Raw genomic sequence first — 70,768 nt, 5'->3', positions numbered from 1 at the left:
TTACTCTGTGTGCTTTCAGAGGCATATTGAAATGCTTCAGCTGAAGTTTTTTATTATTTGAGTGAGAAATTACCTCTTTCACAAAAACTACGTTACTTCAGAGGGAGCCGTTTTCACAATGTTTTATACTATCAACAGCCTTTGTTGCTCGTTACCAAGTAAGTTGGAATGCTAACAATTTTTTTGAGAAATTACTAATAGTGTTCCAGTGCCTTTAATAGTATCTCAGCTAGCGAGCTGGCCAGACTTTCATTGGACACTGCCTGGGAAGGATTTCGGACGGCCTCAGGCCAGCTCAAGAGAAAAATTGCTGACAAAATGCTAGACAAATGTCACTTGCCTAGCTTAATGTAGCCAGATAATCAAAATGGCCACAAGACAGACTGTCTGCTGCTTTGACAGTTTTGAAATCTGCCTGCTAAAAAACAAAATCCAGGTACTAGGGAAGTTATTATACATTTGATAATCACCCTTACAGCCATTGGACACTTTGCGGAACCGAAAAAAAAATTATGAGTTCACAGATTTACAAATAACTTACAGGGTTTACAGAAGGTAATGGTGAAAGACTTCTCTTGAAATAATATTCCATGAAATGCTTTACTTTTTGAGAAAACATTAAAACAATATCAATTCTCGATATCGAGAATTACAGATTTATTTTAAACACATGTCATGACACGGCGAAACGTGCAGAAACAAGGGTGGGTTTTCCCGTTATTTTCACCAAACTCCGATGACCAACATGAGCCTAAATTTTCACAGGTTTGTTATTTTATATATAAGTTGTGATACACCAAGTGTGGGCCTTGGACAATGGCTTTAAAATTAATGGCAATAAACACTTTTGGTAAGAAGCCTACAGCAGCTTTCCACAGTTTAAAGCATTTTAAAGAGACATTTCAATTCAAAGTAATGTGGTTATGTGCCCCTCAGTAACACTTCTCAGCTTGTGTACTCCTATCTGGAATTATTCTTCCTGCATGGACATCATTTTTTTTCGCTCTGGATTTTAAGCGATATCTCAAAAACATTACCTCCCTTTGAAATAAAATGTGCACATGCTAGTTTAATTAATTACATCCACATTTAGGAAGGATTAAATAAATCAAAATCTATACTAACTGCACTGACGACCTTAAAGTCCTGAGCATATGACTTTAATTTCCATAATTTTTGTATTTGTTTGAAGAAGTCACTGTCCGATTTTCAGTTTACCCTCTTTCTTGTCCTTGAATTTATTTGAACAAGTTAGCGCTTAATTTCAGTCTCTTCTCTTTCTTGTCTTTGACTTACAGCAATATCCTCTGATGTTGGAGTACAGACCGAGCATAACGCTATGACGATAGCCCCAGGGCCCTGCTGCCATTGCACCGCCCGTTACGTCAACAACGTCAACCCCAACAAGACAACTTTAAACAACGCCACTTTTTTATGTACAGATAGAGACTATTTTATATATTTTGTGCAGTTTTTTGGACACGAGCCACTCTTCGGAAGCAGTCACTGTTTGTATATTGAGTACCCAGTGCATCACCTTTTTTAAAATAAACTACAAGGAACACGATTGTGACCTCTGTCTGACCTCCCCTGACCTTCGTGACCTAGGGTCGCAATATTCTTATAACGCCTGATCGGATCAACATGTGTCGCCTCGTAATGCCTTTTGAACGTAAGCAACTGCAAGGAATCAATGAAGCTTTGAGGACAATGTATCTTTTGGATGTGAAGTGATGACACAAATGTTTACATGCATCATACACAACAACAACAACAACAGGCAACGACCTTTGACCTGATGGCAAAGGTGTTTAATTCCTCTCACGCCAAGACAGAAATGGACGTTAAAAGCTATAATCTAGCTTGCCATGAGAATAGAACATTGTTGTACGCTAGTGAGTTGCTTAAGTTAAATTGAAAGATGAAGATGAATTTTGAAGCAAGGAACCCCAATGAATTTGAGTTTTAGTTAGACTGGCCAAGTCTCATGAATATTTCCACATTACGGCAATGTGTGAGGAAAACCCAAGGTTCATGAAAACAAAATGGACATCATTGTGATACTTGGAAAGTCGTTTATGTTCAGGTGGATTTTGTAGAACAGCACTACACCTATCATTTCTCCTCGATGAACTCGAAGCAGGCTGTACTATGCTCCATCAAGTTCAGCTCTGTCCAGCTGAAGATATAACATTCATCTCAGCTTGTGAAGGAACTGCACGAATACCAGCGTAATAGACCTTATCGCAAATACCAATGCGCACGCGCAGACTGTTGAATGAGGTGCATTGTGGGATATATATGGATCAAATTTGGATACCAGCAAGACCACAATGCACCTAATTCCTAGCTTTACGCGCGCGCCCCGGTATTTGCGAAAAGGTCTATAGTCATTACAGTTATTACATGACTCTTGTTGGCATCGCACTAGCCTAAACATCAGTGACGTCGCACTTTGAGGCTCGTAAATCCAACAGAAACCTGCCTTGAGCCTACGTAAATCCCCTTCCAAAAGCACCTTTGACCTTGCATTCATTTCACAGGGAGATTTGCAGTATCCTTGCAGATAAAGACAGGGGACCAGTCTAGTATCACACGAGTCATATGTTTGTGTACCACCAGCTACCTCGCAACCTACGTCTGATTGCAACATCCTATGGGAGACTTTGGAACGCTAGGTGGCAGCAGACTTACCAGGTAAATTTCCATTGTTTACGTAGTTTTGAGCATGTGCACTTTACCGAGAACAATGGATTTTACCCGGTAAGTCTGCTGCCACCATGCGTCCCAAAAGTCTCCCATTGCCAAAGGAAATTTTTGTTGTGAGGCAAGTCACACAAAATGTTTAAATGGGTGTTTACCTTTCAGTCATCTTTGCAAAGCAAACCTTGTTGGGTATCGATAAGTTCCGCAACTTCTGAATCGAAAAGTTGGTGTGAGTTCAAATGGACAGGAGACAAGGAGCAAGTTCGAGTGCACACATTTAGTCGACTACTGACCAGCCACTTACATTTGAGTGACACACTCACTCGAATGACATGTTGTGAAGTCTAGTCAACCATCGGTATTCAACACTCCATTGCCTTCCGCGTTTTCGCTATAGTGTCAACCGGTTCCTCTCTTCGCTTTACACATGTTAGCATGGAACAGGCTATTGGGACCAGTGAAGAAATTATAGTCCTGAGGCTGGTCCCAAATGGTCGACCAATCATCAACCAATGGTCGACCCGCCTGGGTTGGAGTCAAAATAGTAAACCTTTAGTTAACCAGTGCGTATTCGAACTTGTTCATGTTGGCTGGTAGAGGAGTGAGGTGACAACGTCCGAATAGTCTGGTTGACTGTAATGTACCACATGTACATTCTGTGGTAAGACTCTTGGTGTAACAAACTATCAGAGTTTACAAAACCTAAACTAGAAGTGTGTAAAAGGAGACAAGGCATTGGTAACAACAACCTGGGACCAGTTTTCAGAGAGCTACTGAAGCAGACAATAGTGCTTTACAATTTGTCTGCTAAGAAAATATGGGAAGAATAGCAATTGGTCATAGATGGTACATGTATGTGTGACATGTGCCCTATTTCATAAAGCTGTTAAGCAGATAATTCTGTTTAGTAATATATTTGCTTAGCAAGAATTGGGTGGGTTACCAGTCGCATTAACTGTATGGTATTTTGGTTGGTAACATGTTCTTTTAACAATTCAAGTTTTTGTTGGGTCACATACATGTATAGTGCAGATACTGGTGTAAGTACATGTACATGTACTTTTTTAAAACATAAATAATTTTGTTCAGCTCCTGTGGAAAGGATTGTGACGTTTAAATTGAACAGCTCTTTGAAAATTGTAATAGTGGATACATGACACACGGAGCCCAATGTCATGGGGCTGCTTAAGCACAAAAAGTGGCTAAGCTAAGGCAAATTCTGCCTACCAGAGAATAAGGTTACCAGCCAAACTGACACGACACATGTAGAATTTGTGACTGGTATGCTGCTCATTTCTGCTTAGCAGATAATTGTTAAGCATTATTTTATGCTGGAAGCTGCTCTATGAAATTAGACCCAGAGGGTAAATGTGTGCAGGAATTGTGCATAATTTGTATATTGAAACTACTGTGTTGATAGACAGATATAATATATAGTAATTTATATATTGTACAAAAGAGAAGAATTGGATACGATTGAGGGGCCAAAGCTGCATTCTCCAGATTGGGGTATGTTCTTTGCCCCGATTGGTTATGTTCTTTACCCCGATTGAAACTTGACCCCCGGATGCGGGTAGTGAAGGACTCTGATTGGGTAACATAGACCTTATCGCAAATACTCGGTACGCGCGCATTAGGTGTATGCTGGTCTAGATATTAAGTTTGATCGCTAGCTAGACCAGCCTGCACCTCATTCAACAGTTACATGTAGTGCTTGTGTAATGGGTATTTGTGAAAAAGTCTGCGACATCTGCTGTAACACTCGTAACATGTTATCGCATGCTTGTTGCATGCAGAGCTATATATCTTGACTAAAAACAGTGCTAATTTGCCCTGAATTTTGGCTGTTGCATGGCTATTGGGCTGCACACTTCACTATTGAACAATAGCGAGCACTGATGGGTTAAAACCTCTTGATCTCACATGGTGACAGATTTTGCGGCTTCCAGAGAGCACCCTCTATCAGTGGAATAGTAAAGTGTGTAGTGTTGAGCAGGCCTGCATGCTTCGTTTTTGAAAGGGCAAGGGCACCAAGTCATTTTCCCATTGGTAAAAGGCACCCTATGAGGAAATAGTTGCATTTCAAGGGCACCAAAGCAATGAACGGGGGGGGCATGGAGGCAATCGCCTTCAGTGCCTCAATGAAGTTTCAGGCCTGGTTGGGTGTGCATGTATGTAGGCCATATGGTTTTACGGTTTACTCAACAAGAACGTCTTTATACACCAAGACTAGATTCAGCGCTGTAGTCAACATAGAGCAAGTTCGGGTGAGCCACTAGACTTGACCAGAAACTGTGAAGTAGCTCTCAAATTGACCATCAACCATGCTCCAGTACATGAGAAGTCAATCTGCCTGTGCTCTATGTTTTCTGGTTATATAGTCTAGTCCGTTTAGTCAAGACTTGTCTGTTTAGTCTAGACTAGTCGCCACCCGAACTTGCTCCTTCATGTGGCTCTATGGCTTCTTGTGATTCCATTATTGGCACTCAGTGAGCGTCTACATGTACATGTACGGTTCGCGAAAAAAACACATGAGTATGCTTGTTTTTTTGTGGTGGGTTTATGGAAGAATTAAGTGGAAGGGATGGAATTTTTGAAAATTAGAATATCACATGATGTCTCACTGGCATAGTGATTGGCTTTGTATTTGGGAATGGAGAAATTTTGTTTATCAATGCATAGATTTACAAAAGATACCGTTGCAACTTGGCCCAATTTTGTGGCCCCTGCTTACTGCGGAATTCTGTGCTTACAACCCAAATAGTTATGTGCTTAAGAGGGCACGGTAAAGGCCAAGTCACACTGCAGCGATAACGAAAACGATAATGATTACAATGCAAAGAGAACACATTCTATTGGATGAGACGCTCCACGCAGAATACGCCCTCGCTCATTCAACCATTCTCGTTGTCTTTCTGGTTATTGAGGCCTGCAGTGTGCGACCGGGCCTTAAGTGCAGCATTTTGTGGTAAGCAGAGCTATGAAACTGGACCTTGGTAACTGGGCTAGTACTCTGTACAACAAAGATATTTCCCAGCAATCAGAAAAATTGGAATAGGGTTCGAGCAAAAAGTCCACCATTCGTCAGAACAAATCTATGTAGATGTTTACCCTTTTTAATCTTTGATTAGTGAGTCAGTTCTCCCCTAAATTATGAAAAACCTATTTTTTAAGAATAACTATTCTTATAATAAAGTCATGTATCACTATAGCCTGTTATTAAGGTTCTTACATAGGCACTTTGTATTCCTAATGATGTAGGATCACATTGCATGGGAGCTATGATATGCATTTTTATAATTTAAACCCATTGGCATGTTGGATGGCCTCCCTGCCCCCTTAACTTACCATTTCATGCATCAAAACCATAGTTTTATTACACTGTCGGCACCCAAGTAACATAAGCACACAAATCTATTTAGCTTTTCAAATGGTGAACTCACTTGGTTGCATGCTAAAAATCCGTTCCACATCGAGCCTCGAAAATTGAATTGAAATATTTAAAAAAAGTAAAAAAATGTTTTTGTATTTTTAAAATGTGACGACTTTTTCACACAATGATTCATAGGCGAGATATTTATAAAAAAATATATATGAAACACATAACTGGGGCACGATGTCATTAAGAGCTGAGATTGATCTTAAGTGCTAATTAATCTCCATTGCTATGCATAGCGTGATGTCGCAATACAAATCACTATGGTTAGACCTACTATACATAGATGATATGACCTCTGACGTCACTTGAAAACCATAACATGATTCCTGCGCATACCGCCAGGCAAAACCTTTATGTTTTGGCAGCCAGCAGCTAGAAAGTACACGCAATCTTACCATGACTACGCGTCTTGAGGGTGGTTTGAACAGAGGGCGGTGTGAATGTAAACATAGGTCACATCGTCTATACTGACAAGCTTAAGATGAATCTTGTAGCTTCATGAAATTGAGCCATGGAGACTTACACTTTTGTTCAAGGGGGAAAACAAATTTAAATCAGGAATGCATCAATGAAATTAACTTTTAAAAAACCAACGGCGATTTTGGGGATCCTTTTAGCTTTACTACATTGCATGGATCGATGGTAAGATACATTAGCCCTGTTCACAGTAGATGATCTTCCCTGGGAAAATACCAATAAAGTTTGGTTGAACTTTTTACACAATACCCAATAAGACATTTGCGAGTAATTAGCTTTGTTAGTCTTGTACAATGACTTGCTTAGTCACAAGTTACTGCTTACATTTAAATTCCTCAGACTATAGACGATGTGACCTGTGGCATCACATGTTTACAATAGAGCCACAGAGCCTGGACTTCCTGCAGGCATGATGTGTACACAGCTCAATGGAAGAAAACATAAAATCTAATATTTTATGGAGATTGCAATCTCTAATTCTTATCGACTTTTGATATGATGAAAGGGGGTACATCTCAAAACTTGTCCAGCTTTTACTTTCATAACTCTTTGTTTTATGTGGAAATTAGGACACAAAATGTCAACTTTCCCATAGGACCAGTGTAACTTGCCTGCCAGTATACTGAAAGAATGTACAAGGTCACTCTTAATATTGTAAACAAGGTTCACATGGTCTATAGAGACAGTTGTTATGTCAAATGGTTCGGGCAAGCTTTTGTATAGCAACCTAGATGAGCAGACCCTGGTTCCATCGTGCCATACATGTACACATTCGTTCAGAATTGTGTATGGGTGTTACTGTGTTTACTGTCTCTTCATAATTAAGCAAAAGCTTGCCCCAAATCATTTGACATTGCAACTGTCTCTATAGTCTGAGGTGTTAAAATTTAACTGGTAGTTTCTGATCAAGCACATCATTGTACCAGACATTATTCAAATCTAACACACAAATGGCTCATCCCAACACACTACCTGGAAATAGTTGTTTTTACTTTGGAGTAGATAGAGCTTAGCAATGTCACCCCGAGGTGGTCAGCATACTGAGTGTTCAATATTTTCCAGGAAAGTTGCAGCAAGTTGTGAAATTAAGAGTGTGTTGCGAGTGGAGTTAAAGGCAGTGGACACTATTGGTAATTACTCAAAATAATTATTGGCATAAAACCTTACTTGGTGTAACGAGTAATGGGGAGAGGTTGATAGTATAAACATTGTGAGAAACGCCTCCCTCGTAGTTTTCGAGAAAGAAGTAATTTTTCTCGAGTTTGATTTCGAGACCTCAGATTTAGAATTTGAGGTCTCGAAATCAAGCATCTGAAAGCACACAACTTCGTGTGACAAGGGTGTTTCTTCTTTTATTGTTATCTCGCAACTTCTACAACCAATTGAGTTCAAATTTTCACAGGTTTGTTATTTTATGTATATGTTGAGATACACCAAGTGAGAAGACTGGTCTTTGACAATTACCAATAGTGTCCAGTGTCTTTAAAGGTCCAAGGGAAAAGGTCCTGGGAAATGGCTGCATATATGTGAACAGAGCCTAAGTGTTATGGCAATCACCAATGCAATTATTTTCATACTTTGTTTTTGATTCGCCTGATGGTTTGTGTGACTTTAAGTATTGCTTTATGTGTCTGGACTCTGGCGGTCTTGAAGTGTGCCAAGGGTCTATTGGTAACAATTTTGTACCATTCTTTTCGATGGCCGACTGAAGTCACTGTCATAGAAATAAATAGTTGTGCTATGTAAAACAATTGCAATCATATTATACTCAGTGCATTATCAATTTCCAAGAATGCACAATTAAGTTTTCTTATTGTTAAATTTATTTTCTTTTTTCTTTACTGTGTCCTCAGCCTATTTTTTGTATGATTGATTCACATTTCAGTTAGTTGATTTATAGTAAATTAATGTTTTGTTTTTGTTTAGTTGGTCCTTGGAGGAAGGAAGAGAAGGAGCTCGAACGACCCGCAAAACCGCAGAGTAACAAAAGAATACTCTGACAATGCCCCTGTCTGACCAGTGGAAAAAGATAGGAGACCTCCAGCTAGACGGCCGATTAACGAGTAGGATTAAATCTCTTTGTACAGAACGTGTGGTACCGCCAGTCTGCGCTCTTGCCTGCGTGTAAAGTTGAATCATTGGAGACAAGAATTGTGAATATACACGTTTTCATTTACCGTTTGTGGTGTTTCACGGAAACATCATGGCATATTTTTACATTTTTTGTGACTTTCCGGTCACTAGCGGTGGTTCAAAATTTGGGTATTGGCACACGAGGGTGGTTGGTATTCAATTGTGTTTTTCGATTTGGTGAGCACAAGTGTACACAATTTTTATCAGGTCTCAAAAAAGTTGTTTTTCTGTATTATATTCATACGACATACGACACCATAGTGGAGTGAAGAACCAAGTGCGCACGCGCAAACTCACATACGCCAGGTCGCCCATTGTCTGTGTAAGGTATGTGGGTGATTACGAGGTGTCGTTAAACGGTTGCAGTACCACGGGTTCGACTTTTGAAGTCACTTGTTCGAGCTCCTTCTCTTCCTTCCTCCATGGTTGGTCATAATGTGATCCAATTTGTGAATCGGAGCTTAATCAGGTAAAGAAACTGGGCATTATTGGTAATTGTCAAAGATCGGTATTCTCACTTGGTGTATCCCAACATATGCACAAAATAACAAACCTGTGAAAGTTGATCATGAAAGTTGTAAGAAAGTAATGGGAAAAAAACCCATCCATTTTGCACAAATTTGTGTGCTTTCAGTATTGCCTGAGAAAGGCTTCAGTTTCTCAGATTCAATCAAATACTTAAGTGAGAAATAACCTCTTTCTCAAAAACTGCATTACTTCCGAGGGTGTCGTTTCTCACAATGTTTTATACCATCAACAGCTCTCCGTTGCTTGTTACCGAATAAGATTTTATGCTAACATACTTCTTAGTAATTACCAAACGTGTCCAGTGCCTTTAAAATTTAGTGGTAAGCAGATACATGAAGTTGGGCTTAACTATTATTATTTATAAGATGTAAAGTTTATTTCTTTTCTATGTAAAGTTTATGACTTCTAATTTTGGCTAAACATATTATGTCTTAAGGAAATTATGAACTCCAGTTGATCATGCCTTAATGTCTCAAAAGTCCTCCCCCCCCCTGTCTAGATTTTAAACACAAACTCATTATTAAAACACACAAATGACTAAACTGGTAAAGAAGGACTGGTAGAGCCAGTCTAGTTAAATATTTTTAAATCACTATTGGACCTTGCTGTATATAATAATTTGGCTTGCAAGTAGCCTGGAATACAACACAATGTTTATGTTATACAAACTTAATGATCAATTTGTAATAAAATATCAGATTGAATATCAACAAAAGTGTCATTGTTTCTTGACTCTTTCAATTGTTATGTTAATTTAGTATGACAGCCTATCATAAAAGGACATGCCGGTAGTTACTTCTAGTACAGACCCAGTAACTGGGGCGCTGTACTCCTTTTTTCAATTTTTTTTTCATTATCGATCGTACGACTGATAATGACAACAATTTGGATGACAAAATTTCAAAAAAAGGAGTATACTAGCGCCCAATCCTAGTTTCCTGAGTCTACTTCTAGTACAGTATTTTGGTTGTTAACCTAATTTTGCTAAGCAAAAGCAAAAGTTTTCGTACTTTCTACTTTATGAAATTGGGCCCTGTGGGTTGGTTTAGATATTGGAAGGGTTCTTTTAATTTCTGCTAATACCCTTGTCTAGATGCTGAATAGGCTTTGATGTAGATGTAGATAATTATGTCAACATAGTAATGGGAAGAAATGGCACTGGCGGGCTTCCGTACTTTCCCTGCTCTATCTCTGGAGAGGTATTTTGAAGCGCAATCTTGGAGAGAAAAAAAAGCAGCGCAATCTGGAAATCGGGCAAATTCCAAAATGCGCTCAATACTAATTAGAATTTACCGCCAGTAGAGGGCGGGCGACCAGAATACCAAAATTGTTTGTGCAGTCCCCTTTTTCTTTCAAAACTTCCGAACATCAGCTGATGGAGGATACCCGACTAATGCTTGTGCTCGTGCGTGTTCGTGTATGCAACTTGCAAAGCCGAGGTGTGGAAACTGGAAACGAATAAAGGATGATGATGTAACACCGTTACAATTTACATTATGGCATGATGTAAATAATGATGATGTAAGTAACCGACCACTAACCCCAGCTCTCGTAATTTATTACATGTATTTTTTAGTCTATTCTAACTTTAAATCTAAGTTTTCCCTTGCTTGGCTTGGTGTTGGTTTTGGAAAAGATTTCCTCCGCACCGGCTAGAGTGGATACACTTTTCATCGATCTCATTGACCATCGGCATCAGCATCACTCACGACACAGTGAGTCAAGTGAAACTGCGATTTTGTGAGTGTGACCCCTTTTTTTGTAACAGTTTGTTTAAGATTTAAGCTTAGTTTTAGAATTGTTCAATAATAGCAGTTTTTGGGCTGTATCATGTATTCTGTCAACCTAGACCCAGTATTTAACTTAGTAACTGGGACGCTGTATTCCTTTTTTCAAAGTTTTGACATTATCGGTCATTATAACTAGCGATAATGTCAAAAACAAATTTTTTTAAGGAATACAATATGTACTTCTAGAAACTATAAGGCTCCCCTGTGAGCCTTATATAGGGGTCACATATTTAGGGCTTTTTTAACGCTATACGTTTTTCAAATCAGCGTTGATGGGTGAAAGTTTTGCGACAGTTAGCCAGCCAGAACTGAAGTTTCCTGTGTACTGTACACCTAAAGCATTCCCCCTCCTACTCAATATACATTCATAATGCTTGTATTTCCCTTTTGTTGAGTAACGTTCAATAATTTCTTTAAAAAAAGGCAATTTTTCTACTCGGTACTCACTTTTTTTTCCTGCCGCATCGTTCACCAGTGTTGCGCTGAGCACACCACTTAGGACTCTCCAACATGCAAGCTGTATGCTGGTAATCAATGGTATGCTTATTATGATAACTGACCTGTCTTTATTTTATTGATTTTTTTTTTCAGTTAAAACTTTGGGAAGAGTTAATGCTGGTAAATGAAGGAAACATCGCTTTACCAGGAATTGCACTCAAGTGACTGGGTACATCTTACTCGACCAGGAAGGAGATTTATTTAAAACATGCTGCAAAAGGTTATCAGTTGAAAAATGATTCATATACACCATGTACAGATACTGGTGCAGAACGGCACCAAGTATGTTCAGAAATTCACCCGGAACGTCAGCTTTCAGCTTTTCGCCGAACGCAAAACGGCCAAACTCAAGCAGTGGGTTGTGCGTAGCGGATCTATTGTGTTTCTGTTAACGGAGAGCAATAACACAGTACTGAGGGAAGAGTCCACAGAGCCCAGTGAAGGTACAAGTACATCGGGCGGTGACATCAAACACAGGAACGCTTTGCACCATCCTCAGGAAAATGGAAGCACACGGGATGTTGTTTTTTCTGAGTCATTACCGGATCAGTGTTTCTTAGAATCATCCCAATCAAGTTCAACTGGCACAACACAGCACAACGGTCACTCTACACAAGACACTGTCTTTAACGTGGCTTTTGAAGTTTACGATGTCCCGGGGGCAATATGCAAAGCTGAAGAGAATGGTGCTGAGGTTCTGTGTCGACCGACCGTCGTAAGGGATCCTATCAGCGAAGGTCATGTGACTATCGCCGCGATCAAATCCTGTGTCGGAAACGTTATACACACCTTGGTGGATAGCTCGAGCTATGAGGGAGTTTTCCTACCTGGTTTTATCGCAGCTGTAATGTCTGAATCGGAGAAATCAAACAGTCAACATTCCCCGTGCCTATTGACCCACATTGATCATGTGACATTTGCCTGTCCAATGGGAGCTTCAAATCTGATACTGGAGTGGTACGAGAAGTGTTTCGGAATGAAACGATTTTTCCTAATGAGGTAAATGAGACGACTTTGTTGTATCCTGCCACCACTTTTTCATTCTATATGAAATAAATTAGTGTCTATTTAACTCAAATTTGGTGTAAATTATTGAAAAAGTGGTGGCAGGATATGGAAATCTTTCTGACGAATTTGTTCCATTAGAGAGATGCTATTGACCTATTGCGCAACATGGAATGCACCTCCACAAATTGCACCTTTGATTTCTGCCACTTTTGGAGTAAATTCCTTGGTGTTCGAATTGCCTCCCTAAGGGCAGACAGGTGAGGCCCTGGTACGAGTTCTACATGTTGTGCAATGTGTCAATATTAAAGAATCCACACCTTTCCCCTAACAAGGGATGCATTTAAGTATTTCACTATGACCTTTGACCTTGGGCTTCTTATTTGACTAGAATTACTACACATTATACATGATCATGATTGTCAGCCGAATTCTCACTGGTCCATTCACCTTCACAAACCATATGGTTTTATTAACAGCATATGCCAGTTTTTAATGCACAGGTAATGGGAGACTTTCTGGGACGATAGAGGGCAGCAGACTTACCGGGTAAATCCATTGTTCTCAGAATTATGCGCATGTTCAGAACTACGTAAACAATGGAAATTTACCCGGTATGTCTGCTGCCGCCTAGCGTTGGAAAGTCTCCTATTACGCATAGACACATGTAGGCCTAGTGGACCATCACCTGTTCAACAGTCATGCATGGGATGATCTTCCCATCAAGGGAAATGGAACTCGGCAAACTCCCGCAATAAATGGGAAATAGACATAAAGATGGCAACATCCATTATCTCTCATACAAAACATCTATGGTTATGAATGAAAAATTAAGAAATTGTGATTCAGTAACTAGAAGACAATACCTGTTCTAGTCATTTTGAAATCAGTGGTTAGCTTGGAAGGATTCGAACCCACAACCTTGTGATTGCAATTCCTGCAGTTTAACCACCTTAAACCTTTGATGTGTTGCGATTTGTTTGAATATTGCACACTCAGAAATTTCCCCTTTACATTCTTGCAACAGAGAAGAAGACGAATCTGAAGGTTTCATCGTTCAAGGCGAGAATGTTGGTCTACGCATGAAAGCCATGGAGTATTGGCACTGCTCAGAAACTGGTCTTTGTCTTCCTCAAGGTCAGGGAGATGAAAAGCGCCCTCGCTCACATAGATCCAAGTTTGTTCTCGCGGAGGCATTGCCTGGGCAAGGTTTGTCGATATGAGTTACTTTGTTTTCTTATATTTACTGTAATTGTATTACAGCCCTCTAACTTCGCTTTTCAAGGGGCACAGCTATTTCCCTCTAGTAAGGGGCATCTCTGTGAGGGAAATTTAATTTGTTTTAAAATTTGTGCAGGTACCATACATAGGGCACCACAGCAAAAACACAGGGCACCACAGCAATTGCTTTGGGTGCATTGGGTTACTTATGGCGTGATTTTACTTTCTTTCATTACATAGTCTGATAATTTTTACCCAAGAATTGATGTAAAAATCAGGAATGCATCTTTTTGGCTGATTTTGTCTTGTTTTCTCGGCTTTGTTTGCCATAGAAACTGCAATACACTGATCAAATACTCTTGTCTAAAGTGTGGCAACTTTACCTTGGACCCTATTCTAAAAGCTATATTATTTTCTGGAGTTGTGCTTTTTTTTTGTCTTGGGTTGTTTAAGTTGACCTGCGCAAAAGTGATCTTTTAGTTTATATGGGAGTTTGGGGAGTCAGAAATTCAAAATTGTCTTCCATATTTGTTGATAAATAATATCTGAATTTATAATTTTTTTATTTGTTTTTGTTTTGATCCAGGACCAAACCAAGTGGAGACATTCATCAAACAGCACAACGGCGCTGGTATCCAGCACATTGGTTTCCATACTGATGATATACTTCAAGCAGTGGGTAGTCTTCGAGATTCAGGTCTTTCTATGATAGACCCGCCGTCTGCTTATTACTCACAGGTCAGTTAACCATCACGTACAAATGTTCGATTGAAACTGTTCCCCCTTAGCTTACAGAACTTATCTTTCCTTCAGGCTTGATACCTCTCAGAGGAAATGAAGGCGATTGTCTCTATGCCCCCATCTCATTGTCTTGGTGCCCTTGAAATGATCCAGTAGAAATTTAATTTCCTCATAGGGTGCCCTTTCTCAAGGAGAAAGTGCCCTTGCCCTTTCAACAAAACAGGCCTACTCCTTACCAGCCAAATGGCACACTCTGTTCCAGCTCAGATACAAGGACTCTCACAAAACCTTTTGGAAGTGATAAATAGTAGCCTGCCTGGCCTCTGTGAATCACTCGACAGTTGTGGACTTAAAGGCAGTGGACACTATTGGTAATTACTCAAAATAATTATTAGAATAAAACCTTAATTGGTGACAAGTAATGGGGAGAGGTTGATAGTATAAAACATTGTGAGAAACGGCTCCCTCTGAAGTGCCATAGTTCTCAAGAAAGAAGTAATTTTCCACGAATTTGATTTCGAGACCTCAGATTTAGAACTTGAGGTCTCGAAATCAACCATCTAAACGCGCAAACTTCGTGTTACAAGGGTGTTTTTTCTTTCATTATTTTCTCGCAAGTTCGATGAACGATTGAGCTCAAGTTTTCACAGGTTTGTTATTTTATGCATATGTTGAGATACACCAACTGTGAAGGCTAGTCTTTGACAATTACCAATAGTGTCCACTGTCTTTAAAAAGATTGAATCCTATTTGTTATTTGAATCAGGTTGGCAAACTAGCTGAGATCTCCCGTATCAGGCGAGATGTTGAGCTCCTCAAGGAGCTTGGAATTCTTCTTGATGAGGAGAGATGTGAGAATGAGGAGGAGGAGGCATCTATGAAGATAGCCAGGGAGGAGCAATTAGGACAAGATGCAGCTATACAATACAAGTAAGATATTCATTTAGTTAACTTAAAGACTGGCCTTTAATTGTTAACTTTTTCATTCATTCATGGTTCATTTTTTTAAAACAAATTTTCTATGGTTTCCTGGGGTCAAATTACAGGAAAAAAATCCAGAGAAAAAAAAGGGGGAAAAAAATGATAAAATTACACAATTACATATTTTAAAAAAAAAGTGGTAATAACGGCAACTAGGTTTTGTAATAGACTGGCTTTAGTCTATTAGGTCCCACTTTCCTCAAGAAACAAATTTACTCTTGACAGCATAAGGTAACTAGCCATAACTACCATTCCAAATGGGTTCCTGATTATTTTTACCCAGCAGAAAACTGTCAATTTATAATATTATTATTATTTAAAGACAGTGGACACTATTGGTAATTGTTAAAGACTAGTCTTCACTGTTGGTGTATCTCAACATATGCATAAAATAACAAACCTGTGAAAATTTGAGCTCAATCGGTCGTCGAAGTTGCGAGATAATAATGAAAGAAAAAACACCCTCCGTCACACGAATTTGTGTGCTTTCTGATGATTGATTTCGAGACCTCAAGTTCTAAACTTGAGGTCTCAAAATCAAATTCGTGGGAAATTACTGATTTCTCGAAAACTACGCCACTTCAGAGGGAGCTGTTTCTCACAATGTTTTATACTATCAACCTGTCCCCATTACTTGAAATCAAGAAAGGTTTTATGATGATAATTATTTTGAGTAATAACCAATAGTGTCCACTGCCTTTAATACAAATTCTAGGACCAACTTATTGACCTGTTTTGTTCCTATTATATACTTTTTTGTTTTGGATTTTTCTTTTTGTTTTCTTTGTCTTGATCTAAAAAACTTATATTTTGTTATTCTAGGTATCTGATGCAAGTGTTCACCAAGCCAATCTTCGAGCGAGACACATTCTTCTTGGAGATTATTCAAAGACAAGGAGCTACCGGTTTCGGAGCGGGAAACATCAGTGCATTATGGAGAGCTGTCCAGGCTTACATGTCTTATGAAGAAAGATAAGACGAGTCCTACATATACAGGCAGGTCACACAAGCTTTTCTTCAAGAATGTAAGTTGTTCAAAACAAAATTGTCTTTATGATGATCTTCCCGTCACGGGAACTCGACAAACTCCAACAAGGGGATATAAACACCAGGGCCCAATTTCATAGAGCTGCTAAGCACAAAAAATTGCTAAGCATAAATTTTCTTCATTGATAAAATCAGGATTGTCGACCAAATGTCCGTTTGTTGCATATTGCTTGTTACTGGTTTTCAGCTGTTGTTTGCTTATCCTAAAAATCACGTGGAAATTTGGTCGGTTATCCTGTTTTAATCAAGGAAGAAATGTCCTGCTAAGAATTTTTTTTTGCGTAGCAGCTCTCTCGCACAAATATTGGTTTAACATCTATGATTATGAATTGCATAAATCAAGAAATTTGTATCCAGTAACTAGATGACAATACTTTCATTGTGAAGTCAGCGGTTATCTCGGTAGGATTCAAACCCACAAAGTCCCCGGCTAAATAAGAACTGGTTGTTATTATTTCACCTTATCACTGCATGCAAAAGAAAGGTGGTATTTTCATTTCCTTGTTTCTTATTGGTGTAGAATAAAATCAAAACAATTATTCTTAATCCCTTATGGAGATTAATACATCTATTAAAATGTAAGTTCTGTAGGCGCAAAAACCAATCCACCTTAATGGATGAGATACAACCTCCTGTTGTACTTAAAGACACTGGACACTATTGGTAATTGTCAAAGACTAGTCTTCACAGTTCGTGTATCTCAACATATGCATAAAATAATAAACCTGTGAAAATTTGAGCTCAATCGGTCGTTGAATTTGCGAGATAATAAAGAAAGAAAAAACACCCTTGTCACACGAAGTTGTGTGCTTTCTGATGCTTGATTTTGAGACCTCAAATTTCTAAACTTGAGGTCTCGAAGTCAAAATCGTGGAAAATTATTTCTTTACAGAAAACTACGTCACTTCAGAGGGAGCTGTTTCTCACAATGTTTTATACTATCATCCTCTCCCCAATACTTGTAATCAAGAAAGGTTTTATGATGATAATTATTTTGAGTAATTACCAATAGTGTCTACTGTCTTTAACTATTATGACAGTTTTTTCGTTTTGTTTTTATTGCTGGCCTGGAATTGCATGGAGGTCATGGCCTAAGATGCTCCTGGTCTTGGCCTTGGTGCCCTGTCAAAAGTTTCCCATAGACTTTTAGATTTGTCAACGGAAGTGCCCTTCGCAAAATGAAAATGGCCTTGCCCTTTCAAGGATGAAATTCCGTGCCTGTTATTGTGTGTGGTATAAAGTTAAAACTATAGTTGTAAAGGAATTTGACAAAGTAGATTTTTATTTATTTCATATGCACCTGAGCTATGCAATAAGGCAATAAACCACCGGCATTTTACTGTTTACAACAGTTGTTTCCACTAAAGTTGTACGGCTTTAATCTTACTTAAAGCCATTGGACACTTTCGGAACATGTTTTTTTTTTTTACGTTCACAGATTTACAAATAACTTACAGGGTTTACAGCAGGTAATGGTGAAAGACTTCTCTTGAAATATAATGACATGTTTTTGAGAAAACATTAAAACAATTTCAATTCTCGATATCGAGAATTACGGATTTATTTTAAACACATGTCATGACACGGCGAAACAAGGGTAGGTTTTCCCGCTATTTTCTCCCCACTCCTATGACCAATTGAGCCTAAATTTTCACAGGTTTGTTATTTTATATATAAGTTGTGATACAAGAAGTGTGGACCTTGGACAATACTGTTTACCGAAAGTGTCCAAAGGAAAGGTGTACGTTGGGCAATCAAATTGTAAAACTAATGGAAAGAAAACGTATGCTAACCTTTTGAAATGAAATTTGTACAGGCTAGTTTTATTGTATACAGATCTACATATAAGATTTACTCTGCTTATAATTTGAAATTTTTAAATAACTTTCATGAAAAAATAAGCTCAGGAACCTTAAATGGTTTAGGAAGTATTATGCCTTTTGAAGCATTTGATTTGGAAGTTACTTTTGTTTTGTTTTTTGTTTGTTTAGAAGAATACACGAATTCTTATTTTGAAGTTTTCAATAAACAAACCATTCAGATTAAACAAAACTGCTTCAAATTTTATTGTGAAGGGTTTGACTAAAACAACTAGTAAGGACAAGAAATCAACCATTGTTATTTATCCCTTTTTGGATAAGTTGAGAGTGTCTCTTGTGATAATTCAGTGATTTCAGGTAAACTTCAAACTTTCATCTGAATTCAGACTTTCTTATGCGCGCCTCATAAATAAATAGCTGTTATTTTCTCCATATGTACAACATAAATGCTGATTTTATCTACTTCTTTAGTGGAGATCCAAAAGCTCCTTGAAATCTTTGACTGCAGGGATTATCAAAAGGTTGAAATGTCACAACACACCTCCTAAGACTTGGACCATGGTTTCAGACATTTTAGTCAACTCTCACCCCTGGGCCCAACTTCATTAATCTGTTAACTCAGACAGATCTGCTTATTTGCTAAGCAAGAGTGAGGTACCAGTTGCAGCATTTTAAACTTTATGGTATTTTGACTGGTAACCTATTTCTGCTAAGCAATGTATTTCTGTGCAGTTAAGCCATGCATCTCCAGCTTTTCATCACTTTCTTGAAGACAAGCAGAGAGACGTTCTGTTCAAAATGTCAACACAATCACATCCCCCTAAAATAGTACCTTTCACATTATCCACACCCGGGCATGAAGTTTTTCCTACTATTTCCAATTTGTTTACCCTCAGAATATTCTGCAAAGTTTATAATTATTCTGAAAAGCATACGAGACCATTTACAAGTACAGTTTAGCCCAAAAATAGTTTCCTACTTTTTTCAAAGGTCCAAATATCATGCCTGCACCCCAAAAGTAGTATAATACTGGGTTCTTAAAGCGCTTTATCACACCCCTAAGGGGGCGTTTCAAAGTGCTCAGTAATATATCCTGCAAGGTATGTAGAGCTTAGTATTGATGTATGAGATCTATTCCTTTATAGTACCATGTAATGGTTTACAAGGTGCTGTGGCACAATATGCTGCCGATCCAACCAGGAACATCGGGGCGAACCCCTTCTCTTTTCGATAAGTGCACTGGGTTCTTTAAAGTGCATTTTTACACAACACACGGGACCATTGGCTTTACATCCCATCCGAAAGGACAAAGCATCATGGTTAAGTGTCATGCTTAGAGGCAGTGGACACTATTGGTAATTTCATGCTCCTTCGCTGCGCTCATACGCATGAAAAACAGTTTCAAATTATTGTAGGACACACAATAAAACACACTTGGAAAACATAAATTTGTTTCAGAATTTAATAAATCATGGGAGTGGGCCGTTGTTAAACTGCATATGAATTTACAAAGATCATAAAGGTGGGTGTTATTTCCCTTTTTTACCTCGAAAAAGAAAACGATCAGCAGTGCTTTTGTTGGTGCCATTGCCATAGGTAGAGCTAGCTGGAGATTGCTTAAATTTCTTTCTTCTTTCAATGCTTTTTAAGGCAGCTTCCTCTGCGACTATGATTCTTTTGGCCTCTTCTGGTGTCCGATCTTTCCCCGTCTTGTCCAGTTCTTGCACAGTCGCCCATCCAGCTTTGCTACTGTCTGCGATCTTGATTGTTTTCTTTCTTTCTGTAATGATGGCTTCAGCTCCTTTAAGTGCTTCAATGGCTGCTGGAATGTTGCTCCTCTCGAGGGCAGCCTTGAATTCGAATTGTGCTGAGTTGCCGGGTCTTGTCAGGTCTCTTGCCTCCAATTTATTTGTGAGTTCCTTGATGTTAACTTGATCAGCTGTGTCTTTGCTGGATGTTGCAATGCTTTCGAATTTATAATTGAAGTATTCTTTGAATTTGTCAAACAGTTTCTCTGGGTTGAGCGCGGGTTGATCTTCATTAATTGACATTGCGAACTTAATATCGAATATATAACGCTGTTATCGATATGTGACACTTTCAGCAGAGTAAGCAGCGGCCTGAATTGGATTCTGTTGTTAAGGACGCTGCTTTTATACAGACATGCATCATAGCACTCGAATGAATGAATCACGTCACGGTTCATACATTTGAGTAACCCGCGTATTAGTCATGTGACGCATACGGCGGGTACTCCTGTGTGCCATTCAAACTATAAAAACTACATTTACTCAAAATAATTATTAGCATCAAACCTCACTTGGTAACAAGTTATGGGGAGAGGTTGATAGTATAAAACATTGTGAGAAACGGCTCCCTCTGAAGTGAAGTAGTTTTGGAGAAAGAAGTAATTTTCCACAAATTTGATTTTGAGACCTCAGATTTAGAATTTGAGGTATCGAAATCAAGCATCTGAAAGCACACAGTTTCTTTCATAGTTATCTTGCAACTCAGTATGTTGAGATACACCAATTGAGAAGACTGGTCTTTGACAATTACCAACAGTGTCCAGTGTCTTTAAGGACACGGGTGTCACGACTGCTGTTCAGAAACACCAGAGCTTGAGTCCGGTGCTCCTAACCGCTAGGCCACGACACACCCCCATAACAACCAAAATTAATTAAGACACAAAGTACAGTAGTGATTTCTTTGATTCTTTATGAGATAATTATCTACTTACTTCATTACACTTCCAATCAGTACAATTTGTCAAGTAATTATTGTTAATTTTTATCTTTTTTTATAGTTTAAACAGAATGTTCAAAAGGAATTCTACCATTTCTCATACTCTTTGTTTATCTTGTTTTAAAAAAATTGTATTTTTCGTGTGCGTTTACTTCTCTCTTGAATTCATTTTTTCTCTTCATTTTTAAATAACTGTTTATTTCTGGTCTTCGTTAAATATATGTACAAAAGTCAATGCTGCAAGACAAAATTTTAATTATGAACACCAAGAAAATTAAGATTTTATGGACCTAAACCAAGTTGCTGCTCACCAAAAAATATATCTAGTTAAGGTACATAGAGTGCTGTAAGTGCTAAGTTAAGCCCATGTGAAACAAACACCCAACAGTTAACCCTCCTTGAAAATTCATTAAGAAAAACAATCAAACTCGTGTAGATAAAACACTTGCAACAAATCTTCATTTTCTTTTTCAATTTCTTCTAAGCCTTACTTGCAGTTAACCTGGCTTGCCATTAACACTTACTCTCTTACTTTTTCAAGCTTCATATTTCAGTTATATACATCTCAATTTTATTTAATAGACTTCACTTGGAATGTTCTTATCCTCCTGATTTCAAGGTTTAAAGGCACTGGACACCTTTGGTAATTATCAAAGACCAGTCTTCTCACTCAATTGGTCGTCGAAGTTGCGAGATAAAAATGGAAGAGAAAAAAAAACACCTTTGTCGCACAAGTTGTGTGCTTTCTGCTTTCAGATGCTTGAATTTCGAAACCTCAGCTGAGGTCTCAAATTCAAGTTAAATTCTTGAGTCAATTTTTTCTCAAAAACTACGTTACTTCAGAGGGAGCCGTTTCTCACACTGTTTTATACTATCAACAGCTATCCATTTCTCACTACCAAGTCAGTTTTTAAGCTAACAATTATTTTGAGTAATTACCAAAAGTGTCCAGCAGTGCCTTTAAAAAACAAAAACACTTTGCTCACAGGTTGTCGGAGCTGGTACTCCTGAACTCTGAAACACAAATTAACATTACAAGTTTATCGCAAAGTTCTCTATCTTAATAATCATAACCTCACACAATACACATAGGGACTATTTCATAGCCATTTTAACGGGCAAGACAACTGCATTTTGTTGTGAAAGAAATATCTAAACTAAACAAACGTGTGTGGATAACTTTTTCTTCTTGTTACGTTAAACTAAAAGCCTTTTCTCCAATGTTTGTGGAAGAACTAAACACTTCATTGTTTTCAAAAAGAAATTTTTTAAATAAATGTTTGTGGATGAACGATAACTTAAAACTGTGTTGGTTGTATTTTTCTCAAACCTTTTTCAAAAATCAAACAAAAGTTTTCAACTTTTTTTAAACACAAATTTTTAGTTCACTAAACGAAATTTAAAGAGATGTTTTTGTTTTTCAAATCTTGCATTAAATTAACACATCTTACTTACTCTACCCGTATATATTTTTCTCTTATTAAGTCTTACTATATAAATCTTCTTTGTTTAAAATTCTTCCAAATGAACAGATAAACCATCCTAATTGCACTTTCTCAAGTCACTTCGTGACAAGTTGTTTTTTATCATTCCTTTTTCTTTTTTCTTTGCCTTCTTTGGCATATTAAAAAAATGGCACATTTTGTAGCTATACTATTTCTTTCTTTCTTAACTTTGGAAGACAAAATGCTTGGCGCTGCTTTCAAAACGCTACAAATGTGAAGAGAAAATTTAACTATCACTTTGTGAATTTGATTTTCAAAAAGTATAATCTGCTTTTACAGTTAAAGGAACACGCTGCCTTGGATCGGTCGAGTTTGTCTTTAAAAAGCGTTTGTAACCATATGTTATAAAATGCATATGATTAGAAAGATATTTTAAAAGTAGAATATAATGATCCAAACAAGTATCACTCAAAATTGCGGGGATTTTCCTTTCACCTTGTCGACATTTATAGGAGTCAAATTTTTGACTCACATAAATGGCTGACCGTGTTAGTTCGCACAAAGGAAAACCACGCAATTTTGAGGCAAATTTGTGTGGATCATTGTATTCTACTTTTAAAACGTCTTTCTAACCATGCATTTTTATAACAAACGGTTACAAACACTTTTAAAAGATCAACTCGACTGATCCAAGACAACGTGTTCCTTAAACGATTGATTTGAAGTGAACAGCTTTTTCTTATTTTTAATTTCTTCAAAGGTTACTCAATATTTTGTTAATTAAAATAAAAAAAATGTATTTTAAGGGATGGTGACACCATACATTTAGGAGGGATAAACACATTAACTTTCTCTTATCTTGTCTCTTATGCTTGTCCATCATTCAAACACTTTTTCTTAACCAAATCAAATGTTTCTTGTAAAATAGCATCAATTAGTAATAAACAATTTTAGCATCTAGTAGTTAGTAGAGTGTTAAGAAAACTGACTACCTCCATTCCTGATCATATACTCCTGTTGTTCAGCGTGTTACTTCTCTTATCTTTGCTCGGAGGACGCTTGGCTGCTTTGACATCTACATCATGCGTTCTGCAAAATATGGAGAATGAGAATGGTGTGAGGATCGTACATGATTGACGATATCGCAAGATTAATGGAGCTTCAACATTGAGGATTGTTTACTCTATACTTTCCCGAGCTCTGTGAACAAAATCACAGGCATCTTACTCGGGTGAGATTCAAACCCACCACCCATTTGCAACTTTAGAGCAGTGTATTTTGAACCTACAACCTTTGCAGTTCTAGACACTGCTCTAGAATTGCAAAGGTTGTGGGTTCGAATCCAACTGGAGTATTATGCCTGTGGTTTTGTTCACAGGACTTGGGAGAGTACCGAGTATACTGTGTTTAACACACACCGGTGTCTATGGGTAAAAACCAAAATGAATATTCCCCAATGCAAATTTAGCATTTATTAAATGGTTTGCAGTACCCACTGCTAAAACATAGGATTCTAACTGCCTCTAGCTACCGGGCAATCAGTCTAGTTGGTTGTTGTGCGCTATGATCTTGATGGAGCAGCGCCTTATAAATTTTAATTGTTATGTTATGTATGACACTGCTCTAGAAATGCAAAGGTCGTGGGTTCGAATCCCACGTGAGTAATATGCCTGTGATTTGTTTCCATAGAACTCTGGGAAAGCACCGAGTATACAGTGCTAACACATCGGTGTATAAGGGTAAAAACCAAAAAGAATATTCTTTATCCCCAATGCAAGTTAAACATCTACTAAATCGTTTGCAGTACCCGCTGCTAAAACATAGGATTCAAACTGCCTCTAGCTGTTGGGCAATCTCAGTGGTCTAGTTGGTACGACACTGCTCTAGAATTGCAAAGGTCATGGGTTCGAATCCCACCTGAGTAATATGCCTGTGCTTTGTTTTCATAGACCTCGGGAAAGTACTGAGTATACAGTGCTTACACACATCGGTGTATGTAGCAAAAAATTAATATTCTTGATTCCCTATGAAAACTGCCATCTATTACAACTTTGGGGATGTTGAACAATTTGGTATGATTTAAAAAGCAGGACAAAAGGTTAAGAGTGATCTCGGATTGATGTTATTACTGACAACAATGGAAGGGATTGACAATGTAACCTCACCTTAGCATGAGCTCAATGTAAGGCGCTACATTCTCCCACTTGAACTGTGTGATCTTGGTTAGGGCGGCGGTCCAAGTCGGTGAGAATTGAAGACACACTCTTGATGATGCTATACAGGCAGCAGCAACCAGTGATGGCTTGCAGAAAGAGAAAGCATGGTCTGTTGATGAAGAAACAATAGTTTTTTTATAGAGGTAGAGTTTCCTCCTTTTGAAAATGGAATACTGTCAACGTCCACCTCTTCTGTCTTAAGGACCCTTGCATTGGGGGAACCACCTCCTCTTCTGTCTTAAGGACCCTTGCATTGGGGGAACCACCTCCTCTTCTGTCTTAAGGACCCTGGCATTGGGGGAACCACCTCCTCTTCTGTCTTAAGGACCCTTGCATTGGGGGAACCACCTCCTCTTCTGTCTTAAGGACCCTTGCATTGGGGGAACCACCTCCTCTTCTGTCTTAAGGACCCTTGCATTGGGGGAACCACCTCCTCTTCTGTCTTAAGGACCCTTGCATTGGGGGAACCACAAGACTGTAGGGCTTGTAGCTCAAGGTTTTTACTGGACTAGAATTTTTTTTACAGGACCAGACTCAAATGAGTTGAAAAAGCACTCAGGGAAGATCTATTTCATTTGTGTTGATGTGTAAGTGTACTTTGATACTCGTCAAAGAGAATTGAAAGTTTACTATCACATTTGCAGTCAACTTATATCAACAGAAGACATTACACAGTGAGGTATTTTAATCAAAAACACAAGACCACCGGGCTTGTCTCCGAGTACAAGTTTATGGCCTTGCACTCAAATCCCAGGCCTCCGTCCAGTGTTCCAGTGTTACTTTCGAGGCCCTACTTTGTTCAAACTATACCGAAAAGCTGTCTTAAAATTGTGAGTACAAATGCTGTTAAAGGAACACGCTGCCTTGGATCGGTCAAGTTGGTCTTTGAAAAGCATTTGTAATCATTTTTTATAAAATGCATATGGGAAGAAAGATGTTGTAAAAGTAGAAAACAATGATCCACACAAACATGCCTCGAAATTGCACGGTTTTCCTTTTACATCGTCGACTAACACGGTCCGCCATTTATGGGAGTCAAATTTTTGACTCCCATAAATGGCCGACCGTATTAGTTCGCAAAGTACAAGTAAAACCACGCATTCTCGAGGCAAATTTGTGTGGATCATTGTATTCTACTTTTAAAACATCTTTCTAACCATATGAATTTTATAACAAACGGTTACAAACGCTTTTCAAAGACCAACTCGACCGATCCAAGGCAACGTGTTCCTTTAAAGTAGCTTGAGAATGTCACATACCTTGAAGACTAATTTCAAGGAAGTAGTTGGTATACTTCTGTATGTAGATGTTAGAGAACTCATTATTCCTGCTGTCATCGTATTTCGTCTCACCGTTCCCCGACGCCTCCGTAAGGAAGTAACCCAGAAAGTGCGCGGCGGTGGGCGCAGCGACGTTCCAGTCAAAGAACTGAAGGAGCAGCAGTTCCATCTGGAGGTAGTCCTCCTTGTTTGCGCTGGTCATTGTGGACTGGGAGTGGTAGTTGCACAGCTTGGCGACTTTTTCTTCCCGCTCTTCAAACTTTGCTGTTGGGTTGGGTTAATACGTTTTTTTAAAAATTAATAATAAAGAATATTACCGCACTGGGGGACGGCTTGAAAAAAAAAAAAACCAGTATGTTCAAACTAATTTTTGACGTTGATGAAATACCATTCAATTATATTGAGAAATGAAATAACAACGTATACTCAATACCTAAAGACAAATGAGATCAATCTTCTCTTACATGTTGTAGCGCTTGTTCAAATAAAACAAAAAACTCTAAACTGGATTACACGTCCCAGTTTCATAGAGCTGCTTAGCACAAAAGTTTGCTTAGCATGACATTTTTTCCTTGACAAAAAAAAACAGGAATACCAACCAAATTTGCATTTGTTGCATACTGCTTGCTACTAGGTACTCAGCTGTTGTTTGCTCATCCTGAAATTCATTTGGAACCATGGTTGGTAATCCGTTTTAATCGAGGCAGAAATTTCATGCTAAGCATATTTTGGTGCTTAGCAGCTCTATGAAATTGGGCCCAGAACTATCTCTTGTATTGATTCTGGTCTTGTAAAGCGGATTCTGGTCCCGTAAACATTTGAACCACAAACTTTGTAGTCTTGTGACTTAACCCCTCATGTGGTCTCGTGACCTTTCCCCCAAATTCTAGCCCTGTTATGCATGGGGAAAACTTCCAACATAAAATCTGTGAGAGAGGTACGTACTTGCAATCTGGAGACATGTAAATGCAAGTAGGTGTAGCTGTGTCTCTTGTACGATGGCATAGCGATCCATAAACCGATCCAGCATATACACCCCCAGGTGAAGTACATGTCGATCAATCTCAAACTTCTCGCAGAGTATGGCCATCCAGTCCACCAGGTAGCGGCGGAGATGCTGCTGTGGAGACTGACCAACGAAGACTATCAGCCTCTCCTCGTTCTGCTTCATGTTGGTGTAGATGTCGGCGATGATGTCGGAGTTAGACCACCAATGGGACTCATCGGCCATTGTGTTTTGAAATCAGCGATAACGGCCAAGTTGAGTTAGTCTTCAGTGCTTCATTAAAAATTATAAAAAGGCTAGTTGAATATATTTTGATGCTAAAAAAACCCAGTAAAATAATACGCATGTGCATTAGTTGACACTTTATTCTTTAAAGGGACACGTTGCCTCGGATTGGACGAGTTGGTCTATAAAAAGCGTTTGTAACTGTTTGTTATAAAATACATATGGTTAGAAAGTAGGACATAATGATCCACACAAATTTGCCTTGAAATTGCATGTTTTTTCTTTTACTTTGCGAACTTACACGATCGACCATTTATGGGAGTCATAAATGACCGATGGGAGTCAAAAATTTGACTCCCATAAATGGACGACCGTGGTAGTTGACGAAGTAAAAGGTAATTGTCAAAAACCAGTCTTCTCACTTGGTGTATCTCAACATATGCATAAAATAACAAACCTGTTAAAGTTTGAGCTCAATTGGTCGTCGAAGTTGCAAGATTATAATGAATTTAAAAACATCTTGTCACACGAAGTTGTGTGCTTTCAGATGCTTGATTTCGAGATCCCAAATTCTAATTGTGAGGTCTGGAAATCAAATTCGTGGAAAATTACTTCTTTCTTGAAAACTACGTTGCTTCAGAGGGAGCTGTTTCTCACAACGTTTTATACTATCAACAGCTCCCTGTTACTCGTTACCAAGTTCTGTTTTATGCAAATAATTATTTTGAGTAATTACCAATAGTGTCCACTGCCTTAAAATGGTTGGAAAAGTTTCCGGATGGCGCCACCACTTTTTCATTCGATATGAAATAATATAGTATCTAATTTACCTCAATGAGATATCCCTTTTTGTAAAAATGAGTGAAAAAGTGGTGGCGCCATACGGAAAGTTATCCAAGTCTTAATTTGAGTTGACATTTGTTTGCTAACTAGTCTCAATTCAAGTGTCAAGATACTCACTTCAGCATTATCTCATTTGGGAAAGTTTCCATATCCTGCCACCACTTGTTAACTCGTTTTGAAATAAATAAATATCTAATTTACTTGGATCGTAAGGTACATTCGCTGCATTGGATTTCGCTCGGCCCCGCGGCCAGCTCTACCTTTGGTTAAAGCAAGGCGCTGGGGACGAGCGAAGCATTGGATTTGGTAGCCCTGGACGTCAGTGCCACTGCAACGGAGGAGTCCAACCTGTGTTAGGGATTGAGTGGGGATCAAAAGAAATAGGCCTACAACACCTGCAACATTATGAAGGTGCACACACGAGCTGCAAGTTCAGTCGTTTGTAGTCCGTCTTGGTCAGGTCCCCCACGACCGTTTGGATGATCGAGGGTTCCCGAAGACAGCGCATGACCGACATCACGACATGTAGACAAGAAACAAAAATACATCGGGCTCGCAAATGAGTTGAAACTAACCTGCTATGATGTGTAAGTACCCTTTTAATCCATCCAGCTCTGTCTGTATAATGATTGTTTTCCAATTCTAAGCAGAGATAACTTTGAGATATGTGTTGGCCACGAACGCTGGTTTGTAAATATAATGACACTGGCAAAGTCACTCTTCTGGGTTGCTCAAAATTACAGGCTGGGTTTGATGGCTGGTTTTATGGTGTGGGTATAGCGCCCTCTACGGAATTTCTTTACGCACGTGGCGCGAAAATAAAATTGAAAATGTTTCAAAATCCCGCCGCTCCCACATTGGGAAACTATCACGATGGGTAACCTTAAAAGAATAGTTAAGGTTTGAATTCGTATATTTGATATTTGATGGTGATATTGTCCTCTCTTGTTTTAGAGAGAAGACATAAAATAATGGTTAATAGGTTCGACCATTCCATGCGAACACTGTACTGGTAGGCCTACGACGATGTGTTTACAATAGAGCCACAGAGCCTGGTCTTCCTGCAGGCACGATTTGTACACAGCTCAATGGAAGAAAACATAAAATCTTTTATTTTTGGAGATTGCGCTGTCTACTCTTATCAACTTTTGATATGCACATCTCAAAACCTGTCCACAGAATACCCAAACAAAAATGATGTCCAAGGTCACACTTATTGTAAACGTGTCAGTGCAATAGAAATGTTCATTTCCTAATCCTCATAGGTCATACGTTCTTATAAGTCAAAGAATAGTGTTGGAAGTTAAAGGCAGTGGACACTATTGGTAATTACTCAAAATAATTATTAGCATAAAACCTTTCTTGGTGACGAGTAACGGGGAGAGGTTGATGGTATAAAACATTGTGAGAAACGGCTCCCGCTGAAGTGCCATAGTTTTCGAGAAAGAAGTAATTTTCCACGAATTTGATTTCGAGACCTCAGATTTAGAGCTTGAGGTCTCGAAATCAACCATCTAAACGCACACAACTTCGTGTGACAAGGGTGTTTTTTTCTTTCGTTATTATCTCGCAACTTCGATGACCGATTGAGTTCAAATTTTCACAGGTTAGTTATTTCATGCATATATTGAGATACACCAACTGTGAAGGCTGGTCTTTGACAATTACCAATAGTGTCCACTGCCTTTAAGCACAATCATGCATAAAACAAACGTAATACTTAGATAAGAATATCGCTCTGTCCAAGTTTATAATTTAATTTTCAAAGTCTGTCTTTAGGCTTTGCCTGGGCTCTTTTTTATTATTATAAAACTACTGCTTGCGTGTCTTGCCCTTGGGTCCGATGTCACATGCAATTATGTCCTCTATGCAATACTATCTGGAGAGCAATGTCCGCCGGACGGTTTTGCATATGCAATCGTGTCCGCCCGGACGCTGCTGCATAATGCAATTGTGTCCGCCCGGACACATTTGCATAAGCAGTTGTGTCCGCCCCCCGTCCTTGCAGTAAATTAAACGACCTTAGTCGACGGTACACGTTCGCCATTTTTTTTAAAGCTAAGTGCATGTAACGAATGGCATGGGAAATGTTCGGCCGTTGGAATAATACGTGAATATTCATGCTGCATAATTAGGTTTAGTGCATGCACGCTCGCTTACACGCGCACATACATGTACAGTCATGTACGTGTCCGCCGGACGGTTTTTGCATAGCCCCGGACACGATTGCATATGCAAAAGTGTCCGGAGCGGACAGTATTGCATGGAGGACACAATTGCATCTGACACCGGCTTATGTTCGGGTGCAGTGTTCAGTCGTCAGGGATGTCGCAATATTGGAAATTGACATGGGCAGAATGAAGTAAGTCCAAGAGAGGGCGCAGTCAGAAGCAAATTCTTTTGGGTCGGTAGTTGCATGCTAGACTGGGCCCCTCCTCTCGAGCCTGGAAGTGTGACGTCAGATGTTCAGGCTAGGTAGTTGCATGCTTTGAAAACGTGTGATATTTCAAACGGTGGACGAAGCCGTAGTTCATGGCCCAATGCGTGGTTTCGAAGCATCAATAGAATCAACACCAATGCAACATACGAACATCGGAACTTTTGGTGACAAATATTTTTCTTTTCATCGGTCGATCTGTCGATCTTCTGCAAAGCCAGTGTTTGAACACGAGGTTGTGAACTGTGTCTCACCCTAATGACCATAGTCCACTCTGCGAAGCAGGGGTGAGATTTGTGCACCTTTCTTTTGTTACTTGACACGATTTCGTATGGATGGCCCTCAAGTATCTGCATTGGGTTTGGACGGAATGATTTTAAAAGCATATAGTTGTAATAAATGACAATGTTTTAAAGGTCCGTTTGGCAGTGAATAAGGCCGCCCAAAACTCTCGGCTGTGACAATGTGTAAAGAAACTAGTGGTCTATTTAATTGTCAAAGGGTAGGCCAAACCCCTGAAGAGTCTTCTGCACGCTGTTGTCTACAGTTGTAGATAATTACCCAATTCACGATATTCAGGCTGAATGCCCAAGTTGATAAACCTTGTAACACAGACCTGCTATACTTTAAGTATTGGTGATCAGAATCAGTTTACCAGCCACAACTATACGTTAACTTTACGTTGTTGCGTCTGGTGCCCCACTCAACTTTTGCTTAGCAAATTTTGTCAAGCAATATGTTATGCAATTGTGGGATGGGACTGTCCCGAACCGCGTTGTCTCTCTGATGGCCCCAATTTCATGAAGATGTTAAACAGAAACGTTATCATGCTTGACAAAATGTCTTTGCTAAGCAACAAAGTGGGGCACCAGTCACAATGTAAAAACTTAACATCATTCTGGATGCGTAACCTGTTTTTGTTGAGCAACACTTTGTGTGCTTACAGGTACTTTGAAATATGGTCAAGGGCCCAAATTCATAAAGCTGTAAAGCAGAAAGTGGACTTTTATCTGGTAACCCAAGCGATATTTTTCTAATATGCTTAGCAAGTTTCTATGAACTTGGATCCTGCTCACAAGAAGTTTGGACTCATGATATGCCAAGCCAGGATTTTTAGGTCGCACGATCTTTTTGACCTCGTGAACCATTTTGGACAATAAACGATATTTGTCTAAATTATGCTTAGTAAGTTTTTATGAACTTGGATCCTGCTCACAAGAAGTTTGGATTCATGATATGCCAAGCCAGCATAACTTTTTAGAGGTCGCACGATCTGTTTGACCTCGTGAACCACTTTGGTTAATAAAAGGTGCACACCGGACAACAACCCAATTGTTAACGTAAATATAGGTAGAGTAGGGTGTTGTGGAGCTTTTTTGTTTGTTTTCGTTTATCAAATTTTGTTTCTTCCATAAGGTTTTATTATAGTCCAAATAGTGTCAATGCCGTCAATTGACCGTGCGAAACGACGTTTATTTAGGCAGAACCAGGACAAGGTTATCTGTGTGCGAATGCAAAGAAAAGAAACGCTCTTGTGACATGTGGTGTTTTCAGACAGACAAAAATACCAGCGCGCACTGCACCGATCTGCCGTTCTAAAGTGTGACGAGTTTTGGGGACATTTACTGATCTTAAAGTTTAGAAACATGGGTGTAACTTCCATGTTTGGTCTTATCGACCTTAAGACACTGCTGCTCGGAATAGCGGTATTCCTCGGCGTGTATTGGCTAGCACGCCGCAAAAGCCCCCGAAACCTCCCGCCCGGACCGACGGGTTGGCCGCTCCTCGGCTACTTGCCTAAGCTTCTCTGGAGTGAATGCCCGTGTGAAACCCTCATGTATGAGTCTAGGAAGTACGGGGAAGTTTTGAGTGTCACTCTAGCTGGGCAGCTTACAGTTGTGCTCAATAGTGCTGCTAGTATCAGGGAGGGCTTCAACAACCCACTCGTTACTGATAGGCCGTTGACTACATTATACGACAACCTGGTACCCAATGGTAAAGGTGAGTGTATGAGATAATAATATAATATGCGATTTATCTAGCGTCTAATAAAAAGTTAATCTCTAAGCGCTTTACAAATACCTTTAAAAAAGAGACTTGCTAAATTATGTACAATAGACTGAATTAAAGGAACATTTTGCATTTCATCCGGGTCGAGTTGGTCTTGAAAAAGCGTTTGTAACCGTTTGTTATAAAATGCATATTGGTTAGAAAGATGTTTTATAAAAGTAGAATACAATGACCCACACATATTATTTGCCTCGAAATTGCGTAGTTTTCCTTTTGTTGACGAACTAACATGGTCGGCCATTTATGGGAGTCAAAAATTTGACTCTGATGACCGACCGTGTTTTTCACAGGTTTGTTATTGTATGCATATGTTGAGATACACCAAGTGAGAAGACTGGTCTTTGACAATTACCAATGGTGTCCATTGGCCTTAATGTTTATTGATTCGATATTTTCTCATTGCATACAGGCGTGGCGACCTGCTCTGGTAAAGCCTGGTCCATTCAAAGACGGTTTTGTCTTAGAGCTCTTAGAGGATTTGGATTTGGTAAAGCCAGCTTCGAAGATACCATTTCAACAGAGACTTCTCGCGTCATCGAGGAAATGCGAGACCACAAGGGGGCGCCTTTCTCTCCAACCCTCCTTTTCACTAGTTCCATCTCGAATATTATCTGCTCCGTGATTTTCGGGAAAACATTCGAGTATTCGGACTCCAAATTCCAGAAGTTACTCGCCACGATCAATCGTGCTTTTGAGCTGACCGGCGCCGGAGGACCATTAGTATTCCTGCCCCTTGCCCAAAAGTTAACATGTCTCCCATCATATCGTGAGCTTCAGCGCTGTATTGGTGACATTTTAGATTTTGTTCGCGAGGAAATCGAAGCACATCGTTCAACCCTCGACGTTGACGACCCGAGAGATTTAATAGACCACTATCTGATAGCCGAACAACACCGCAATCTCGATGAGAAACAAAATGACATCTCAAGTCACATAAACGCCGACAACATGGTCATCACAATTTTTGAGATCTTCATCGGCGGTACGGAGACCACTGCAAACTCTCTTCGCTGGGCGGTACTTTACTTGATGGAGTACCCGGAGGTTCAAACCAAAATCCAGCAAGAGATCGACAGAGTGGTCGGAAGGAACCGGTTCCCGCGCCTCGCTGACCGGCCCAACATGCCGTTCATAGAGGCGACCATCATGGAACTTCAGCGCATCATGCCGGTCTCACCCCTCCCTCTTGCACGCTACACATCCAGCGACACTGAAATACAAGGTTATAGCATCCCCAAAGATACCATCGTCTTAGCTAACCTCATGTCTGTTTGTAAAGATGAGTCTCTGTGGGAGAAGCCCGATGTATTCGATCCTGGACGATTCATCAAAGATGGGAAGATGTTTCAACCAGATGATTTTCTTATCTTTGGTGCAGGTAAGATTCAATGCAAAACACTGTCGTGTTAATGACACAATGGGTGTTGTAACATATAAACCGAAGAGAGAATCAAAATTTATCTAAAGACGAGCATAGTTTACTGTTCGAAACGTCAAGACCAAACCAGCTCTTTTCAGAGCCTACACTCACACAAAGGAAACTTACACATGGTTGTACCTGCGATAGTTTACTATTTATTTATAGTTCCTACGAATGTTATTGTTTTGCAGAAATTATTCGGCTACAATACAGTTACAACATGTCAAAAATACGTACACAAGGTGTACATGAAATAAAATAGACCAAAGTAGAACTGAAGAAAATGTTGCACAGAATATTATCCAAGGGTAGCCCCCAGAAAGCACCCAAAAAACTTAGACTCATTTCCAATTTTGTTTTCTTTCTTCTTTCATTATAGGTCGCCGGGTGTGTCTTGGCGAAGGTCTTGCCCGGATGGAGCTCTTTATTAGCCTCTCAAACCTTCTTCATCAATTCACCTTCAAGAAGCCAGAGGAAACCACCATCTTGTCATTCAAAGCTACCGAGGCACTGACGAGAGCCCCATTATTTGAGTACGAAACACGGGTGATATTGCGCGACTAATAATTTATCGGACACAACCAAAGCTCTAGGGACACGTTGCCTTGGATCGGTTGATTTGGTCTATGGAAACCGTTTGAAACCGTTTGATATGAAATCGATGTGGCTAGAAGGATGTTTTAAAAAAAAGTAGAGAATGCAAAGATCCATTCAAAATTGCCTCAAAATCGCGTGGTTTTCCCTTTACTTTGCGAACGAACACGGTTAGCAACAAATTTGACCCCACAAAATGGCGTGCCGTGTTATTTCAAGACGTATATATAACGAAAACCGTGCAATTTCGCGGCACTTTGTGTGATACAAATATTTTTCAGACACTTTTTTATTTAGACCAACTCGCCCGATCCAAGGCAACGTGTCCCTTGAACCAACTCGCCCGATCCAAGGCAACGTGTGAAGGACTTGGGGAGCCGGGGCGCCCTCTACTCCAAACAGATAACCAATGTGTAGTGTACCACAAAACGGTAAAACTGAAAGTTTAATGCAGAAAGTACAACAACTATAAGTACAGAGCAATATATTTAAGTATAAACTGAATAAAGATTAATAGCACAATAACAACATCCGGAATAACAAATAACTAAAAAAGATCACCAAAAAACCACTTAATTAAAGAAATAACAATTTCCCAAGCATGAAATTACTCTTACAGAATTGTTCTCTCTTCGGGCTCAAGATGTCCTCAACAATATAAACCTCTGCTCAAAACACTACTCTTCTCGTCATCTTCAACCACTAGATAGACTTCAAGGTAACTACAGGTCATAAACGGCCTTCAAGGTGAAAAAGAGGCACTTTCTACTGAGTGGTTTGACGAAAACCGAATTCTACAGAAAACTTATTGGCGAAGAGCACTAGCGCAACACGAGAGGGCGCTATACCAAAACACGTAACTTTGGGGGCAGAGATGAACATAACACTCCCCCCGTGATGATGCCAACATCACACTGAATCAAGGTTACAACAACAGTCAATAACATTCAAAGGTAACCAGAAAACGGGTTAGTCACTATAAAGTGTCTACACCTTCCACACAGGGTACTTAAAGTTAAGTCCAGAACCTCATGGGATTCTTCTGAACAATTAACGATCCTTCTCGGCGACAGGTTCAAGGGCAACTCTGGGACGTTACTGTCTGGCAGCAAGGGTCTGGGGTTGCTCGTCACTCTCCCCAGTAGCGGATGCAGTCTGGCTTATTAAGAAAGATGTTAGTTCACGGCTCAGTACTGGTCTGTGCATAACATTAAGATGACCTTTTCCGCAGATATTGCAGTTCACTTTAGATTTGCAGTCCTTGATCTGGTGGTTGGGTTGAAGACATCGAAAGCACATATAGTTCTCCCTCAGAACGGTGATCTTCTCTTCTGGAGATATGTCCTTAAAGACACGACAATCTTTCAAGGCGTGTGGGGTGTTATGGATGGGGCAACAAGGTGTCTCGTCCACTGAAGGTGTGTCCATCACTCCAGTTTTTCTCACTGTGAAAGCCGATTTCTGTGGTGTGCGGTCGCCACTGCTTTTGACAACATCGGTGAACTGGAAGCTTGGATCGTTCTGTACTCGGGCGTGGCCCTGTACAAAAGCGACGAAAACCTCAAATGGCGGAAACATCACAGCGTGCCTTTCTTTGTACTGGGAGCCCTTTTGACGCCACTTCATTTGGAGCCATTCTGGGAGCTTCTGAACCAAAGGCTGTAACCCCCGTGAAGAATCCAAAACTAGTAAACCTGGGTACTGCTTGGATTCCTTGACGTATTGGACTTCTAGAAGGAGATACCCAAATTCCTCAAGTTTTGTGCTGGCCCTTGGTAAGATCTTTTGGAACAGCTCCACTCTCATCATCAAGTCATGTTCGATTGCTTCCGGTGAGCCATGCTTCTCATCTAGGTATGACCATACCCTTTGAAGTCCCAAATCAGGCTTGTTGACATGGATAGCATAAATCTTCTGGACAAGGGACTTGGTTTCCCCCTCGATAGAATCTAGGATGAGGTTCATCTCTTGGAAGGGTTTGAGATCAAGGTCCTTGGTAGCCTGCTTGAAGCTGCCTTTCCAAGCTCGGTATTCTCCTGCGTTGCAGCGAAACTTTCTCAAACTACTTTTCACTAACTCTTTTTGGACCAACATGTTGCTTATGGAATTCAGCTGCTCCTTCATAGCTTGATTGGGGAATTCCGTTGTCTGGTCAACTTTACCGGGTACTTGGGTCACCTTTGTATCTTCTTTGTTTGACTTTAACTCAACATCAGTTACTGCTTCTGCTGCAATTTGTGGTCTCTGTACATTTGACATGTCACACTTTGTTTCAGTTTTTTCCAATTCGTTTCCTCTTAGGAAATGTTTGGAGACATAATCATGGGTGCGAACGGCGGAGTCGGCTGTAGGCAGCTGCAAATTTTCTTGGGTGTAGAGGGAGTGTTCTTTCAAAGCAGCCGATTCCAGGAATTCTGCTTCCACTTCAGCCATAGCATATTCCTTCTCTGCACCCAGAATAAGTAAACTGCGTGCGACCTCTTCCTCTTGGCGCCTCAACTCAGCTTCTTGACGACGAAGATCCGCTTCTTTATGAGTAAAATCCATCTTGGTTTTCAAGGACAGAGCCTTTGCACGAGCCAGTATAGCTGCTGAGCTTGTGGTTGACTTGAAACTTCCAGCGGTTCTCGGTGATGAATCAGCGCGCTGGGACGTGGCACAAGTTACATCGTCGGAGTTGATTTCTTCAATCATCTTGAGCCAGTCTTGGAGAATTCTTTTTACTGTGAAGGACTTGGGGAGCCGGGGCGCCCTCTACTCCAAACAGATAACCAATGTGTAGTGTACCACAAAACGGTAAAACTGAAAGTTTAATGCAGAAAGTACAACAACTATAAGTACAGAGCAATATATTTAAGTATAAACTGAATAAAGATTAATAGCACAATAACAACATCCGGAATAACAAATAACTAAAAAAGATCACCAAAAAACCACTTAATTAAAGAAATAACAATTTCCCAAGCATGAAATTACTCTTACAGAATTGTTCTCTCTTCGGGCTCAAGATGTCCTCAACAATATAAACCTCTGCTCAAAACACTACTCTTCTCGTCATCTTCAACCACTAGATAGACTTCAAGGTAACTACAGGTCATAAACGGCCTTCAAGGTGAAAAAGAGGCACTTTCTACTGAGTGGTTTGACGAAAACCGAATTCTACAGAAAACTTATTGGCGAAGAGCACTAGCGCAACACGAGAGGGCGCTATACCAAAAGACGTAACTTTGGGGGCAGAGATGAACATAACACAACGTGTCCCTTGAATTGAATGGTACCGTTTGTTGAAAACTATTTCTGTGAATTGAATGGTACCGTTTGTTTAAAACTATTTCTGTGACGTCACCGTAGACTATTTTATACAAATATTTACTGCTTCGAGTGCTATGGTTAAAACTATGACTCCCGAGGTGATTCCTGGAGCATTCTATTTTCCCGAGGCAAAGCCGAGGGAAAATAGACTGCTCCAGGGATCACCGAATTTAAACTTGATCTCTTTAAAGGCTCTGGACACTTTTGGTAATAATAAAAAAATAAAAATAATAATAACTCAAGCATCAAGCAAATCAAGAAATCAAGCATCTGAAAGAACACATCTTCGTGAGACAAGGGTGTTGTTTCTTCCATTATAATCTCGCAACGACGTTTGAGTTTACATTTATTTTCACGCAGGCTTGTTATTTTGTGCATAAGTTGAGATACACCAAGTGAGGAGACAGGTTTTGACAATATTATTACCGAAGGTGTCCAGTGTCTTTTAGAGTTAATTAATTTTGTGTATACACCTTTTTTGTAAATTGCACGGAGAGTGAAGATGATGAAGCCACATAATTCCACTCAATAAATAAAAAAGTAAAGTAATGCGGAAGTGAAAATATATAAATTGTGTTTCTTGGCTTGATCTATAAAGCGATTTGCCAGTAAAAAACAAGAATTAATAATTGTATAAAAGAGATTTATAATTGGTTGAGGTAAAAAAAATTAAACAAAATCAAGTAATTTTAATCTATTGTTGCTCGTATTTTGTGCATCTCAATGTTTTTTATGATTTTTTCGAAATGTGTATTTTTAAAGGCAGTGAACACTATTGGTAATTACTCAAAATAATTATTAGCATAAAACCTTTCTTGGTTTCTTTCTCCCTCTGAAGTGCCATAGTTTTTGAGAAAGAAGTAGTTTTCCTGGAATTTGATTTAGAAACCTCAAATTTAGAACTTGAGGTCTCGAAATCAACCATCTAAACGCACACAACTTTGTGTGACAAGGGTGTTTTTTCTTTCATTATTATCTCGCAACTTCGATGACCGATTGAGCTCAAATTTTCACAGGTTTGTTATTTTATGCATATGTTGAGATACACCAACTGTGAGGGCTAGTCTTTGACAAGTACAAATAGTGTCCACTGCCTTTAACGGGATGCTTTATTTAATGCTTTTTGTTTTTTCATTTAAATGAAGTTTTGATATTTGTAAATGTTTTGATTTTTTTCGTAATATTATCGATCTACAATAAGGGCCCCAACCCCAATCTTTTGAAACTTGAACGATTCTGCATACAAATTTACAATACGTTGAAATCATTATGTGGTGATGCTTTGTTATATGCCGCAACAAAGCGGCTATACAAAATGGGAGCCCCCACGTAGTGTGACCTAACGTGAGTGATGATCGCAAATCTTTCTGAAAAGTGTAAGTATTCAAAGTTATTGGGTTAAACAAAAATTGTTTTATCTAAAAAATCTGAACTCAGTTTCCTTATTGGCTGAAAACATTTACAATGAGCTTCAGCAAATAAAAACGTGTGGCCCTTACCTTCAAGGCATGGGCATCAACCAAAGGAGGGGTGGGGGGGGGCACTTGAAAGGTGTGGGACCTTCCCCCCCCCCACGCCCATGATGATTTTGATGACACGCCATCTGAGCAATAACTGATGGCCCCAATTTCATGAAGATGTTAAACAGAAACGTTATCATGCTTGACAAAAATTAATGTCTTTGCTAAGCAACAAAGTGGGGCACCAGTCACAATGTAAAAACTTAACATCATTCTGGATGCGTAACCTGTTTTTGTTGAGCAACACTTTGTGTGCTTACAGGTACTTTGAAATATGGTCGAGGGCCCAATTTCATAAAGCTGTTAAGCAGAAAGTGGACTTTTATCTGGTAACCCAAGCGATATTTTTCTAATATGCTTAGCAAGTTTCTATGAACTTGGATCCTGCTCACAAGAAGTTTGGACTCATGATATGCCAAGCCAGGATTTTTAAGTCGTACGATCTTTTTGACCTCGTGAACCATTTTGGACAATAAACGATATTTGTCTAATTATGCTTAGCAAGTTTTTATGAACTTGGATCCTGCTCACAAGAAGTTTGGATTCATGATATGCCAAGCCAGCATAACTTTTTGGTGTTCCCATGGGGGAACATGGGACCATTCCTTTCCCATCCAATCACCATGGTGTTCCCATGGGACCCCATGGGGGCATTTCTTTCTCATCCAATCACCATGGTGTTCCCATGGGGGACATGGGACCATTCCTTTCCCATCCAATCACCATGGTGTTCCCATGGGGACCCCATGGGAGTATTTTTCCCCAATCAACCATCATATCCCTATGGGATTAGTAGGAGCATTCATTTCCCCTTTTGCCCTCACCATGGAAATCCGTGGAGGCCCAATGAGGGAACCTGGAGGATCCAAAAGAATACCCCTTTCCACCCCCTCAATAATTGCATGGAAAAAATCCCAACCATGGTATCTAGTGACAATATTATGTGGTTCCAATGGGGGTGTAATCTCACTATTTTAAAACCATGTGTCGTGTACCAAGAATCGGATTTGAAATCCCTGTGGAGGATGGGGTGCATGTACATGTACATACATGTTACATCATGCTTTAACTGGAATGTAGAAATACTTTGGTTAACATGTCATTATACATGTACAATGTATTAACTTTGATTATAAAAAGAAGCCTTTCCAAGACCAACTGAATTTGTTTATTCAAGAAAATCATCCTTTTATTTACAAATTAAAAACATGAATATAATGTGCATTTATTATTTGATTAGTTAAACGAAATGAACTGAGTAGAAAAGTTTCATTAATTTTGTAGAAAAATACAATAAATTTTATTTCCAATTGTTAAGCAATTGGTTAAAGGCAGTGGATACTGGTCATGGTTTTGACATCACTTTGGGCCTATCTTTAAGTGCCCCTCATAGCAGTCAGTATTTCCATGTTAAGATAGCAATTTACGACTTAAAGGTGCAGACATGAAAAAAATCATATGATGATGTCACAAGAGCTGTTTTGGGCTCGCTACGAAACAGCTAATGACAAATTTCCAGTATGCATTGTATACAAAAATGTTTATGTAGACAAAACTCTGGAGTTGTATGAAAAACATTGTAAAAAGGCGGTACAATTTCACGGAAGAATTGAATCACTCTCAATGGTATTTGGAAACATGCAAATGAAAGAATCAGGGAAAATTCTTTTTTTCTCAATGAAAATACACCTGTTTGTTATAGCAGTAGCTTTACACGCTCCAAGAACTTCACTAACACATCTTACAACCTAAATGTGAGGGGCTGAAGAACCAGTTTGTCTGTCAGTTATGATGCTTCTATGGTCATACAATACTACAGGGTTATAAATAATAAAACAAGTGCCCTCAATTATACAAATTCTAGTAATTATACCAAAGGAGCCATCATTAAACACTACAGCAGAAGAATTTCTTTTTCTCACTCGAGTGTATGCTTTTGTATGAAGTAGTTTGTTGTGTACAATGGCACGATCATGGAAGGCAACATTATCAGGAACAGGGTCATTAAGTAGCCTTTCTAAGGCAAGCCTTTCTTCAATCGTTGTTTGACAACATTTAGCACAACCAAGAACGGTTACATCATCATTAACATGGAATGCATATTTTGTAGACAACAAGCCACTTAATAAAGATTTACAGTACGTCTCTACTTGGGGAGATTTATTATACACAAATGATGTCATAAGTTTTGGAATGTACTTCCATAATGTGAAGTTGTTGATATTTTGCAAAGGCACACCCTGAGTTCCATGAAACATCTTAAGAAGATTGCCATTATAAGATTCAAAGGCAAATGTTGAATTGGGCCATAAAGGACCCCAATTATGAACAGTATCAACAGCATGAAGTAGTTGGTGAACATGTATGTCATGTGCTTTTTGCCATACAGCTCCTCTACGAGAAACACAAATTTCTTTAACATAATATCTGCATTAATTAAATCATTTAGTGAAATAGACTCTGATAAAAGTGTCATGACATGACATGTTGTTTACTATAGTTTCCTAAGATGTGTGAAGTTTGCGGTTGTGCGCCTTGAGTTCTAGACTAGCCACTTCAACACACGAGTTCGTAAAGTTTTCAACGTTAGAGTTTACTCTCCAGATTCCCGTATTTTTCTCAAGTATATGCCGTTATAAGGTATGTAGATCTTACTTTTCTATCGTAGGATTATTTCAGGATAAGGCAGGTTAGGTCTGTAGGTTTGCATTACTCCTTGTTAAGCTCTTTAGTGTAGGTTTAGATCGTTTGTTGGAAATTCCCCGTTCAGTTCTGCCTAGTTGTATGCATTCAGCGTGTAGCCTGCGCCATGTTTAGGGTTGCTCTGAATATTGCGTAAGAATTGCCCCTCTTTAGTTCTCATAAGTGCTGGTGGTTTAAATAACTAGGAGTTTAGGATTTATCTGCGATAGGTTCAGGTGTTTACTAATGTCCTTCTTAGTTGATTCCTTTTGGTGTATTTTGATATACGTGGCGATCGTTACAACGCACTACTTTTTGTTGTGATTGGTTGCAAGTTAGTATAGTGGTGCTACGGTCATTCAGTGACGCGGACTGATATTTGTCTGTGTATGTTGGTGAGTCGCCGCCCAGAGTTAGTCTCGCTGCAGTCGTTTCTAGGCTTTAGCTAGGCCAGTGTAGTTAGGGTGTGTTTTTGCCTTTTTGGGTGATTTCTTGCTAGGCATTAGTGTACTCAGAGTTTTCTAGGGTTGGCACAAGTTCAGATTAGCTAGATTAAGGATATTTGTCTCAGTTTTGCATTATAGTGTGTACCTGTACTTATACAAGGTTTCTTTATTTTTAGCTGTTCCGACCTACCGTCGGAACAGGTGTTGTTTTCGTCGAGATTTTTATTGTTTTTATTATTATTATTATTCTTTGTTTTCGCCTAAAACCCCATAGCGTTTGTACAGCGTTTTTGTTCAGGCCCTGTCTCCTAAAGTATGAGGATAAAAGAGTTAAATCATATATCAAATTGAAGCTTAGAACATAAGCTTTACTCTAACAAAAAAGTGTTAAAATTCTTAATTAATTAACCACGTGGTCTTCATTTGAATTTTTAATTTGTAAACTTGATGCAGTCACTTTCATGTTATTGTGAAACATTCTCTTTGGTAATACAACACAGTATGTACCTCAATGAGTTGTTGACTTCTTGAGAGGAGTCTATACTATTTTGTTTCCTACCCGCGTTCTGGACACATTACTCTGTACACGCACAACGTACGGAGGTTTGGGATTTTCGTTAGAACGTGCGTTAAATTTGTCCTTGTTTTTCTAACCGCGTTCTGGACCAATTACTCTGTGCATGGGTTTCGTTAAAACGAACGTGCGTGATTAGATAGGGGTTTTTGACGACATCGACGTCGTCGTCAAAAAACCCCTTAAGGCATCTAATACTACATTTCAACCCTACTTAATAGTTATAGGCGTTAGCAGTTCATATTTAGTGACAATGGTCGCAAAATCATGAAACGAGAACTATTTCGCCGGATCATAATCCCCTCTGTTGATGCACACATGTAAAAACCCACCATTTTTACATCGTGCCCTTCTAGCCTAGGTGGTCATCAGTCGCGACTACACATCTGAGAATTGCGAGTTCGAATCTCCGTCCGAAATCAATATTTTTTTATCCCCCAAAACTAAAAATATATTTCTTTTTGTAATATTTAAGTTTGATTCTTATCTTTATATCGATAGTGTTGCCTTTTCTTTTTCTCAAATGTTAGCCCAACATAACCTGTGTGCATGCATGACACGATGATGTTTAAAAACACAGTAAGCGAAAAATGGTGATCATAAGCGCAGAGTTTGGTGGTTAAGAGTTCTGTGAAATCAACTTGTACTAGATCAAACATCAAACCACCGACCCATTTTTTTTTTAATCGTTATTTATTAACTACGTGACCCATGTTTGCATATTTAATTGTACAAGGGGACAAAGTTGTTGGAACTTCCTGTTGATGCTGACATCATGAGAACATCAGCATAAGTATTGGAATTGCACTACCTATTGAACCACTTGGAGTGTTCAAGGAGTCCAACACGTCAGTCTAGAGTCCAACTCTGATCGTAAAAATCAATTCAGGCATCATCTTCAATTTAATTTTATGCAACAAGCAAACTTATAAATTTTCTGATTTTATTTCAAAGGGTAACATAAATGGCTGTTAGCGAACGGTTTCCAACAACTACATGGTGTACGTGCACAATACTCTCCCTTACAAAATTTTCCCATGGTGTTTTTCCATGGGAAACCCATGATGATTTCCCATGGGCGATTCCCCATGGGAAACCCAAGGAGAAATTGGACCCCATGTATACATGGGAGAACTTCCCATGGGATATTTCCCATGGATTCACATGGGGTTTTACCCATGCCCTCTATGGTGTTTTCCCCCTATACCCATGGGTTTTTACCCATGCACCCCATGGTATTTTCCCCCTATACCCATGGGGTTTTACCCATGCACCCCATGGTGTTTTCCCCCTATACCCATGGGGTTTTACCCATGCACCCCATGGTGTTTTCCCCCTAGAGGTCGCACGATCTTTTTGACCTCGTGAACCACTTTGGTTAATAAAAGGTGCACACACCGGACAACAACCCAATTGTTAACGTAAATATAGGTAGAGTAGGGTGTTGTGGAGCTTTTTTGTTTGTTTTCGTTTATCAAATTTTGTTTCTTCCATAAGGTTTTATTGTAGTCCAAATAGTGTCAATGCCGTCAATTGACCGTGCGAAACGCCGTTTATTTAGGCAGAACCAGGGCAAGGTTATCTGTGTGCGAATGCAAAGAAAAGAAACGCTCTTGTGACATGTGGTGTTTTCAGACAGACAAAAATACCAGTGCGCACTGCCCACCGATCTGCCGTTCTAAAGTGTGACGAGTTTTGGGGACATTTACTGATCTTAAAATTTAGAAACATGGGTGTAACTTCCATGTTTGGTCTTATCGACCTTAAGACACTGCTGCTCGGAATAGCGGTATTCCTCGGCGTGTATTGGCTAGCACTTCGCCGCAAAAGCCCCCGAAACCTCCCGCCCGGACCGACGGGTTGGCCGCTCCTCGGCTACTTGCCTAAGCTTCTCTGGAGTGAATGCCCGTGTGAAACCCTCATGTATGAGTCTAGGAAGTACGGGGAAGTTTTGAGTGTCAATCTAGCTGGGCAGCTTACAGTTGTGCTCAATAGTGCTGCTAGTATCAGGGAGGGCTTCAACAACCCACTCGTTACTGATAGGCCGTTGACTACATTATACGACAACCTGGTACCCAATGGTAAAGGTGAGTGTATGAGATAATATAATATGCGATTTATCTAGCGTCTAATAAAAAGTTAATCTCTAAGCGCTTTACAAATACCTTTAAAAAAGAGACTTGCTAAATTATGTACAATAGACTGAATTAAAGGAACATTTTGCATTTCATCCGGGTCGAGTTGGTCTTGAAAAAGCGTTTGTAACCGTTTGTTATAAAATGCATATTGGTTAGAAAGATGTTTTATAAAAGTAGAATACAATGAGCCACACATATTATTTACCTCGAAATTGCGTGGTTTTCCTTTTGTTGACGAACTAACACGGTCGGCCATTTATGGGAGTCAAAAATTTGACTCTGATGACCGACCGTTTTAGTCGACGAGGTAAGAGGAAAACCAAGCAAATTCGAGTGATACTTGTGTGGATCATGATATTCTACTTTTAAAATATCTATCTACCCATGCATTTCATAACAAACGGTTTCAAACACTTGTCAAAGACCAACTCGACCGATTCAAGGCAACGTGTTCGTTTAATGCTGCATAGAGAAGTGGTGTGGTCTTCAGAAAGCCCTGGGCCAAATTTCATAAAGCTGGGGTCGATTTCACAATAGATAGGACTAGTCCTAAACTAGGTAGGAGATATTAACAACTTAAAGCCAGTCCTAAGTACAACTCGTCCAAACTCGAGATATACGACTTTAGTCCTAACTCTTTGTGAAATCCACAAAAGCAGATACCTATCAGAAATGTCCTTGCTAAGCAAAAGATGAGTGGGACATCAGTCGCAACGGTGTAAACCTTGTGGAATGTTGGATGGTAACCTGTTTTTGTTAAGCAAGCTTTTCCTGTGCTTAGCAGTTTTTGTGCTGACAGGCTTTATTTTAAAATTGGGCCCAGATCATAAAACGTAATAATTATAGAACGCACGGTACGGAAATTGTCTTCACGTTACTGAGTTACCGAGAAATTTTACATTAGAATCACGGAATTCAATGAGGTTTATGACTCAACTCTGAAAAACAGAATTTAATTATAACGTCTCTTTGAAACGTTGTTATTCATCGAAAAGGTTTTTCGGGAAAATAATATTTAAAAAATTATTATAGGGAAGCCAACAAACTTAGTTGAGAGTTTACTGTACCGGTTCCTGGGTTCACTTTTAATTGTTGAACAAGTCAACAAAACTGCAAGCACACACGAAAAGAACCTGCTGTTTCAGCATTAATGTTAGCCGTGCGTGAATGAAACTTTCGAAAAAAGAGAGCGGCGCCCCAGTAACTCTGGTTCAGCTATTTTGAGGATCTTAACATATTAAATCTACACAAAAAGATGATTATGAACTCTTTAAATACTCAGGGTTTTTGGTTCGATGGCATTGACGGGGACATTTATATTCCAAAAGTTGTATCTTAGAAACAAAGTTGCATTTTATTGATGTTTATGGATGTAAAAGTGTTTTCGTGTGGCATGCATACGTGCAATGGTTTATCACCTGGTCACCCGCTGTGTACCACCATCGCAGTCACATGTTGGCCTCGGTTTAACAAAGCGCGCTAATGATTTCACTGTTAGTGTATTGTCACTAAACTCGGTACAATTTTGTGCTGACCGTTTTTTTTTTATGTTTTTTTTATTTTTTTATTCTTCACATGGTTCGCTAAATCATAGAGCAAGGACCAGATGTAAGGGGATTAAGGTTGTGGCGACGTGGCATACTTTTATCATTTTGAATTGTTATACCTCGGTAACAAACTGTGAAGTTTGATTGGTCGAGATCACGTGCCGTGCAACAAATACGCTTGTCATACCTCGGTAACAAACTGCCACGTGAAGTTTGATTGGTCGAGAACCAATCATGTGACGCGCATCAAAAACGCATGTTACATGGCTCGACGGGCCGGGTAACATGAAAAGTGATGTACACCGGGTGTACATCACCTTGATCGTTCCCGGCCCGGCGTTGGTTTATTTCCAGCGCCGTGTACGATGAACCGCGGGTTTGAGGGAATTGATTCTCGTTCGTCTGCTTATTAAACAATTAATATAGTCCGTCGTAATAATGTTTTAAGATGACAACAGAACTTCAATTGTATAATGTACCAGGCTGATTGATGTTCACCGGTGTACACTATCTTGGTCGTTCCCACCGTTGGTCGGTTTCCAGCTAGTACGAAACAACCGCGGGTTCGAGGGAATAGTGAAACATTAGTTTAAACTATGTAATAATGTTTGAGGATGAAAACTGAACTTCGAGAAGAGGAATAATAATGATACCAAGGTATAACAAAACAATTGAACAATATTTCAATCTCCTGACGATGACTAGAGCAAGCTAGTCGAAACGTTGAGACAAATTTTAAGAACTGACTCCGCGGCAGTGCCGCACACACGTTTGAGTTGAATGTTTTAAGTTAGCGTGTTTTTTCTTCTTCGTCTTTGTCTTTTAAATGAAGTGGACACTATTGGTAAATACTCAAAATAATTGTTAGCATAAAACCTTAATTGGTAAAGAGTAATGGGGAGATAGTGATAGTGTAAAACATTGTGAGAAACAGCTTCCTCTGAGGTAACGTAGTTTTCCATCAGAAAGAAGTAATTTTTCCACGAAGTGGATTTCGAGACCTCATAATGAGATTTTGAGGTCTCGAAACCAAGCATCTGAAAGCACATAATTTCGTGTGACAAGGGTGTTTTTTCTTTCATTTTTATCTCGCAAAATCGACGACCAATATGAGCTCAAATTTGCACAGGTTTGTTATTTTATGCATAAAATATGTTGAGATACACCAAGTGAGAAGACTGGTCTTTGACAATTACCAATGGTGTCCATTGTCTTTAATGTTTATTGATTCGATATTTTATCATTGCATACAGGCGTGGCGACCTGCTCTGGTAAAGCCTGGTCCATTCAAAGACGGTTTTGTCTTAGAGCTCTTAGAGGATTTGGATTTGGTAAAGCCAGCTTCGAAGATACCGTTTCGACAGAGACCTCTCGCGTCATCGAGGAAATGCGAGACCACAAGGGGGCGCCTTTCTCTCCAACCCTCCTTTTCACTAATTCCATCTCGAATATTATCTGCTCCGTGATTTTCGGGAAAACATTCGAGTATTCGGACTCCAAATTCCAGAAGTTACTCGCCACGATCAATCGTGCTTTTGAGCTGACCGGCGCCGGAGGACCATTAGTATTCTTGCCCCTTGCCCAAAAGTTAACATGTCTCCCATCATATCGTGAGCTTCAGCGCTGTATTGGTGACATTTTAGATTTTGTTCGCGAGGAAATCGAAGCACATCGTTCAAACCTCGACGTTGACGACCCGAGAGATTTAATAGACCACTATCTGATAGCCGAACAACACCGCAATCTCGATGAGAAACAAAATGACATCTCAAGTCACATAAACGCCGACAACATGGTCATCACAATTTTTGAGATCTTCATTGGCGGTACGGAGACCACTGCAAACTCTCTTCGCTGGGCGGTACTTTACTTGATGGAGTACCCGGAGGTTCAAACCAAAATCCAGCAAGAGATCGACAGAGTGGTCGGAAGGAACCGGTTCCCGCGCCTCGCTGACCGGCCCAACATGCCGTTCATAGAGGCGACCATCATGGAACTTCAGCGCATCATGCCGGTCTCACCCCTCCCTCTCGCACGGTACACATCCAGCGACACTGAAATACAAGGTTATAGCATCCCCAAAGATACCATCGTCTTAGCGAACCTCATGTCTGTTTGTAAAGATGAGTCTTTATGGGAGAAGCCCGATGTATTCGATCCTGGACGATTCATCAAAGATGGGAAGATGTTTCAACCAGATGATTTTCTTATCTTTGGTGCAGGTAAGATTCAATGCAAAACACTGTCGTGTTAATGACACAATGAGTGTTGTAACATATAAACCGAAGAGAGAATCAAAATTTATCTAAAGACGAGCAGAGTTTACTGCTCGAAACGTCAAGACCAAACCAGCTCTTTTCAGAGCCTACACTCACACAAAGGAAATTTACACATGGTTGTACCTGCGATAGTTTACTATTTATTTATAGTTCCTACGAATGTTATTGTTTTGCAGAAATTATTCGGCTACAATACAGTTACAACATGTCAAAAATACGTACACAAGGTGTACATGAAATAAAATAGACCAAAGTAGAACTGAAGAAAATGTTGCACAGAATATTATCCAAGGGTAGCCCCCAGAAAGCACCCAAAAAACTTAGACTCATTTCCAATTTTGTTTTCTTTCTTCTTTCATTATAGGTCGCCGGGTGTGTCTTGGCGAAGGTCTTGCCCGGATGGAGCTCTTTATAAGCCTCTCAAACCTTCTTCATCAATTCACCTTCAAGAAGCCAGAGGAAACCACCATCTTGTCATTCAAAGCTACCGAGGCACTGACGAGAGCCCCATTATTTGAGTACGAAACACGGGTGATATTGCGCGACTAATAATTTATCGGACACAACCAAAGCTTTAGGGACACGTTGCCTTGGATCGGTTGATTTGGTCTATGGAAAGCGTTTGAAACCGTTTGATATGAAATCGATGGGGCTAGAAGGATGTTTTAAAAAAAAGTAGAGAATGCAAAGATCCATTCCAACTTGCCTCAAAATCGCGTGGTTTTCCTTTTACTTTGCGAACGAACACGGTTAGCAACAAATTTTACCCCACAAAATGGCGTGCCGTGTTATTTCAAGACGTATATATAACGAAAACCGTGCAATTTCGCGGCACTTTGTGTGATACAAATATTGTTCAAACACTTTTTTTTATTTAGACCAACTCGCCCGATCCAAGGCAACGTGTCCCTTGAATTGAATGGTACCGTTTGTTTAAAACTATTTCTGTGAATTGAATGGTACCGTTTGTTTAAAACTATTTCTGTGACGTCACCGTAGACTATTTTATACAAATATTTACTGCTTCGAGTGCTATGGTTAAAACTATGACTCCCGAGGTGATTCCTGGAGCATTCTATAGACTGCTCCAGGGATCACCGAGGGAGTCATCGTTTTAACCGTTGCACGAGTAAAAGCAGTCAATATTATTTTGTTTTATAACACCCCAAACATTTCTAAATACTGTACTATGTATTAAGTTACAGACCTGAATGCTACAATCCACGGACGACGCGAATACAGACTGCGAAAACTTTTACTGTGCTGCATGTAGTGTCATGTAATCCGAAATGGTTACAGACTATTAATTTATCATCCTCGTACACGCGACGGGCGTCTGGGTACTGCACGCCGTGTGCTAGTCTTCGGACTAGCTCACGGCAAACCGATGCACTACCACACGGCCGCCGTATAGTAAAACTAAGACATATCATGTGACGCGCTCTAAACCAATGAAAAGGCAGAATATTGGTAAGGGGTGTTGTAAAAATGAATAACTGTAGATTCGTTACAAACGTAAGTGATAGTTCGACCTGAAATTAATATCTTTCAACATTGACAGCTATATCTTTACGGCAAAACAGCTGCTCCAAACATCTCATTATTTCAGTTTCTAAAACATTTTCCAGTTAAAGACAGTGGACACTATTGGTAATTGTCAAAGACCTCCCTTCACAGTTGGTGTATCTCAACATATGCATAAAATAACAAACCTGTGAAAATTTGAGCTCAATCGGTCATCGAACTTGCGAGATAATAATAAAAGAAAAAAACACCCTTGTCACACGAACTTGTGTGCGTTACGATGGTTGATTTCGAGACCTCAAGTTCTAAACCTGAGGTCTTGAAATCAAATTCGTGGAAAATTATTTCTTTCTCGAAAACTACATTGCTTCAGAGGGAGCCGTTTCTCACAATGTTGTATACCATCAACCTCACCCCATTACTCGTCACCAAGAAAGGTTTTATGCTAGTAAATATTTTGAGTGTTTACCAATAACTGCCTTTAATACAAGTAAAATCCTATAGGCCTTCACCGCGTCCCTAAACTCTTTATTTGATTGGAAATTAAAACTTTGTACTTTTTAAAATGATTACCGATGTTCATGTTATTTTCAGTTTACAATTATCATTTTATTAATTAAAAGTAGATGTATGAACGGTAGATTTTTAGAGTCGGTCGGTTACAAACGTACATTAAAGCCATTGGACCCTTTCGGTAAACAGTGTTGTCCAAGGCCCACACTTTCGTGTACCACAACTTCTATATCAAATAACAAACCTGTGAAAATTTAGGCTCAATCGGTCATCGGAGTCGGGAGAAAACAACGGAAAAACCCACCCTTGTTTCCGCGCGTTTCGCCGTGTCATGACATGTGTTTAAAATAAATCCGTAATTCTCGTTAACGAGAATTTATATTGTTTTGCTGTTTTCTCAAAAAGTAAAGCACTTCATGGAATAATATTTCAAGAGAAGTCTTTCACCAATGCCTTCTGTAAACCCTGTAAGTTGTTTGTAAATCTGTGAACTTTTTTTTTTTTTTTTCTCTGAACCGAAAGGGTCCAATGGCTTTAAAAAGGTTCGGCCTTAGAATGTCCCTGTATCTTTAGAATCAGTGCCGACAATATACATGTAAGCGAAAAGGGCCTTCATAATAGGCATAAGTTTGACATTATTGTTAGCTTTCCCATGTATTTGTTTCCTTTTTGTTCCCTTTCTTAAATCTTATTGTTTTTCGAAGTATTGTGGGGCTTAGATGTTAAATCGTTCGCAGTACCCGCTGCTAAACATAGGATTCGAACTGCCTCTAGCTACCGGGCAACCTCGGTAGTCTAGTTGGTAAGACACTGCTCTAGAATTGCAAGGGTCGTGGGTTCGAATCCCACCCGAGTAGCATGCCAGTGATTTGTTTCCACAGAGCTCGGGTAAATACTAAGTATACACTACTAAAACACATCGGTTTTATATCGGTAAAAAAACAAAATTAGTATAATGGTGGGGCTATTAGTATTAGTGTATTACAAACAAACATTTAAGACTTGTACAGTTTCTGAGAAAAACCATAGTTCTCATTCGTAGCCCAGACAAACAGATAACATATAGATATAAAGTTCGACAGATAAAAGTTGAATTGGTTAAACAAACTATAGATTAAAACTTTATGATAAAACCCTTATCTTGGGAAGATGTCTCGTTTCCATTCAAATGTAAACTTGATCTCTTTAAAGGCTCTGGACACTTTTGGTAATAATAAAAAAATAATAAAAAAATAACTGAGTGGGTAACAAGTATATAAATCAACCTACTTGGTAACAATAAAACATTGTGAGAAACGGCTCCCTCTGTAGCAACGGAGTCTTCTTGAGTAATTTTCAAAGAATTTGATTTCGAGACATCAGAATTAGATTTTGAGGTCCCGAAATCAAGCATCTGAAAGAACACATCTTCGTGAGACAAGGGTGTTGTTTCTTCCATTATAATCTCGCAACGACGTTTGAGTTTACATTTATTTTCACGCAGGCTTGTTATTTTGTGCATAAGTTGAGATACACCAAGTGAGGAGACAGGTTTTGACAATATTATTACCGAAGGTGTCCAGTGTCTCTTAGAATTAATTAATTTTGTGTATACACCTTTTTTGTAAACTGCACGGAGAGTGAAGATGAAGCCATATAATTAAACTCAATAAATAAAAAAGTAAAGTAATGCGGAAGTGAAAATATATAAATTGTGTTTATTGGCTTGATCTATAAAGCGATTTGCCAGTAAAAAAACAAGAATTAATAATTGTGTAAAAGAGATTTATAATTGGTTGAGGTAAAAAGAGTTAAACAAAATAAAGTAATTTTAATCTATTGTTGCTCGTATTTTGTGCATCTCAATGTTTTTTGTGATTTTTTCGAAATGTGTATTTTTAAAGGCAGTGGACACTATTGGTAGCATAAAACCTTTCTTGGTTTCTTTCTCCCTCTGAAGTGCCATAGTTTTTGAGAAAGAAGTAGTTTTCCTCGAATTTGATTTAGAGACCTCAAATTTAGAACTTGAGGTCTCGAAATCAACCATCTAAACGAACACAACTTTGTGTGACAAGGGTGTTTTTTCTTTCATTATTATCTCGCAACTTCGATGACCGATTGAGCTCAAATTTTCACTGGTTTGTTATTGTATGCATATTTTGAGATACACCAACTGTGAAGGCTAGTCTTTGACAAGTACAAATAGTGTCCACTGCCTTTAACGGGATGCTTTATTTAATGCTTTTTGTTTTTTCATTTAAATGAAGTTTTGATATTTGTAAATGTTTTGATTTTTTTCGTAATATTATCGATCTACAATAAGGGCCCCAACCCCAATCTTTTGAAACTTGAACGATTCTGCATACAATTACAAATTTACAATACGTTGAAATCATTATGTGGTGATGATTTGTTATATGCCGCAACAAAGCGGCTATACAAAATGGGAGCCCCCACGTAGTGTGACGTAACGTGAGTGATGATCGCAAATCTTTCTGAAAAGTGTAAGTATTCAAAGTTATTGGGTTAAACAAAAAGGTGCACCAAATGGCTTGAAAATAGGCCTGAAATCCCCAAACTTCTGAGAGGGGGGCGGCACATCACCCCCCCCCCCCCCCCGCCAGACTCCCTAGATTGCACCACTGGGCTGCTACGACACGCCGTAAAGCCCCCCCCCCCCCCCCCCCCAATCCTTCAAGACAGACTGACGCACATATTTATTCCTCCATGCGCACATAAACACAAATAAAGAGGTCTGGGAAAAAAACATCACAACTTCCAAAATAACTCCCCATCATCTGTTTTCTTCGAATCATCAACAAAGACTGAGCAAATTGATTGAATCACTGACTGAGAGAGGCATGGGCGGAGCTACAACTTACGCTTTCCTTATTTGGACATTACTAGTTTCCATATTTGGAGCCTCGATTTGAATTGATAATACAAGTCTGGTTTCTGCCGCTACGGTAGTCTGTCCGCCTGTATTGAAACACGTGTAACTACGGTCCATGTAAGAAGAGGATGGGCGGTATGTGTGACGGCAGTCGACTGTGCATGCACTCAGTGAGTAAAGCACGGATGAGTTTTGTTTTGGTTTGTTAAATAATTGTGTATTTCGTTTGGAAGTTGTGCTGAAAAACACAGGTGTGAAGATGCCGTTCTCTCCTGAGAAAAGTGAGTATCATTTGGAAGTGTTATTTGAGATTTGTATACATGGTTTTCCCCAATATATCGAAGTTATGGTAGAAATTTAATCCCGGAAGTGTTTTGGAACAAAGTCGGTGTACATGGCCATGGATGGTGGTCACTGGTGTCTACACTATTTCTTGGTTCTCTTGATGAAATGGCTGGTGGTACATGATTTTGGAAAGAGTTTGTTTCCAATGTACTTTATTGGTATGGTTTCTAGATGATTTTTTCTAAAAGGGATATCTCATTGAGGTAAATTAGATACTATATTATTTCATATCGAATGAAAAAGTGGTGACGCCATATGGAAACCTTCCGAAATCAGTATTTTCCGCAGCTACAGCAAGCCTTTAGAATTAAAAGTGACTGTCAAAGGCCAAATATAAACAATTTTCAAGTTGGAATACCTTTCTTTACCTAAATATTTTGTAACCCTCCTTCGCAGCTAGAGGTTTTGGGTTATGCATTGCTGCAACTTGCTCAAGTAGCACAAACAGTAAAAGTACACAACTTTTATAATAAGTAAACTTTGGCGCAGTTCTTATGTGATTTTAGCCATTATATTTCTGACACTTTGTCAACAGTTTGTTCAGGATTTCCTAATTTAAATTTCACTTTTTTAAAGACCCAAATACCCAATAAAAATTAAATCATTCCATTAATATTGCTATGGTTATAGCAATATTAATGGAATGATTTAATTTTTATCATTCTCTGTGTTGTCATTATTTTTTTCCCCGTTCATCAGAAGCCATATTGCCAAGTTTACCGAAGACGGAACGTGCCACTTCTCTGGTCCTTGGAGGAGATCCCAAAGGGAAGAACTTCCTCTACGCCCATGACAACAATATTTTTATCAGAGATATTGAGGTGAGTTTCTAAAAATCAATCTTGACCCTTGAGAGGATATTGGCAGTGTTACGCTCAGTTCATACTTCATTGGAAGTGTCGGGGGCTGAGCGATTAAAGGAACACGCTGCCTTGGATCGGTCGAGTTGGTCTTTGAAAAGCGTTTGTAACTGTTTTTTATGAAATGCATATGGGTAGAAAGATGTTGTAAAAGTAGAATACAATGATCCACACAAACATGCCTCGAAATTGCACGGTTTTCCTTTAACCTCGTCGACTAACACGGTCGGCCATTTATGGGAGTCAAATTTTTTACTCCCATAAAAGGCCGACCGTGTTAGTTCGCAAAGTAAAAGGAAAACCCTGCAATCTCGAGGCAAACTTGTGTGGATCATTGTGTTCTACTTTTAAAACATCTTACTACTCATATGCATTTCATAAAAAACGGTTAAAAACGCTTTTTATAGACCAACTCGTCCAAACCAAGGCAACGTGTTCCTTTAGAGCACCGAATTCAACTCTGGTGTTTCTGTTCAGTAGAGTGTGAGCTCGTTTGCCAGTCACTTTTAAATTTAAAGCAAGACACTTAACCATTGCTTCGTCCTTTGGATGGGACGTAAAGTCATTGGTCCTGTGTGTTTTGTAACGCATGTAAATGAACCCAGTGCATTTATCAAAAAGAGAAGGGGTTCGCTCCAGTGTTCCTGGTTTGACAGCACCTTGTAAACCATAACATTGTGCTTTTAGGTCTCATACTTCAAAAACGTAGCTCCACATGTATACCTTCCAGGAAAAAATACTGAGCCCTTTGATATGCCCCTAGAGATGTGATAAAGCACTAATAAGAACCAAGTACTATTATTATTATTATTCTTCCTACGAATGCTTCGTGCCAAGCGAATATATATAATGTCACAGCTCTTTTTTCACTGGGAAAGTTTCACAGTAGTTGAGCACAGAAACTTTCTAAATTGATTCTTGCGAATTTGTGGCGTCTCGAAAACTACGTCACTTCAGAGGTATCTGTTTCTCACAATGTTGCAAACTATCAACCTCTCCCCATTACTCGCAATCAAGAAAGGTTATATGATAATAATCATTTTGAGTAATTACCAATACTGTCCACTGCCTTTAAAGCCATTGGACACTTTCGGTAAACAGTATTGTCCAAAGGCCCACACTTCGTGTATCACAACTTATATTATAAAACAAGAAACCTGTGAAAATTACGGCTCAATCGGTCATCGGAGTCGGGAGAAAATAACGGGAAAACCCACCCTTGTTTCCGCACGTTTCGCCGTGTCATTACATGTGTTTAAAATAAATCCGTAATTCTCGCTAAAGAGAATTGATAATTGTTTTAATGTTTTCTCAAAAAGTAAAGCATTTCATGGAATAATGTTTCAAGAGAAGTCTTTTACCATTACCTTCTGTAAACCCTGTACCTGTAAGTTATTTGTAAATCTGTGGACCTTTAACTTTTTTTCTGTTCCGAAAGTGTATAATGGCTTAAAACCAATATATTATTAGACTTGATTGATTAGATGTTTCAATTGTTTGAACTCGGTAATTGTGGCTGATAAGGGAGTCAACACTGCTAAAAATGTTTGTACTATTAGGCTATTGTTTACACTGCTTTGTTACAAGGTTTGGTGTTAAAAGGTCCTTTAGAATTTACCTTCGTTTGGGGTTAAGATTCTTTTGTCTTCAATCCTTCTAGAATCCAGGAATATGTGACATTTATAGTGAGCATTCAGCGCAGACATCTGTAGCTAAATATGCACCAAGTGGTTTCTACATAGCATCAGGAGGTATGACAATTTGCATTATCCCCCCCCCCTGGTCATTATCAAATGTTGCCAGAGCTATAACTTGTCTTGTCTTGTCTTGTCTTGTCTTGTCTTGATGTGTACTGCATTATAACCTCTTTCAAAGAGTCTCAGGGGCAGGGTTAGTTGAGCGCATGTATCCAATGATTTGCCATTATAAGTTATCACCCCCCCCCCCCTTTCCCCAATATCAAATGCACCTAGACTTCCACAAGATCCTTGTGTGACGGTATAAACCAATGAGGTGCCAAATGCACTAACAATAAACGCTGTGTCCAGTTAAATCAAAACATTAGATGAACCCATATCTCTAAAACGTTCACAAATACTCTGTTTTACCTTCTCTCAAAGTAAACAATTTCAATGCCTTTAGATCCTGTACTTCCTTATCAAAATATTGCATTGTTGTATTCATGTGTTTCTTTTTTCTTTTGTTTTTGCTTAGATGTGTCGGGTAAGATTAGAATTTGGGACACCACCCAGAAGGAGCACATATTGAAGTATGAGTACCAGCCACTTGCAGGGAAAATCAATGACATCGCCTGGTCCCCTGACAGTAAGAGGATTGCCGTTTGTGGAAAAGGACGAGAAAAGTAAGCGTCATTGAACTAAATCCTGTAAACAAAATTCTGATCAGTGTGGGTTCGAGTGTGGGTACCTGTGAGGGCAGAAATGGTTCCTGTGACCGATTTAGCTTAGTAGCGCATATTTGTTGTGCAGGCTGTATACTCCCCAGGGAGCTGAGATGATTGAAGGAATAAATTCAATGGCCCAGTGACTGGAGTGGGATTTGAACCAATGACCTCAGGAATAACATACCGGCTCTCTACCAACTGAGCTATCCAGCTCTTATTGGTGGTCTACCTTTTAGTCAATTCGTTTCTCGGGGTGGGGGGGGGGATGGGGGGTGCCAGTCAAAAGCCATATAACCATTAGCCAGGGGTCGATTTCACAAAGGTAGTCTTAACTTAGGACTAGTCCTAAGCAATGCTAAGTGATAGGACTGGTCCTAAGTTAGGACCAGTAACTCATCCTAACTTAGGACTGGTCCTATCTCTTAGCATTGCCTAGGACTAGTCCTAAGTTAGGACTACCTTTGTGAAATCCACCCCAGGGCATCCAAGGTTTACAATACAACCTGGGAAGCCGCAGCCAGGGGATCACCTTAAGAAATGCAACTTTGATTTGGTTCACTAGCACAAATCAGTTAAGTGTAGCCCTAACCTTGAAGTGGCCCTTCCTGGCCTTGTGATGTTAGGCAATCTCTCCTAAAAAACAACACAAAAAACAGTATTTCATCTTCCTGTTCTCCAAAGTATTTCATTTTCCTTGACTTCAAAGTCTCTAATTTTTGTCTAAACCTGAAACAATCTCATCCCTCTTAGCTTTGGTGCTGTGTTTCTGTGGGACTCTGGAAGCTCCGTTGGTCAAATTGACGGCCACGGCAAGGACATCAACTCCATCGACTACAAGCCAACGCGCCCTTACCGCATTGTTACTGGCGCGGAAGACATGTACGCAACCTTCTACGAGGGACCACCATTCAAATATAAATATCAGTATAGGGTGAGTGCATTATTCCGTATAACCTTGGCGATTATTAAAACAGCAAGAAGAATTTAGTTTTTATTTCCTGATTTAATCCTTCATTTCCTCTATTAAATTATAAAGTCGACTCTTGTTACAATAAGATCGCTGGGAATGGCCAAGTTACCTCTTTTTGCATAGTTGTTGTTATAACAGAACAGCAAAACTAAGAAACACAAATTTGATGAGACTTGGGACTCTTTAATGTAAGCAGGACCTCTTTATTAACGACGCTCTATAGACGATGTGACCTACGTTTACATTCAAACCGCCCTCTGTTGAAAAAACACTGTATACATCATGTTTCGCCGGGCAAAAAGACACGTAGTCATGGTAAGATTGCATACACTTTCTAGCTGGCTGCCAAAACACAAAGGTTTTGCCTGGAGGTATGCGCGCGAATCATGTTATGGTTTTCGTGTGATGTCAGAGGTCACATCGTCTATACAATAAGGATTGATTGTAACAGTAAGATTGGAATCTAATACAGCGCATGTTTCCATCAATAAGGTACTCAAATCGCTTGAATAAAATAGAAACACTTGGCTTCTTGAGCCCTACTGGGCCCGATTCATGGCTCTGCTTACCACAAAATTTCTGCGCTTGCTGTGTAATCAATGAATGCCTAGTAGCGTGGAGTACACATATGCACAAGCAAAATTTCCTTGCTTACCTGTAAAATATGCTTGAAGTACACACAGGTGTGTATACTTTGTTTTTGAAAGTGCAAGGGCACCAGAGGCATTTTCTCCTGTGTAAAGGGCACCCTATGAGGAAAGTTTTGAATTTCTACTGGGGCATTTCAAGGGCACCAAGGCAATGACCGGGGGCATGGAGGCATTTGCCTTTGTTGCCTCTGTGAAGTATCAGGCCTGTAAGCATGGTGTTCCCTGCTTCTTTGAGTGCCATTTCCTTGCTTACTGTACAGTAAGCAGAGCCATGACATTATGCCCTGGGCCCAATTTCATAGAGCTGCTAAGCACAAAAAATTTGCGTAGCATGAAATTTCTTCCTTGATATAAACAGGATTACCAACCAAATATCCACGTGATTTTCAGGATAAGCAAACAGCTGAACACCAGTATCGAGGAAAAAATGCAACAAATTGAAATTCGGTTGGTTATCCTGTTTTTTTTCAAGGAAGAAATATCATGCTATGCAAATTTTTGTGCTTAGCAGCTCTATGAAATTGGGCCCTGGTAGCTGTTTGCAGGGCAGGGCATTTCGCAGGATACCGTGGTCCACATTTACTAATGAAATACTACATTGATGATTCAAATTTTCTGCAGAATCAGTTCATTTCAATGTGTTGATGCATGTTCTATTTCCTATTATACCCAGGAGCACTCCAACTTTGTAAACACAGTTAGATTTTCTCCTGATGGGAATTTCTTTGTAACCGGTGGATCGGACGGAAAGGTAAGATGACTAAAATTAACCCATACATTAATAATAATAATGATAGTCGATATTAATATAGCGCTTTATACACCCGAAGGGTGTCTCAAAGCTCTGAAACATGCAGTATTTTATGCAAGGTTTTTTACAAGGTGCTGTGGCGCAATATGCATCCAATCCAGCCAAGAACACAGGGGCGAACCCCTTCTCTTTTCGATAAGCGCACTGGGGTCTTTTACCTGTGTTACACAACACAAGGGACCAACGGCTTAATGTCCCATCCAAAGGACGAAGCAACGGTTAAGTGTGTTGCCTAAGGACACAAGTGTCACGGCTGGGGATTCGAACCGACATTCTGCTGATCAGAAACACCATACTTTGAATATAAGCAGAACTATTCTGTGCTTAGCCAGTTTTTCGTGCCTACAGGTAAGCTTGGGCGATACCATGATCTAATCGAATATCTTGATACTAATTTGGAAACCATACTAATTTGGAAAACATTTTGATATCGGATCGATTTGGTTTTAATCAAAATATCGATATATATCCCGATATATCGTGATATATCGCGATATATCGCGGTATATCACGGTAAATCGCGATATCGATTAAGTATCGCAATATCGCGATGTATTTCCTAGCTGAGACATCTTGCCCCCCATAGGTTTGGAGTAAAACCAGAAGAATAGGTCATTAGAACACCTCTCTTATGCTATGACTGTCTCTTCTACAACTTTCACTGGGAGTTTGAAGACTGATGATGTCAAATTACTTAACTTAACTTAACTTAACTTAAATGCATTTATAAAGCGCTTTTAACACTGTTTCAAAGCGCTGTACAATTAAGAAAAACATTAAAATGCAGGATTAAAAAACATGAGAAAAATAGCAATATGTTTTTTTTAAAACACACAACAGTTAAAAAAGTAGCAAGAAATTAGTAAAAACATTACAATACAAACGATCATATTACACATATTATATCGAATATCGCGATATATTGTCGGCGATATATCGTGAATAAAATAAATCGATATCACCCAAGCTTACTTACAGGCCTAATGAAATTGGGCCCAGATCTTAACCCCTTGTAGACCATAGTGGTTGAAAACGGTGTGTACCCAAATGATCATTGTGACCATGATATTGTGCTTAGCTACATTTTGTGCTAAAGCAGCTTCACAGAGTTGAATCATATTTGTGACTGTTTTTTTCTGCAGTTGTTCCTGTACTCTGGGAAGGAGGGTGAACTGGTGTGTGAGATTGTGGATGGTGCAAAAGCTCATAGTGGAGGCATTTATGGGGTGAGTAGGTTTTTTTATTTATAAATCAACAGGTCCCAATTTTAAACTTTGCATGGTGGGCGATCAGAGCATACTGATCGAAACGTCGAGTTGAAACCGATGGTTCTTTTCAGAACCACCCCAACTCATTAGAGATAGTCATTACATGGTGTTACCGCAAACCTTTCTATATAGGTCCCAATTTCACAAAGATGTTGAACAAAAAATACTGCTTGGCAAATTTCTTTGCTCCGCCAATAAGCTGCAACAATGTAAACTTGATAGAATTTTGGCTTTTAACCAGTTTCTGTTCAGCAAGTTCATTATGTGCTTAGCATTAAGCAAGTTGTTAATGCTTACAGGGCCAAATTTCATAAAGCTTTTGAGCAGAAAATACTTGCTAAAACATGAGTGGGCAGTAGGCCTAGTTGCAACAATGTTGATGTTATAGAATTGTGGCTGGTAACCAGTTTCTGTTAAGCAAGATTTGTATGTGCTTAGAAAGTTTTTATGTTTTAGGCTCTATGAAATTCGGCCAGTGTTGATGCTGTTGTGGGCTCAGTTTCATAGAGATGCTTAAGCAGAAAATATAGCTGAACAATTATCTGCTAAGCAGAAATGAGTGGGATACCAGTCTCAAATTGTACATGTGCCATTAGTTTGGCTGGTAACCCTATTCTGGTAAGCATGCTTTTATTTTGCTTTGCTGCTTTTGTGCTTAAGCAGCTCTATGAAATTGGCTTAACTTAAACTGAACATTTCTTCTTATTTATTCACAATCCCATTATTGACGAAATAAGTAATGTGCTGAACATTCTTTGTGTTCCAATCCAAGCTCCTTTTGTTATAGTGTTTACACACATGTGCTGGCTCTGTGTTTTGGCTTACAATCAGTGGATTGTTGTGCCAGACTAGGGCCAGACATGCTGTCCTTGTCATCCACCATTGACTTGCAAGGAATGTGTTCACATTGTTCGTATCCTTATTTCCTCTCAATTTAGATTGAATGAATACTAGTACAAGTGTAAACCATGGCATAATCTATTCTGTTTGGGCCTGCAATGAATGTGGATTGTTGTGCCAGATTGGGATGATCAGTTATGTTACCATTCTTTTGCCAGCATTGGCCTGCAAGGAATGTGTTTACATTGTTTGTAGATCTTTATTCCCTCTCAATGAGCCATTTTGCCTGTTAGATTTGAATAATGTCAGGTACAATGACTTGCTAAGTCACAATGTACAGCTTACATTTGAATTCCTCAGACTATAGAGACAGTTACTATGTCAAATGGTTCCTGGCAAGCTTTTGCTTGGCAACCTCCAGATGAGCAAACCCAGGTACCTTTGTGCTATACACATCCATTCAGAATCATGTATGGGTGTTTACTGTCTCTTACACATGACTACTCAAAAGCTTGCCCTCAATCATGTGACACAGCAACTGTCTCTATAGTCTGAGGAAGTCAAATGTAATATAAGCCATACATTGTGACTAAACAAGTCATTGTACCAGACATTATTCAAATCTAACACCAAATGGCCTACTAAGATTGAATGAAAACTAGTACGTTTCAATAACAAGTTTCAAAGTTAAGTGTGGTATTCTGTTTGGACCTGCAATGAGTGTGTGATTGTTGTGCCAGACTAGGGTGGTCAGTTATGTCATCGTTCCCTTGCCAGCCACCATTGGCCTGCAAGGAATGTGTTTACATTGTTTGTATCATTCATTCCTGTAAATAAGCCATTTGTGGGTTAGATTTGAATAATATCTTGTACAATGGCTTGCTAAGTCACAATATACCGCTTACATTTGAATTTCTCAGACTTTAGAGACAGTTGTAATGTCAAATGGTTCAGGGCAAGCTTTTGCATAACAAGCTTCAGATGAGAAAACCCTAGTACCATTGTGACATACACATCCATTCAGAATTGTGTATGGGTGTCCACAGTCTCTTTTGTAACTATAAAAAAGCTTGGCCTAATCATGTGTTATTGCAACTGTCTAGTTTGAGATTCAAGTGTAAGCCCTATTGTGACTAGGCAAGTCATTGTACCAGACATTATTCAAATCTAACAGGCAAATGGCTCATTAAGATTGAATGAAAACTAGTACATTTAAATAACAAAGAGTTTCCTATTGGGTATAAAAACCAAGGCACCCAATCTAGGTGTGGCATTCTAGACCTGTGGCTTGGGACATCAGGGTGGTTGGATGGTGGCTCTATAAATTTTCTATGTATAAATTTAAGGCTCTCAGTACAGAAGTACTAGAAGCACATTGCACTGATAGTGTTAGCTTACATGTATTTCTGTATTAGTTCAATTTATCTGCACGTCGTCCGACCTGGCTCATAATGTAAAGGGTAATGTTGTATTTAATTTTGTGTTAATTATCTCGGCCAGTTGGTACATCATTGCTGTGTTAAATTTACATTTATTTTGTTCATGTCTCCTTTGGGGAGAATTACAAGATAAGTGAATACATGCATTTCTTTTTCCATTTTCTTTTTTCTCCACTATTTTGACCAAGTTTAGCAAGTAGTTAGTTCCCTTCCCCTTCTGGGCCCAATTTCATAAAGGTTTTCAGCAGAAATTATTGCTTGACAAATGCCTTTGCTAAACCAAAAATTGAATCGGGAACCAGCCACAACAATGCAAACTTTATGTAATTTTCAGGCAGGCAACTTTTTCTTGGATCAGGCGATTTCCTCTTTTTTTGTTATCTCAGTTTTACCTTTCAAAATTTAATATTACTATACTGTAAACAAAAATCATTGAAATTTTGTAATTTCTCTTGTTGGGTGAAGTTACAGTTGCATGCCTGAACTGTAGGTGTTATTCCGTTCCTGCTAAGCAATACTATTCTGTGCTTAGCGAGTTATTGTGCTGATAGGTTTTATGAAATTTGGCCCTGGTGGATGCAGGGGGCGATTCATTACATGATATCTAGTTGTATGAAAGTTTGCATACTTTGTAAACAAACTTCTTTGTCAGTCTTAAAACACTTTGTGATACCTTTTGCTATTGAGTTTATTCCTTTTTATCCCTTAGGTATGTTGGAGTCCAGATAGCACTCGCATATTGTCTGCATCCGCTGATAAATCTGCAAAGTTATGGGACGCAGACACCAAACAGCTTGTTACGTAAGCATAAACACATTTCCTCATTGTGAAACCAGTCCCTTTCTTAATGCCGGTCCCGAGTCCTCGGACGTTAGCTATTTTGTTCAAAAATTTTGATGGAGAGTAACTATAAGATGTGACAATGTGAGATTATTTCAAAAGCTTTCTTCACATGACAGTGATTTAGCAGGTGTCCCTTGCTTAATTTTAACATGGTTGTTGAAGGTTTACAAATTACATTCTTCCTGTGACAGGACAATGTTTGGACTGTCCAAGGTCCTTCATGAAATCTCAAATTTGTTGTCATGGACCGTTAAAATACTGTCGTCCTTTCACACAAGGTGCAGTTTCACAACCAAGCTAAAAATTAAGTAAAGGACCCCTGCTAAAATGGCTGTCATGTGGAAAGGGCTAAAGTCAATTTTCAAGGTTACAGTGCTCATGTATAGGAACATGGTTTGTGGATGTCTTTGGTTCTAAACTAGAATTGACAAGAGTGTGGCCGTGTCCGAATTGGCGATTTTGGCTACAGCTACAGCTAGATCAGCGTGTCTGTCAGTGTTGACGAATAGCAGACGCGCGCGTCCTAGCCGTAGCTGTAGCCGAAGTCGCCAATTCACACACGGCCTTAGTTTCAACACCATCAGGGTTTCAACATCATCGCTGATTTTTTTTCTTCTGTGTTTTTTTTTTTCTCTTTTCAGGGATGAGAAATATCAGACTATTATCTGAGTTAAGATTTGTTATATCTTCTTGGTGACAAAAGTAGCTGTTATTTTCTTCTGATTTAAATAAATTCTGCCCTTTGATCTGCTTCTCTAGTGCCAAGAATGCTCCTTGGAATCTTTTACTCCGGGGTTTTCCAAGGGGGCCAAAATGTCATCATTTCAGACTTTTTTGTTTGGAATGATTCAACTCCCTGCATTTTATTTTTCGTATCTGGATGAAATTATCACTTTGAAGACTTTTTCTTTCATATCATTTCTATTTCGTTTTTTTTTTTTGCGTTTGCAGGAAGTTTGAGTTGGGTAGCAGTATTGAGGATCAGCAGCTATCATGCCTGTGGCAAGGAGAGCACATGCTGACCGTATCCCTCTCTGGTTACATCAACTACCTCGACAAGAATAATCCCTCCACACCAGCAAGGGTTATCAAGGTGTGTTCGTAAGGCCTGCTTATGTAATACTGAATTCAAGTTTCTGCGTGCAATTGACTTTTCTTCACTGATTTTGATATATTTGGTGATTTTTAGTAAACTTGTGATTTACAGTGTCAACAATTTAGTACTTTTATATTGTTCCTGCATTTTTGTAAAAGAATTTATGTGCAATGTATTTTTCAGAAGTTCTATTTGTGTCGCTTAAGAATGTTAATGTTTGTAAATAAGCTCATTGATGCTGCTTATGTGCTTTGTAAATGTTGCCTACTGTTATTATTATTATTATTAGGCCTTTTCACACTGAATCTCTTATCCCTGTGGAATACAGCCCCGGGGTGGCCCCAGGATTTGTTTTACCCCACGGTTTCCCTGGCCCACTTTCACACTGTGTTCCTATTCCACTGGGTTTAGGCTAAATGTTTCAATGATACCCCAGGGTTTTACAGCTTACCTCTACTCCAGAGCAGGGGTGGCTATTCCCTGGGGTATGCCCATTTGCCGTGGTAGACCAGTGTTTGAGCAATCACAGTGTAAAAGGGCCGGCCGTTATTTTGGTCCCGGGGAATAGAGTAGTCCGGCTGAACACTCCAAGAATACCCCAGGGTTTTACAGCTTACCTCTACTCCAGAGCAGGGGTGGCTATTCCCTGGGGTATGCCCATTTGCCGTGGTAGACCAGTGTTTGAGCAATCACAGTGTAAAAGGGCCGGCCGTTATTTTGGTCCCGGGGAATAGAGTAGTCCTGCTGAACACTCCAAGAATACCCCAGGGTTTTACAGCTTACCTCTACTCCAGAGCAGGGGTGGCTGTTCCCTGGGGTATGTCCATTTGCCAGGGCAGATCAGGGCAAGACCAGGTATAAACGATCACAGTGTGAAAAGGCCGGCTGTTATTCCCTGGGGGCAACCCCAAGGAGTAGAGTCGTGTGAAGAGGGCTTTTCTTGTCTTGTCTTGTCCTGAAGAGAATGAACACATGGGTCTTTGTTGTCAGGACGACCAATAGAGTATATTGTCTGAAAGGTTGAGTCTTAAAAAAGATTTCCCTCTGGCAAAAATGAGTGGGACACCAGTCACAGGTGGTATATGTACTGTAGCATTGTCTTTAGTCTGGTAACTTTAGTCTGGTAAGCATAAATGTGTTGTGATTACCTACTTTTTGTGCTAAAGGCAGCTGTATGAATTTAGGCCCTGGCCGGAAAGAGTTCAAAGTACTTATTATTAACCTAGCTTGATATTCTTCTATTTCTTAGGGGCATAACAAGAACATCACCGCCATGACGCTATCACAAAGTTCTAAGACGGTCTACTCTGCTGGGTTGGATAACAAACTACATATCCTTTACATCCAACTTTTTTCCATTTGTGACCCTGATTTACATTTTTTAACCCTTCTATACTGTCAGCTCAAACAATTTGAAAATGGTTTTGAATGATAAGTGCACTACATATGGTGCATACATCTGTACAGTACACTGTCAACCCTCCTACTGTTTGACCATTGAATAACAAATGATTTTGAATGATAAGTGCACTACATCTGGTGCATACATCTGTACAGTACACTGTCAACCCTCCTACTGTTTGACCATTGAATAACATCAAAATGATTTTGAATGATAAACTATGCCAGTGTGCTGTGCAATATGATGTCTAACATTACATGTATGAATGCATCTGCAAATACACTGACAGTTCTGTGCACAGTTGTTTTCCCGTAAACAAACTTCAAAATGACAAGAAAAAGTATTGTCATCTTGTTACTGAATCACTATTAATTGATTTGTTCAATTCATAATTATAGACGTTAAACGATTGTTTGTATGTGAGAGATTGGCTGTTGCCAGCTTGGTGTTTATAGTAGGCCTTGTTTATATTCCCTAGTTGGAGCTTTGTCAAGTTATTTAAACAAACAAACAAACAAGTAAATAGTGCCGTTGAATGGTTCCAAACAATTTGTAAACTTACTGGCAAATTTGACTGAGAGTAGGAGGTTTCATCATAGTTGATGATTTTAATGTTGGAAATTGCTCAGTGACTGGTTTGCTGTATAAATCCTGCTGGTTTTTGTTGTTATTACTCACGTTGTAATAGAACATAGGTTTGATCTCCCAAAGTGTTGTTTGTTCCTTAACGCTTGAGCACTGAATTGGGACGTGGAAACGGGTGACTGTGTTGAAACTAAAGGAAAGGGCCATACCAACATGGTGAATGGGATGAGCATGACGGGCAGCACCATCACATCCATTGGAGTCGACGATCAAATCAGGTTCCAGGATGCAGAGAAGAAAGAATTCATGTAAGTTTCTTTTTCGTTTTGTAGCGTTTTGGCAGACTACGACCAGAAAGATGTTTGGCTACAGGTCATGTCCCTTTCATGGCAAACAGCCCAACTCAAAAATGATGTTTTCGTATATAAGATAATTTCTGGGGCATAAGCATACATTCCCTGCTTACTTGCTGAGAATTCCCTGCTTCCTTAAGCATCACTTCTTTGCTTACGGTAAGCAGAGCCATGAAATCGGGCCCAGGTTGGCTAGTGATTTCTTTCCCTGCCTTTCACCTTGTTGCTTTTTGAATTCCAGTTCATATTGTTTTCCCCCTCTGTTATATATTGTATTTTGTTCTTGTAAATTTATACTTGATATTTGAAGTTAGAAACTTTGATCGGCTATACTTTTCCCACTTTTCTGGATCCCTTCCCTTAATCCTTTGCTCCTCTTTTTTCTTTAAATTTATATCTATTTGTTTGTACTTGTTAATTCCCCTGAAGAAGGTCTGGTTTGCATCGGAAGCTGACGCCATCTACCCTACTCATTTAATGTTTATCTATGATTTTGTGTGCGTTTCCCTTTTACTGTTGGATGTAATTTTTTTAATGTAAACTTTTAGATGATTGATGGTTTGTAATATTTCATTTGATGCATTTGGTATGTATTAATTGTGTTGCCAAATATATCTTTTTATTTACTGTTTTAGGAAAATCAAATTATGTGCATTGTGTATTATGTCAAGTACATAAACAGTATTTGCATGTGATGTTGTGTTTTATGTACGTAGGATTTGACTTGATTCTCCATGTGAAATGTGATTAGGTTTTAACAAATGTTTATTTTGTTTTTGTACGACTTCTTCCTCTAATTGTTACTTATTATTATACTGATGTTACCCTCCCCTGTGTTATGGGGTCTGTTCCAGTTTTGAAATAAATAACCAGGCCTGATACTTCACGAAAGCAGTTAAGGCAAAATAGCCTTGTTGCCCCTGGCGAAGTATACAGGCCTGAAAGTATACAGGCCTGAAATACAATACAATGCAATATTAAATAAAATATCACGACCCTTTTTCTTTTCCCTGATATAGGGCCGAGACCATTGGATTAGACGCTCAGCCTCTCTCTGTAGACACGGTCGGAGATAAGATGGCCATTGGCACAGACGGAGAAGTAAGTCCAGCGTTATTCAACATTTTCTACAAATTGTAACTTTCAATGGGAGACTTTTGGGACGCTTGGTGGCAGCAGACTTACCAGGTAAAATCCATTGTTCTCGGTAATGTGCGCATGCTCAGAACTACGTAAACAATGGAAATTTTACCTGGTAAGTCTGCTGCCACCTAGCGTTCCAAAGTCTCCCATTGAATCAAATGTCAGGCATGATGTTCTCCCTCTGTTTTCTGATTTTGTTCCCCACAGAAAAATCAGTTGAACTGTTATTATAAGGCCTGAAAAGTCTATTAGAGCTTGTACCATGTGCACATGTACGTAGGTCAGCCCCTGTACTTGATAACATTTGCCTACTTTTTCAAGGACCAAATATCAATCCTGGAGTGTGTACTTTAAAGGAACAGGTTGGCTTGGATCGGACGAGTTGGTCAATAAAAACTTTGACTCCCATAAATGGCCAACCGTGTTTAGTCATCGAGGTAAAAATAAAACCACGCATTATCGAGGCATATTTGTGTAGATCGTTGTATTCTACCTTTACATCTTTCTAACCATATCGATTTTAAAACAAACGGTTACAGAACGCTTTTCAAAGACCAACTCGACCGATACAAGATAATGTGTTCCTTTAATTGTTTGGGTGATTTTGTTTTTAAATGCCAGATTTTTATTTTTGATGTGTATTCTAATTGTGTTTCTTGATTTGATATTTTACTGTTCCGGTGCGGTCTATTATTACCTTGTAACTGTATTTTCTCTAAGATTTTGAAACTGTATGGATTTTCATTGTATTTTGTAAATTGTTAACCACCCATAGGCATGTTTCATGGATGGACACTACTTAAGTTGTCCTTATTATTGGTTAATGGTTATTTATGTGAGTACATGTGTTGCCGTTTGAAGGAAAGCAAGTTGGGTTCCTTTTTTTTTACAAAGAATTATTTTTTAGTCATGACAACCACTGTTTACAGGGGATGACAATTGCCGCTTTTAACGCCCCTGCTTGTCCTACCTTTCCTTTGATCAACCTTAATGTCCCTTTCTCTGTTTTTTTTGTACTTGTGTAATTTCATTAATTGCTTTGTATTGTTTAAGTTTGAGGTATTTTTCTATTGCATTTTGATTGTTAAATTTGATTCAATGCGATCATCTTTTGATTGTGATGTTTTTATTTTTATTTTTGAAATAATGAATAAACCATTTTATCCATCTATATATATTTATTTATCTATCTATTAAAAGTGGTTTTTTGATAAACTATTCTTTGACCTCTGACACTAATCCTCTGACCTTTCATGACCTTTCAGGTCAGCCTGTACAGTGGGAATACCAAGGTGTTTTCTGAGAAGGTTGGATACCGAGTAAACTCTCTATGTTTCAATCCGTCCGGGAGTCAGCTAGCCATTGGTGGAGGGGTAAGTTGATCGGGTTCTCGTTTCCCACAGTGTGTTTCAAATGTCTTAAAGGGAAGGTACACGTTTGGTAGTTACTCTAAACAAATATTAACTTAAAAACTGACTTGGTAACTAGCAATGGAGAGATGTTGATAGTATACAACATTGTGGGAAACGACTCCCTCTTAAGTAACGTAGTTTTCGAGAAAGAGGTAATTTCTCGCTAAAATATTAAAAGACTTCTCTGAAAGCACACAAATTTGTCCAACAAGGGTGTTTTTTCTTTCATCATTTTCTCATCAACTTCGATAACCAATTGAGCCCAAATGTTCA

General features: G+C 39.2%; 7 protein-coding genes across 13 annotated transcripts in view; 5 read left to right on the top strand and 2 right to left on the bottom strand.

Annotated features, from left to right (window-relative positions):
- The window catches only part of LOC117294345 (polycomb group RING finger protein 3-like), a 60,088-nt gene extending 57,810 nt beyond the window's left edge, over window positions 1-2,278 (top strand). For both annotated transcript variants that reach the window (XM_033776711.1, XM_033776710.1), the window contains exon 8: window positions 1,299-2,278. In XM_033776711.1, the coding sequence (XP_033632602.1) occupies window positions 1,299-1,343 (45 nt within the window). In that variant the 3' untranslated portion in view covers window positions 1,344-2,278. The remainder of the gene's footprint in view (window positions 1-1,298) is intronic.
- An 8,415-nt stretch (window positions 2,279-10,693) lies between these two features.
- Window positions 10,694-16,626, top strand: LOC117294328 (4-hydroxyphenylpyruvate dioxygenase-like protein). 2 transcript variants are annotated; one of them, XM_033776688.1, is made up of 6 exons: window positions 10,694-10,804; window positions 11,665-12,570; window positions 13,604-13,785; window positions 14,384-14,535; window positions 15,305-15,468; window positions 16,342-16,626. In XM_033776688.1, exons 2-6 carry the CDS (start codon window positions 11,807-11,809, stop codon window positions 16,493-16,495), a joined length of 1,416 nt encoding a protein of 471 aa, XP_033632579.1. In that variant the 5' UTR covers window positions 10,694-10,804; window positions 11,665-11,806; the 3' UTR covers window positions 16,496-16,626. The 2 variants fall into 2 exon arrangements, with proteins under 2 accessions (XP_033632579.1, XP_033632580.1); XM_033776689.1 differs by lacking the exon at window positions 10,694-10,804 and adding an exon at window positions 10,862-11,023.
- A 6,685-nt stretch (window positions 16,627-23,311) lies between these two features.
- LOC117294981 (cyclin-J-like) lies at window positions 23,312-28,905 on the bottom strand. 5 transcript variants are annotated; one of them, XM_033777537.1, is made up of 5 exons: window positions 28,722-28,905; window positions 27,018-27,351; window positions 26,052-26,336; window positions 24,742-24,901; window positions 23,312-23,665 (listed from the first exon to the last, which is right to left on the bottom strand). In XM_033777537.1, exons 2-5 carry the CDS (start codon window positions 27,301-27,303, stop codon window positions 23,581-23,583), a joined length of 816 nt encoding a protein of 271 aa, XP_033633428.1. In that variant the 5' UTR covers window positions 27,304-27,351; window positions 28,722-28,905; the 3' UTR covers window positions 23,312-23,580. The 5 variants fall into 5 exon arrangements, with proteins under 5 accessions (XP_033633428.1, XP_033633430.1, XP_033633427.1 ...); XM_033777539.1 differs by lacking the exon at window positions 28,722-28,905 and adding an exon at window positions 28,542-28,607; XM_033777536.1 differs by lacking the exon at window positions 28,722-28,905 and adding an exon at window positions 28,264-28,527.
- Window positions 28,906-33,196: 4,291 nt separating this feature from the next.
- Window positions 33,197-34,637, top strand: LOC117294725 (cytochrome P450 2U1-like). Its single transcript, XM_033777238.1, has 2 exons — window positions 33,197-34,031; window positions 34,453-34,637. The coding sequence occupies exons 1-2, from the start codon at window positions 33,197-33,199 to the stop codon at window positions 34,635-34,637; spliced, it is 1,020 nt and encodes a 339-aa protein (XP_033633129.1).
- A 1,050-nt stretch (window positions 34,638-35,687) lies between these two features.
- Window positions 35,688-37,893, bottom strand: LOC117294987. Its single transcript, XM_033777545.1, has 2 exons — window positions 37,650-37,893; window positions 35,688-37,469 (listed from the first exon to the last, which is right to left on the bottom strand). The coding sequence occupies exon 2, from the start codon at window positions 37,359-37,361 to the stop codon at window positions 35,763-35,765; it is 1,599 nt and encodes a 532-aa protein (XP_033633436.1). The 5' UTR covers window positions 37,362-37,469; window positions 37,650-37,893; the 3' UTR covers window positions 35,688-35,762.
- Window positions 37,894-44,930: 7,037 nt separating this feature from the next.
- On the top strand, window positions 44,931-50,187 carry LOC117294724 (cytochrome P450 2U1-like). The gene is made up of 3 exons (XM_033777237.1): window positions 44,931-45,288; window positions 48,140-49,108; window positions 49,530-50,187. The coding sequence occupies exons 1-3, from the start codon at window positions 44,931-44,933 to the stop codon at window positions 49,712-49,714; spliced, it is 1,512 nt and encodes a 503-aa protein (XP_033633128.1). The 3' UTR covers window positions 49,715-50,187.
- A 4,025-nt stretch (window positions 50,188-54,212) lies between these two features.
- LOC117294647 (WD repeat-containing protein 1-like) lies at window positions 54,213-70,456 on the top strand (the record flags this gene model as incomplete). Its single annotated transcript, XM_033777150.1, is given in 13 exon segments — window positions 54,213-54,355; window positions 55,119-55,240; window positions 56,940-57,030; window positions 57,494-57,641; window positions 58,434-58,614; window positions 59,977-60,054; window positions 61,257-61,340; window positions 64,371-64,462; window positions 65,456-65,597; window positions 66,850-66,931; window positions 67,742-67,895; window positions 68,960-69,041; window positions 70,349-70,456. Coding segments are annotated over 13 exon segments (1,386 nt in total), but the record flags the coding sequence as incomplete, so codon positions are not given.
- Window positions 70,457-70,768: the final 312 nt, after the last annotated feature.

The sequence above is a fragment of the Asterias rubens genome, chromosome 9 (assembly GCF_902459465.1).
Source record: "Asterias rubens chromosome 9, eAstRub1.3, whole genome shotgun sequence".
NCBI lineage: Eukaryota > Metazoa > Echinodermata > Asteroidea > Forcipulatida > Asteriidae > Asterias > Asterias rubens.
The sequence above is the reverse complement of the archived record's forward strand: the minus strand, read 5'-3'. Positions and strand labels throughout refer to the sequence as shown.

Bases quoted from the DNA above. Each gene is read 5' to 3' on its own strand.
- LOC117294328 (XM_033776688.1), top strand. From the start codon at position 11,807: ATGATTCATATACACCATGTACAGATACTGGTGCAGAACGGCACCAAG. The intron at 13,786-14,383 runs GTTTGTCGATAT...GTTTTGATCCAG, and splicing joins GGAGGCATTGCCTGGGCAAG to GACCAAACCAAGTGGAGACA. The intron at 15,469-16,341 runs GTAAGATATTCA...TTGTTATTCTAG, and splicing joins GATGCAGCTATACAATACAA to GTATCTGATGCAAGTGTTCA.
- LOC117294981 (XM_033777537.1), bottom strand. From the start codon at position 27,303: ATGGCCGATGAGTCCCATTGGTGGTCTAACTCCGACATCATCGCCGAC. The intron at 24,902-26,051 runs GTATGTGACATT...CTTCATCAACAG, and splicing joins CCTTGAAATTAGTCTTCAAG to ACCATGCTTTCTCTTTCTGC. The intron at 23,666-24,741 runs GTGAGGTTACAT...CATATTTTGCAG, and splicing joins TACATTGAGCTCATGCTAAG to AACGCATGATGTAGATGTCA.
- LOC117294725 (XM_033777238.1), top strand. From the start codon at position 33,197: ATGCGAGACCACAAGGGGGCGCCTTTCTCTCCAACCCTCCTTTTCACT. The intron at 34,032-34,452 runs GTAAGATTCAAT...CTTTCATTATAG, and splicing joins TTTTCTTATCTTTGGTGCAG to GTCGCCGGGTGTGTCTTGGC.
- LOC117294987 (XM_033777545.1), bottom strand. From the start codon at position 37,361: ATGATTGAAGAAATCAACTCCGACGATGTAACTTGTGCCACGTCCCAG.
- LOC117294724 (XM_033777237.1), top strand. From the start codon at position 44,931: ATGGGTGTAACTTCCATGTTTGGTCTTATCGACCTTAAGACACTGCTG. The intron at 45,289-48,139 runs GTGAGTGTATGA...CATTGCATACAG, and splicing joins CCTGGTACCCAATGGTAAAG to GCGTGGCGACCTGCTCTGGT. The intron at 49,109-49,529 runs GTAAGATTCAAT...CTTTCATTATAG, and splicing joins TTTTCTTATCTTTGGTGCAG to GTCGCCGGGTGTGTCTTGGC.